General features: G+C 33.5%; 11 protein-coding genes across 17 annotated transcripts in view; 4 read left to right on the forward strand and 7 right to left on the reverse strand.

Annotated features, from left to right (window-relative positions):
* On the forward strand, positions 7,060-8,386 carry LOC109326740 (protein PPLZ02). The gene is made up of 2 exons (XM_019559521.1): positions 7,060-7,310; positions 7,561-8,386. The coding sequence occupies exons 1-2, from the start codon at positions 7,228-7,230 to the stop codon at positions 8,036-8,038; spliced, it is 561 nt and encodes a 186-aa protein (XP_019415066.1). The 5' UTR covers positions 7,060-7,227; the 3' UTR covers positions 8,039-8,386.
* LOC109326738 lies at positions 11,563-12,723 on the forward strand. Its single transcript, XM_019559518.1, has one exon. It carries the CDS (start codon positions 11,595-11,597, stop codon positions 12,585-12,587), a length of 993 nt encoding a protein of 330 aa, XP_019415063.1. The 5' UTR covers positions 11,563-11,594; the 3' UTR covers positions 12,588-12,723.
* Positions 13,934-15,640, reverse strand: LOC109326739 (deSI-like protein At4g17486). Its single transcript, XM_019559520.1, has 3 exons — positions 15,395-15,640; positions 14,943-15,230; positions 13,934-14,379 (listed from the first exon to the last, which is right to left on the reverse strand). Exons 1-3 carry the CDS (start codon positions 15,534-15,536, stop codon positions 14,126-14,128), a joined length of 684 nt encoding a protein of 227 aa, XP_019415065.1. The 5' UTR covers positions 15,537-15,640; the 3' UTR covers positions 13,934-14,125.
* On the reverse strand, positions 21,123-22,217 carry LOC109326246 (zinc finger protein 3-like). The gene has a single exon (XM_019558952.1). The coding sequence runs from the start codon at positions 22,127-22,129 to the stop codon at positions 21,278-21,280; it is 852 nt and encodes a 283-aa protein (XP_019414497.1). The 5' UTR covers positions 22,130-22,217; the 3' UTR covers positions 21,123-21,277.
* Positions 27,149-28,728, reverse strand: LOC109326952 (probable CCR4-associated factor 1 homolog 7). 2 transcript variants are annotated; one of them, XM_019559892.1, is made up of 3 exons: positions 28,559-28,728; positions 28,370-28,432; positions 27,149-28,249 (listed from the first exon to the last, which is right to left on the reverse strand). In XM_019559892.1, the coding sequence occupies exon 3, from the start codon at positions 28,193-28,195 to the stop codon at positions 27,377-27,379; it is 819 nt and encodes a 272-aa protein (XP_019415437.1). In that variant the 5' UTR covers positions 28,196-28,249; positions 28,370-28,432; positions 28,559-28,728; the 3' UTR covers positions 27,149-27,376. The 2 variants fall into 2 exon arrangements, with proteins under 2 accessions (XP_019415437.1, XP_019415436.1); XM_019559891.1 differs by having other exon boundaries at positions 27,149-28,256; positions 28,559-28,725.
* Positions 31,345-34,523, reverse strand: LOC109326207 (stromal cell-derived factor 2-like protein). 5 transcript variants are annotated; one of them, XM_019558905.1, is made up of 7 exons: positions 34,323-34,523; positions 34,167-34,241; positions 33,903-34,049; positions 33,212-33,352; positions 32,492-32,541; positions 32,283-32,412; positions 31,345-31,890 (listed from the first exon to the last, which is right to left on the reverse strand). In XM_019558905.1, exons 3-7 carry the CDS (start codon positions 34,014-34,016, stop codon positions 31,807-31,809), a joined length of 519 nt encoding a protein of 172 aa, XP_019414450.1. In that variant the 5' UTR covers positions 34,017-34,049; positions 34,167-34,241; positions 34,323-34,523; the 3' UTR covers positions 31,345-31,806. The 5 variants fall into 5 exon arrangements, 4 of the variants coding, with proteins under 4 accessions (XP_019414450.1, XP_019414448.1, XP_019414447.1 ...); XM_019558903.1 differs by having other exon boundaries at positions 31,346-31,820; positions 31,866-31,890; positions 34,167-34,523; XM_019558902.1 differs by having other exon boundaries at positions 31,346-31,890; positions 34,167-34,523.
* Positions 37,516-47,022, forward strand: LOC109326778 (protein starmaker-like). 2 transcript variants are annotated; one of them, XM_019559578.1, is made up of 14 exons: positions 37,516-37,839; positions 41,196-41,399; positions 41,501-41,682; positions 41,966-42,092; positions 42,205-42,402; positions 42,494-42,541; positions 42,624-43,541; positions 43,670-43,777; positions 44,143-44,216; positions 44,398-44,449; positions 44,635-44,724; positions 44,800-44,843; positions 45,873-45,947; positions 46,021-47,022. In XM_019559578.1, exons 1-14 carry the CDS (start codon positions 37,696-37,698, stop codon positions 46,553-46,555), a joined length of 2,799 nt encoding a protein of 932 aa, XP_019415123.1. In that variant the 5' UTR covers positions 37,516-37,695; the 3' UTR covers positions 46,556-47,022. The 2 variants fall into 2 exon arrangements, with proteins under 2 accessions (XP_019415123.1, XP_019415125.1); XM_019559580.1 differs by having other exon boundaries at positions 42,633-43,541; positions 46,021-46,555.
* On the forward strand, positions 48,564-52,467 carry LOC109326854 (transmembrane 9 superfamily member 8-like). Its single transcript, XM_019559730.1, has 7 exons — positions 48,564-48,788; positions 49,570-49,734; positions 49,998-50,107; positions 50,194-50,299; positions 50,382-50,494; positions 50,657-50,807; positions 51,044-52,467. The coding sequence occupies exons 1-7, from the start codon at positions 48,675-48,677 to the stop codon at positions 52,199-52,201; spliced, it is 1,917 nt and encodes a 638-aa protein (XP_019415275.1). The 5' UTR covers positions 48,564-48,674; the 3' UTR covers positions 52,202-52,467.
* LOC109326798 (nuclear nucleic acid-binding protein C1D) lies at positions 53,038-55,673 on the reverse strand. The gene is made up of 6 exons (XM_019559605.1): positions 55,361-55,673; positions 55,211-55,266; positions 55,065-55,119; positions 54,418-54,498; positions 54,071-54,324; positions 53,038-53,340 (listed from the first exon to the last, which is right to left on the reverse strand). The coding sequence occupies exons 1-5, from the start codon at positions 55,581-55,583 to the stop codon at positions 54,086-54,088; spliced, it is 654 nt and encodes a 217-aa protein (XP_019415150.1). The 5' UTR covers positions 55,584-55,673; the 3' UTR covers positions 53,038-53,340; positions 54,071-54,085.
* On the reverse strand, positions 57,202-61,809 carry LOC109326796. The gene is made up of 8 exons (XM_019559603.1): positions 61,671-61,809; positions 61,024-61,527; positions 60,500-60,837; positions 60,280-60,427; positions 59,177-59,517; positions 58,933-59,083; positions 58,469-58,812; positions 57,202-58,244 (listed from the first exon to the last, which is right to left on the reverse strand). Exons 2-8 carry the CDS (start codon positions 61,520-61,522, stop codon positions 57,420-57,422), a joined length of 2,646 nt encoding a protein of 881 aa, XP_019415148.1. The 5' UTR covers positions 61,523-61,527; positions 61,671-61,809; the 3' UTR covers positions 57,202-57,419.
* Positions 69,184-70,065, reverse strand: part of LOC109326797 (protein ENHANCED DISEASE RESISTANCE 2-like) — a 1,232-nt gene continuing 350 nt past the window's right edge. Inside the window, exon 1 of the mRNA XM_019559604.1 lies at positions 69,184-70,065. This exon is cut by the window's right edge and continues 350 nt beyond it. Coding sequence (XP_019415149.1) covers positions 69,460-70,065 — 606 coding nt within the window. The 3' untranslated portion in view covers positions 69,184-69,459.

Consider the following 70,065-nt stretch of genomic DNA (forward strand, 5'->3'; position numbering starts at 1 on the left):
CCAAACTTGTTATGGAAAGAAGCTGTGGAATAATAGCACAGGGATAAGTGATCTATGTTGAATTCTCAGATGAAGAGATACACACAGACATTAAATAGTAGGACTTAAAATTTGCTGCATCAATCTAATGTCTTTCTTCACATGACAAGGTGACATAAAAATATTTATTCTGTGAAAAGCACAGACAAATTTACAAATCAGCAACAAACCTATGTAGGGAGCAACAGAGAAGGAAATTTCATAATTTGATAGCTATTAAGTTTCATTTTCCTAAATCTTAAATCCATAATTACTAAGAATTTTCTTCTTTCCTGCTTTGTTACATGGCCGACCCTATCTACTCACTTTTCTCTCAGTCATTCTCTATTCCCTAGTAGAACCCTATCTACAATCTTACCCTGCATCACAAACACTCCCAACAGTGAACATGCAGTGCTCAACTGACTCACTGGAAATGCAGATCACAGGCAATCCCACGTACCCTCAATTAACCTATACCATGTATCAGATTCGGTGGATGCGTATCATAGAGTGAGTTCCTTATTAAAGAAGTCTTATAATAACAATATAAAAGCTGCCAAACCGAAGTCTTATTGACGTTGGCAATCAATTTGATGCATGCTACACAAGGAGAATCCAAGACATGGTTCATGATTGACAATCAGTATTACACTACCTAATAATTCTGCCCCAAAATATTAAACACTTACATATTGAAAGAAGGTGGAACTTCATTTTGGGAAGGGGAGGAAACTAGGAAGCATTGGAATGTTAATAACAAATGTACAGAAAAAATTAGGAAAAGAATGTGTATGCATATGCCCTAGGTCATCTGGGTACACAACTGTGGTCATCAAAACGCCTTAGCTTTTCTAAATGTGTGTCTTCCGGTGCTTCAAGAACACAGCTGTGTGTACCTGAATAGCCTAGCCGTGTTCCAATTGAATACAAATCATTTGTTTTGAAACAGTAATATAAATCATTTGTTTCTTTAAACACCTTAGTAAACAAAAAACAAATCAACACTGCCTTATTGGATTAACCCTGTTACGTTCAAACAGTAATAAAATAACTTCCTTCAATAAACACAAATGTAAGTTTCTCTCAAAAATTTAACTTCAATTTTTTCTTCCGTGACCCCGTTATGAATTGACCAAAATGTCAAGAAAAACACCATTATTAGATATGGAGAACTTTTAGGACTTGGGAGTTTAAAGCAAAATCTAATCGTGTAGTGACTTTTTTATAGATAACAGTTCAACAAAATTTGTCTTAGGTGATTTATAAATAATAACTGAAAACAAATCAATTGTTTTCCTCATGATAAGTTGCCTGATAAGAGAAGGTGGAGAGATGGGGAACAGGCTAATTCACATTATTTCTTCATGTCGAATTTAGAAATGCCAGAACAAAAGATGCAAATAACAATGAGTGAAAATAACCAGTTATTCATAGCTAAGTGACCAAAATTACAAACATGTAATGACTAAAACAATAATAGGGTTTCTAATGAGCTATATTATCATTTGTTAATACACAAGTGAGGTCAACCAAAAAGACTAGCTTATCATGTATGAGAGACTCATAACCTAAATATAACATTAAGTTTGTTATGTTATCCAATATGAGAATTCTACATTGCGGCCCTTTAAGGGTGGAAGGCAAACATCCACGACAAGCTTGAGTTGAACTATACTAGACTCCTACCATTCATGTAATGATTACACAATTTCCAGTTCAATGTGGTTCATTTTTATATTATATATGTGGGATTCAGTATCCGATAACAACTTCTAAAAATTGCGAACAACTAAAATTTAAGAACAAAGATGGTGATGAACAAACATAACACAGGATCTAAAGCATTTTCGCACAGGCCTATCAGTTGAGCAATGAACAAACACAATCAATAAACAAGGAATTGGAGAACTGAAAGTTAACAGCAATTCAAATCAACAAAATGGGATAATGATTAATGAATTCCAAATACTCAAGAACAAAAGTAATGATGCCATTAGAGAACTACAATAAGCTCCTTAATCATTAATCTTATAAGAACAAATGCAAAACATTACAGCTCCATAACATTGTTCTGTCTCAATCAACAACAAAAACTGAAACTAATTTCATTAAACTGAAATGAGTGCAAGCAAAGCAAGCAATCACCTCAGAATCCGAGCTTAGTACGACGCCAGTGGCGGCGCTTAGCATTGTACCTGAAAACAAAAAACAGAACAAAAATTAGCGAAAAAGAACTTATAACATTACAAACAAGAGGATCGCAAAAAAAAGAGTAACAAGTAATACCTGATGGTGTTATCGGTTCTCATGCGGATCCAGTAAGGGATAGGCCTGTTCTGTCTGATCTTCTTCGCCAGCTTCTTCTTGATTCTGAATGTCTTGTGCGAAGGCTAACACATCAACAACAACAACAATAACAAGAACTGAATCAATCAAATCAAGATACTAAATAGAAAAATCAAATACTAATAACAATGACAGAAACTAGAATGTGAAACAGGATTTGAATGATTTGTACCATTTTCGCTTCGTCTACTTCAACTTCGGCTGCGCCAACAAAAACCCTTGTTCCCAACTCGCTCTGTTTTTATAGGTTTTATTTCATTTCATTGTTTGTGATAAGAGGAGCCACATAACTAGGTGGGTTGGGCTTTTATGGATTGGGCTTATAACTAACGAAGCCACTCTCGTATCATCTTAGGCCCATTACTGTTCATTAAAAAGGAAACAATTTAATATATATTTTTATGATTGTAAATTTTATATAAAATTAATATATTATTCATCACCATTTATTTATATTACTTAATAATTGATTATGATAATTAATTATAAACTGTGAATAATGCAATAACCATAAAAAAAACTTAAAATGTTTATGTATGTAATTTTTTTCTCATCCCGAGGTATTATAGTTGTCTTTAGCTTTTTCTTCTTTTACCCTTAATATCTAACACACTTTACTCGCATTCCTCAGTTATTAAATTTTCCAAAACTTCACCATATCTGTGTTTTCCTTAAAACCCATTAAATCTTTTATATAATATGGGCTTCGACATTGTAGTTCATGATTTTGTGGTCTAATTGAGGAACAATGATTGCATGATTATCCACTTCTCCGGTATATTATTCAATGAGTGTTAATTTTAGATATTAAATAAAAAATATCTTAGCTACTACATTAAGGAAACCGCTTAAGGTAGCAAAAAAGAATTTTGTTTTGAAAAAATTATAAATTTAAATCTCAAAGTGCTAATAGTTAACTTTCAATATTGATTTTTTTTATTGTTTTCCTTGACAAGTTGCCACAAAATCCACTAAAAATTATAGCAATGGTTCACAAAACTAATGCATTTTAAGTTAAGAATCTCTCCTTAATTTTAAGCACAAAGATCCTCATTTCGAACGTGTGTCCGACTCTCCTAAAAAGTTATTTATGTGATTGGTTCGAGATAGAAAATAAGACACGATTAAAAATAAGTAAAATTAACATCATATTTTGACCCAAAACATTGAAGTATTAGATTTATAAGTCTACCTATTTTATGATTTTCAACTTATCCCTTCTACGATAATGTAAGACTTCTCATTCTACTCTCTACTCTCATAAAATGTGATTTATGTTTCAGCTTGAGATAGGGCTACAAATTCCGTGGTCATGTCATATTCATTACACTTATAACCCTCCATCAATAAGCAACCATTCCCTATTTCTCTTCTTAGTTGACTCAACTGGCTAGCAATTAATTAAGTTTGGCTAGAAAGAAAGAGAGCCATCTTCATCCACACATAAAGTGACATGAAAATAGTTAATTTATACATTTTTTTCTTCCTAGTCTAGTCTTGGAACTTCCTCAATCATCGCTAGCTATTGGTTCTAATTTCAAACATTTGCCCCTCATGTGAAGCTAAATTGTAGCCTCATGGTTTCTGTTGCCCAAATCTACTTAGGATTGTTTCATTAGACTATTTTTCATTTCACATGTCAATAAAGTAGCTCTTTAATTAATCATTTATTTATTACATTTAGGTACAACATTATGCTAGAAACAGAACATTAATACATAAATGTTTTTTAATAATGTTCAAGCCAACCACATGGTTTGGTTTTGGTTTGTTCCTACCTCTAACTTTTGGCAGTTAGCAGTTTTGCATTGTAACCAAAGCATGTGCTTCATCTTGACTAACATTTGCCGAGGACAAAAAAGGATGATAAATAATTACATTCCACTATCACTTTTTTTCAAAGAGTGTAATATCTATACATGTAAAGATTTATACATAATCAGAACATTTGAATAGTTAATTATGATAAAACATGAATGATGGATAATGCAATAAAAGTGTATAAAACTTATAACTATCAGTCTATACATTTTTCTATTTTCCAAATGAATCTTAATTAAAGTAGAAAACAATAATAAAATTAAGTTTAATCTCCATTGTGAGTACTATGCAGGGAAAGTTTCAATAACAAAATTGTTTAACCCACAATATACAAAAGAATTTAGTGACATCATTTCCTTAACAAAGATTCCATTCTAAACTCAAAGTTATTATTTTCATCCAAAAACCATCATACTAAAATACATTCATAACAAATCATGTCTTGTACATATTGGAGCTGTTGGACTTAAAATGTTTGGTACAAGTAGCATTTATTATTATATATGAAAATACACGTTATTAGTGGAGACAAAAGAGGAACATGCACATGGAAGTTGCTTATGCAGTTTTCTTGGCATCCTTACTCTTTAATATAGCTCAAAAGAAGGTACATGTAATAGGCAAAGTTATCCCTATAGACGGGGTGAGTGGAGATTAGGGGTGGGTTTGAATGAGTTAAGAATTATCCTTTATCTGACTCTAAATGTTGGTTAGGTTATTTTTGTATTCAGACTTGATGCTAGACTCGAAGCTAACTCGACACTAAATATTAATTGGGTGAGTCTTTAAACTCATATCCGATTAAATATAATATATATTCATTTTAGATAAAGTCTTATCAATATCATTTATTATTATGAATATATAATTTAAATATAAAATAATATATATTATTAATCATTTATATATAGTGAATTATTTTTAGAATTTATCATATTTTTGACAAAAAAATGTGTTGTTACTCTCTACGCAATTAAATAGAGATACATAGAAACATATACAAATATGATAAGTAAGTGGCCATGAAATAGGTTGGTTAATGTTTGGTCATCGTTACATTTATTTCTCTGACCATTAATTTGTGAATCAAACTAGAGTTATATATTGTGTATATTCCTACAACCTTGTTAAAATGTAATTGAAATTTGAAAAGTCAGCAAAAGATGGATAAGTTAGAGGGTAAAAACCTATGACTTATATGTTAGTCTAAATTAGTTGATAAATGAAAATTGCAAATGGAAACATGACAATGCCTCAGATAAAAGAAAATAATTTGAGGGCCGTTAACCATATTCATTCAGGAATAATACAAACAACACAAAGAAAAGACAAATGACACACAAGAATACTGTATATGTGCATGCATGTGTAGATTCAAGATAGGACTCAAAATAAAGAAAAGAACATATAGTTTCCAATTTATTATTACAATTTTGATAGAGAAATTGGCATGTTATGTGCTTATCCTCAAGTCACGAAGCTGACCCTTATTTTATTTTTATAGTTAAATTCAATGGATTATGCATGTTGGCATGTGAGGGTAACAAACAATGGAGGGTTTAGGTTTATATGGAAGAAATAAGTAGAATACAAATTAATCAAATAGATAACCCATGTTATGGGACCCATTTCACGCGTATGTATTTGCTGGGGACCTAACCAATTTTTATTTATAGTATTTTATTTTTTTCATCATACTTATCCTACAAAATATTTTATATCTTGTAAGAAATTTATATAACAATTTGTAGTATGGTTAATGAAGTCTAGGCACGTGACTGTATAGGGACAAAGATCTGTTGTCCCAGACCAATCATATTATGTCACGTCAGTTAAAAAAAAATTAAATATTAATAACTTTATCAATTTTGTTTCATTGTGATTAATCAGGGACGTGGTTGGGGATAGCAGATCCCCATCAGATTGTATAGTATGTACGAGTGGATAAGAAGATGGGACATGTACTCACTCATACCTCCTCATATGCTTCTGTTTCCCTTCAAGAATCCTAAGCACTAAACAATATAAATAAATACCAAATGAATCTCTCAATTTTATGACACAAATCTGATGCACTATATGAATTGTACTTCCACAACATCCTTGAATATGAAGAAAATTTCCAAGACATGAATTCAGCTAGTTTGTTTAATCAAATGCTGTGTATGTAATTGTTTAAATGTCCCAATTACCAAGATTAGTATATCAGATTATTTGATTTGTTAAGGTAATTATGGTGGTCCAAGAATCATTGATTCCCAACATGGGATTGACCCAAATATAAAATCTGAAAATGCAGTAATTAACAGTATGTAGTGATGTTTGCATTGCATCTAATGGTCACAACAAAGGTCTATAATGTGATACTGTCTGATAAAAATGACAAGCTCCAATTGGATTGCATCTAATTTTCTTTTCATTATAGCAAATGGTGCTTTATATATTTGACAATGATATGTTCAAAGATTTTGTAGTTCAAAACTTCACACCATCTATAACTTGCTCCCTACTCATCAATACTCATATGAGTAGAATCTATAGTTGCATTCTTGTATTTTGGATTTTTCTGGGAGAAAAAAGGGTTTGAATAGCAACAGATAATACTGTTTACAAATATAATCATGGCTTCAAAATTGCAATACAGACAAGTAATAGCTTGATGAATAAGCATTATCTGTCCTAAAATGAATATATCTTCATATCCCAGGTCAATCAGTTTCATCCAAGTAATATAAAAATATTAATTTGAATTTATATAATTTTTCCTTTTAAGTCAGTAAAACTTTCTCATTAGATCGGGACAAGAATGGAGATAGTTGATCTCTGTCCACTTGTGGGACCCCTTTGTGCTTAAATTGGGTGCCAGATTGTTTAGAAAAAGTTGCATACCTTGCATACCATGGAATAAACTCAACTACATAAACCCACTCCTCCCTCCTTTTCTTCCTCCCCCAATTGGTATCACATATCTATCACTCAAAAACATATCCACCAAAAACTTTCTGAAAAAAAAAAAAGTTCAAGTCTCTTTTCCCTAACATGGCCAGACCACAACAGCGTTACCGAGGCGTCCGACAAAGACATTGGGGCTCTTGGGTCTCCGAAATTCGACATCCAATATTGTAAGTCCACACCTTATTTTTATGCCCATGTACTAGTACAACTGAATTCTACGATAAGATAATACTCGATATACAAAATGTTCCTATCGTATATTTAAAACAACTCTACCATTATGTTTATTATGTTTACACCTTATGTGACATGACTAAAATTGAGATTTTCATATAGAATGCCTTAATTGTAATGTGGTTTTTTCTGTTATTAATAGCTTTAATCTAAGGTATTAAATGGGAACAAAAAATTGTGCAGGAAAACTAGGATATGGCTTGGTACTTTTGAAACTGCTGAGGATGCTGCTAGAGCATATGATGAAGCAGCAAGGCTAATGTGTGGTACAAGGGCAAGAACAAACTTCCCTTACAACCCGAATGCGTCTCAATCATCATCTTCTAAGCTTCTCTCTGCTACTTTGATTGCTAAACTTCACAGGTGTTATATGGCTTCGCTTCAAATGACTAGGCCGTCGTCGTTGCCAGAGCCTCCGCGAATTATAGCTTCACCAAATAATGCAGTGAAAGGGATTGGAACTGATGCAATGTTGATACCAAAGAAGATAGAACTTGAGGAGCAAGAAACAGAAGGGGACTGGGATTTCAAGAAGGTTAAAGTTGAAAATTCTCAGCAGTTCAAGCCTCTTGAAGAAGATCATATTGAGCAAATGATAGAAGAGTTGGTTTATTATGGCTCTATTGAACTTTGTTCTGTTTTTCCATCTCAGGCTCTTTGATGCATCAGCATAAACCCTTTCACTTTGAGCATTTTGATGCTTCCCTTCTTATTTTCCTAATTTAACTCATTTGAGAACATTATTTGAGCTTTTTTCTAGTGGTTTAGCTTATGTCTCGGTCCTAGATATATTTCTTCTCAGTGACCAATTAGAAAATGTTGTATGTATAGCCCAATCATGTCATGATCTGTGAATTTTATGTTTCATGGCTCTTTGTTCTAAGATCATGAGCTTTGCAAGTTGCATGTATTTCTCTACTTGCAGAATCAGTCTATTGTATGAAATGTAATTGGATTTTGTCAAAAGGTACAGCCTTTTAGACTAATGGCTAGAACCCTTTATTTCAAAGATTGTATAGTTCCTTTTTACATGCCATGACACTGACATTGCTCTTAATTCTGACACAAGCATTTGAAAAAGGTTTAGCATTAACTAACATAAAATAAGGGAAAGATATATGGTTATTGTTGCAGTGTACATTGGAATTTTGAAGAAGAAAAAATATGTAATTGTTTCTTTCTTTGTTGCCCTCTTGATAAAATTGTTGCTTTTAAGGAGAATGGACACTGAATAATATCAAGTGGATGTTCTAATGATTTATATAGGAAGCAATTATTGTTTCATGTGGTATATGTTTGCTTTTAGTAAGGATTTCATTGTCCATAATGTATATAGAGTAAATCTTTGCTCAAGAGAACTAATCTCACTATTATGTATAAACTGGTTGTGAGATTCATTAAATATACATTTCAAACGTTTTTTTTGTACTACAAATGTCTCACCTTTTTTTGGGATAAATAACTAATCTATTTCGAGATTCGTGACTATCTCTTCCAATAAATATCGCTCATAGAAATCGAACCTTCGACCTGGGGGATCCAGCGAGTATACATTTCAAACTTGAATATGTTATTTTCATACCACATCTACTGCAAATTTAATCAGCTTTTGACAACTTAGACTTTTTAGCATGACTGATAACCTCATGCCAGCTTTATTGACTTAGATCTTATTAAGTTCAGTTGAGCTCAATAATTGGGAAATTCTAGATTCCTATGAGTCTATGATAACTGCCATCTTAATCTCCACAATAATTATGACATTAATAAGATTGCTAATTCAGCTGCAATATGGTCTAAGCAAAATAGAATAGGAAAATTATAAGTGTAATTATGACTATATTTCTACCCAAAATTGATCATATGATTATGAAAAATTATTTTTTCTGCTATGCTTTCTTGTAAGAATTTTCCCACAATGTTAAAATTAACAAATTACCCAATGAGCTTGACCTACCTAGATTAAAAAATAGTGACTAGTACTTTCAACATTTTAACTGTAAGGCTTATGGAATTTAGTTGGATTTGGAAAAGAATAAGCAAGAATATTGTAATTTTTTGTGTGGGGAAGATAAAAATGTCAATGATTTTATATAGTTTTTTTGTCCTATTCCTAACTAATTGCTTAAATTTGTGATTAATTTCTTGTTACTCCTATATTAGACCAAACAGGCTTCAAGATTAATATGTTGGAGTTTTTTGTATTTTGGTGTGCCATCTCTATCAATGAAACTTCATGATTGTTCACATGTTTACGAATTGATTTTGTTCCCCACAACCATCAAACAATAAAGTTGTTTACTCTAATTATTTTGTTTTACTTTTGAATCAGCAAAGTTGATTAAATCATGGCATGTTAGTGAGTTTTTCATCATTAACCATTTGAATCTTGTGACCTATAGGAACACTTTAAGGTTTGCTTGACCCTCCACATTCCTTTTTTTTTTTTCTTCTTAATACAAAATTTTATATAATTAATAATTATATTGAAATAACATTCTTTATCTTTTTTTTGACCGTAGTAAAACAAAATGTTAAGATATTGTTCTATTTTTATAAAATTTTAATTGAACTGTTCGGTTCACTTTTCGGGTTATTCCGGTTCAACTAATTTTAACATAGTCGGAATCGAAATTTCTCCGGTTCAATGCGGTTCTACTTCCATTCTGTTAAGACTACAAATTATAACTGTTTTCAAGTTCGATCAATAGTCATACCGTCCAATCCGGTTATCACACCAATCCAAATATGTTTTACAAAAAAAACATATGTCCGTAGTTCAGGCTTCACATATGGACTTTGGGCAATCAACATCTTGATAATGGTTACAAATTAGATTCAGTCAACTTTACCCCAATAAATAGTGAGCACAAGAAACTTAAAGCCCGTTATATGTTGAGGCCCATGGTAAGCAAAAACCAACTAACCAACCTATAGTTCATCAGGCCTGAACGAAAAATCATATATGGACTTGTTTATTTACTTTTTGGTACATGGACTTGTTTATGCATATTAGTTAAAATCATATTTATTACTATTATTTATTGTTCTTATTAATTTAAGAACACACCGTAAATACTGTAGCTATGTCTCATAATCTCATCAGTCTTTTGCTCATACGAGTTAGTGAATTAGGTTTGATTTATATATTGCCTCCCTCGTAGTTAGGATCCTCTCTAAATACAATTTCTAATGACACATTTATCCTTTTGATTATGATAAAATTATACATTTGTTGTTATTAAAAGTAAATACAAAAACATGTATTTGTCTCTTCATTAATGTAAATATCCCTTGTTCGATACTTAAGTAGGTGGCAATATATAATAATCAGTATGGTTCGTGATCTTTCATGGCAGAGGTATAAGAAAGAAAAAATAATGTACCACATGTACCAGAGTGTATAATTATAGTATGTACTCATCTTAGTGAAAATACTAGCATTTTTACAAGGACCTAATGTATGACTTACGTTTTTAGAGTTAGAGCAGAGGTGGGTAATTCAATCAAACGATGGAATTGTACACTCCTTTACAACATGTCTTTTCTATATAAAAGAAAAGGTAAAGCTATGAAAGAATCATAAAAAATTCAAAAGTAAGCATTACATATACAACAAAGGAATCTCCCAACAAACTCACTGCATGCATATATACATATGCAATAGGCGCAGGTTGTCCATAAAATAATCAAAGTCTAGCTAGTAGCTACACACATAAGACATGGTCGTGAGTCTCATGACACTTTTCTAGTCAAAGTCACTCTCCACGTGCTCGTCATCCCTTATTACCATATATACAGTACCATAGTACTAATAGCAAAATATTAGAAGCCTTATTCTATGGATTATACCAATATACCTCTCTCCCATTTTGCAGTGATAAGTAGCATCATCAATTGAATTTTCCCTATCAAATTTGTAACTTAGCAAGACCCAGTGGATTATGGTGGGGTCTCCCCTTCCTAGGTTCCTATTCTTTAATACATGCAATGACCCTTGTTAATAACATCTCACACAACGCAACATTGATTTAGTAGTTTAAGACCTCACTAAATCCATAAAATGATAAATAAAAAATTAAAACTCCTGAGAATAATATTGGTCGGAAGAAGCAATCATATCCCACTTCTGTTCCTATCTCCACCCTTTTGTTGATCCATAAAACTAAACCCCATTCCCTTCACTCTTTTCATTCATTCCATTCAACACTCCAAAAATGTCCTCCCCTTTCCCTTCTTGTTTCCGCCCTTCCCCCACCACCGACGACAACCACTATTCTCCGCCTCCTCCGCCGTCAACAAACCCTAATCTCACAACCTATCTCTACTACACCGATATAGGGCTTCTTTCTCTAACATGGTCACGTTCGGTTTTAGGTCATTCCCTTCATGTTAACTTCCATAACCACCCTTTCGATTCTCCTCCTCTTTCTACTCTCTCTTCCTTCAACCTTCACATCAAACCCTTCTTATTCTGGAAAAAACACGGTACCAAAAAACTCTCACGTAACACCAACCTCTTCTGGAACCTCTCCAAAGCTAAATTTGGGTCGGGTCCCGAACCTAACTCCGGGTTCTACATCGCCGTCGTCGTCGATAATGAGATGACTTTACTTATCGGAGATTCTAAAAGAGAAGCGTACGCGAAGTCGAAAGCGTTTGAACCGAAAAAATCACAGTTCCTTGTTCTGAAACGTGAGCATGTGTTAGTGAACAAGGTTTACAACACGAGTGTGAGATTCGGTGGGAGAATGAGAGAGATTAAGATAGATTGTGGTGGTGATAGTTCGAGGCTTTGTTTCAGTGTTGATGGAGAAAACGTGTTGCAGATTAAGCAGTTGAAGTGGAAATTCAGAGGGAATGAGAGAGTGGAAATTGATGGTGTATCTTTTCAGATTTCATGGGATGTGTATAATTGGCTTTTTGAGAAAGATAACAGTGACGGACACGCGATTTTCATGTTCAAATTCGAGGAGGAAGATGATGAAGAACGAGGGGATAAGAGTTCGATGAATACTTGGATGCAGCAAAATTGGAACCTGGGGTGTTATGAATGGGGCAAATTGAGGTCAAATTCTTCGGTTTCGATGACTTCGTCGGCGGGTTCTTTCGGTGGAAGCTCATCGGTGTTGGAATGGTCTAGTGTGGAGGAGAACGAGTTGGTTGTTCCCATTGGGTTTTCATTGCTCGTGTATGCTTGGAAACACTGAAGCACAGTTGGTTTGAGACAACAGAATCGTATGGTTGCTAATATGAGTTAGTTCAATTGGTTAACCCACGTAATAGTAATCTATTTGTCCTTCCAATTCTATAAATAGTTACATTTTAGACTTTTTTCGCTACTAACACATTTATTTCCTGAACATAGAGATTGATTAGATTTACTTTAGAAACCGAGGAGCGCATATCAGAATCTATGGTTAGGTTTGAAACTGATAGATCTGACAGATAATGTTTATGTGGAACTTATTGCTAGTCATGTTAAAAAAAATTGTACTCATCTTTTGCAAGTTGTCATGTTGTGAGTACTGAGAAACATGTCGACTAAAGCATGATGCAACGAATTAAATTGCTTTCATTTATGGTCCTTATGATATTTTAAGAACGTAGCTAAAAACAACTTTTTGTTATTATTTTAGTGTGATTATCAGTTCGATTTTGATTGGAATAGTAATCATGGTGTGCAATCAAAGTGTTGTTCCAAATAACATGAGGTAGGACCTATTCTTTTCTTTGGTGGATTTACAAATTGCAGCTAAGCTTCTTGGTTGTACCCTTCTGTGACCACAAGTAGGAATAAGGATATTACTTGAGACTATAGTTCTGTTTTTGCTTTTATGTTAAAGGGTAAAAATGTTATATAAGTGGGCTAAATAGAATGGTAGAAATGTCATTGCCTTTTTGATGTTTTTTTAATGTTTTTTAGGACTTCTTTTGCTAACCTTTGCAAGTATAGGAAAAAGAGTATGTCATATATGAGTTTTATATACTGTTATACTGCATTATCTACTATTCATTTAAACTCCCCCAATACAATATAATGGATACCATTGTTTATACAAAAAAAATCTTCCTATATAACAGTTTTTTATTTTACAAAGGACTATTTCTTTCTAGAGAATAAGACAAGTTTTTTTACTTCAAACAAGTGAATGAGGTAGACACATAGTTACCGGTATCTGGAGCTAAAGTTTATTGCTTCCTGGACTTGCAAATAATTCTGCTTTAAATTAATAAGATACAAAAATAATGGGTATAGAAAATTTATGTTCCACATCCTCTGAATTTACGACTTGCATTGTGAAACAACTTATTAGAGCTTGGAGGGATAAAAAGGGGCTATTTTTATTTCTTCCCAAAGAAAAAAGGATAGTTTTGTTGAAGAAAACAGCAAATACATCTCTTATTGAGCCTCTCATATTTACCACATTTTTATTGAGCCTCTCATATTTACCAATTCAATGAAATGAGCATGTTCTACACAAGGAACTGGTATGTTGCATCAACTTATGTAGATTAAATAATATTCAGGAGTAAGTACCCTTCAAATATAGAATTAAAGGAACTTAATGAAACATTTCAAGAAGAGCAGAGACAACAAAGAAACCATTCTGTACTAGCTCTTGCTTGCCACACCATGAAAGATATATTACAGCCGAACAAAAAATGGAGCAAATAAACAATTTTCCTCCCCCTTCATCTTTCGTTGCTAACACGGTATATTTAGAATTCTGATTCTGTCCAGGCTTTACGTAACTGTTAAGGTCGAGGTTGAAGAAGCATTAATCAAAGATGAAGATGCAGAAATGCAATGTCTTTGGCTACTACTTTTAATTGAAGAACCTTGTGGGCAAGACGACATTGGAGGATCGGACGAAGGTCTGTACTTGTTCGACCAGTTTCTTGTTTTCCTCTTCTCTCCTTCCTGAACCTTGTCTAATGTAGCATGCCGAACTTTTGTGTCATTTAGTCCCGGGGGAAGAACACAGTTGCAGAGAAGACCTTCATATTGATGAGCAAAACTTACAATTAGAAGAAATCATGCCATGGATTTCTAGCAGAGTATTTTGATGTCATTTACTATATTAATTTTAAGCTACTAAGTAACCATCAAGGCATGAACTAAGTTAAGTAAATAAAAATCACTCAGATTTGTTTCCAGTGAAATTAAAAATGAAAAACCATGTGAATAGTATTCATATTCCATTAACAGGAAAATAAAAGGTCAATTTGAAACATTACATATAACAATCATAATCATAGAATTACATAACACAAAGTTGTAATGAAATGCAAGAAGTTAATTGTTTCCAGAGCTGATATTGGTGTTACATTTTGAGCTTACCCCTTTCCATTGATCACGAATAAAAACTATAAACTTGATACCTATATTTTCAGCCAGGAAAGAACTTTATGATAAAATGTTCTGTTTTACAACAATCATATTCATACATACATAGAATTTTTCGCAACATCGAAAGGAAAAATCAAGCAATCAAACATAAAACAAGAAGACAGATACTAAGTTAATATGCAGAAACAATACACTGCGATCTATCGCTTACCGATTCGAGCAAGTCGATTCACCCATCGCGGGATTGATTTTCCTGTTAATTTGAGACAAACATCATTACAGAAATGGTTGCAGTTTTTTAAGATGATCTGATATGTTTTCCCAGAGTAATTTTGAGCTAGTTTCTCCATAAATTCCTGAACCTCTTTTTGTCCTAGATCTGTTGTTCCAATGAAAATTGATTTTCTGAAAGTGAACCCGGGACAGTTTTTCGGTTGCACTTCAAAAATTCCAGTTGTGTCATGTTCATGTGCTCCAAAACCATATTCAATACCATGAACTAGAACAACAACAAAATTATCAAATTTATCAACAGCCAAAGGAAATTTCATCTTAAACCTCTACCAAAATAGGCATATATGATGCAACACTACCTTGACTCATGATATGCTTGGATTATGAATTTAACAATAATGAGTAAACTCCAGAATATGATTTGGTTACCTTGAACTCCAGAATGATAAACTCCAAGGCCAAACCAATAGGCATAGCCATTGATAGTAGTGAGATCATAAACATTGAGATAAACAGGAACAGTGCCACGGTTCTTCTTCCTTGGCACCATAACCAGTTTATTACACAACATTATTATGAACACAAAGGGTAGAATGAGATTATGAGAAGACACAAGAATTATATAGATTGATTTCTTGCACCTCTTTCACAAATGAATTGATGTTTGGTTACTTTTATTCATTCTTCCTTCTTCTCTAGTGTATTTTGATTGTTCTATGCTTTGGTAAGCATGTTTTCATTATTCTAACAGTTTATTCTCTTTTATATATTAGAAGAGTATAATATCTATGTATTTTTAGTATATTTGAAGAGTCAATATTAATGAAATATAAATAATAGATGATATAATAATAATGCATAAAACTTTTATAGTATAGTTATAATTTTTTTCATCTTTTAATTGATACCAACCTTATGGTTATGTACACTCCTTTAATTTGTTTGCTTTCATTCATGATTTTTTTGGTATAATAATGATATTTCTCCAAACAAGTTTTATAAAGATTAACTTAGATGGAAAAATAGATTACTAGGTTGCAATATCTCTTAATAAATATTCTTTGTTGTTTGGAGTCAAATATGATCCTAAAGAATCCAGAAATTAAATTTCGGAACACATGTTTAAAATATTAAAATATTTGGGAATCCATGGTCCTAATAAATGTTTCTTATTTTATATAATTAATAATCAATGATACATATTAGTTTCTATATAGTTGAGATTTATGTGTGTGGAAGATATCTTGTAAAGATTTTGTTTATCAATTTTAGTTATCTCTATACAAGAGGGATATTATAATATAATTATTGACAACGTATAGAAGAAAAATGTCACTTCAAGAATTCTAAAATGATTAAATATACTAAATTTCTATTATAACTTTGATCCAATTCCAATTTCATAATTAAATCATAATTCCAAACTATAAATTCTAATTTCGTAACAACATAGATAATCAATAAGACGTTGATTTAGTAGTATAAAGTCATGCTAGATTCTAAATATGATTAAAAGATTAATAATTCAATTTTTATAAGTGACACATGTTAGAAGAGACAGCAGACACATTGAAAATAATTAATTTCTTACCTGTAGAAGAATATCCTTAGTAGTAAAATGTGGCCTTCTTCTTATATGGTATCTTTTGTCTAAATACAAGGCACATAAAAGTGCAATGCTAAAGTATTCAGATAATAAGAAGGAAGACCAACTTTTAAGGCACTCTCAGTCCCCGGATTTCATGTTCCCAAATTTCTGATTTATACTTTGCTTGCAAATTAAGGAAAAAATGCTCTAAAGTACGTCTAAAGCATAAACCAAGCAAAACCATTCTGGAAACATTTACCCTTCAAATTTGTGCCATTAGTAACTTTTAAGTTTTATAGTCAATTCTCTAAAGATTTCTGTTAATGTGATTTTTTTCATGGAAAATTTTATTCCCGCGTTGTAGATTTTTAAGTTTTAACAATTATTAGTGATAACAGATCACACTGCAAAATGCAAAAGAAGAGTGAGATGTAGTCTAATCATTAAAAAATGAGTGAAATAGTTATATATATTATGAGCGTAAAAATTTATACACAATAATTAAATCATTCACTATTTATTTATATTATTTTAAAAAAATAATATAATGATTAAAGATTAATAAAACAGTATGTTAGTAAATACATTTTTCACCATAAAATAATAGGGGAAGAGTATAATCATTGATGGAGAGTGGAAACTGCGATTTGGTTCCGAGGTCAACAAATAAAAAGTGGGAAATGCCCATAAAGAAAGGAATAAAAAATATTTAAAAATCAATAGTTAAACATATTTTTCTTACCATTATAGTCCATCACTTATCTTCTTTCTCTTTTTGTATAGACTCATTTTCTTCCTACTTGGTATTTTTTGTTAGAAATAATTAATTATATAATCTAGGAAATATGATATAAAGAGGACCAAAGTCAAATTATTAAAACAGTCTTATAAAACGAATTGGAAGTTATAAATATGATATCAATAGTTGGTATTCTCTATATACATTAAAAAATCTTTAATGGTAAAAAATATTTTCACTAGGATAATCCACAATACTATTGCTGGTGAGATTGAAAGGCATTTATGATATTACTTTATATCATTCAAAAAACAATCAGAACAGAAACAACACTAACAAGTCATTATTCTAAACTCAAGATGATTGGACCTTGAAAAGTGGAGATATGCTGAAACCATGTTGGATACATTATCTTGAGTCTTTTTCATTTAAGAGTGGCATGATTTAGGAGAAAAAAGTCTTGTACCAAACCTTAGTTGATTAAAAATATCTATTAAGTTTTAACTTTATTAGTCATTTGGCACCAAAGGAAATGATTCTTTCTTTCTTTTATGTCATATTTATCTTTTTCTTTCTGGGTGAACATTACTCATATGCTTTTTCCTGTAATAACTTTGTTGTCCTGGTGGGTCCAAAAGTTTTTTATGCCTGCATGCTTTTATTTATTCAAAATAGCAAATATATATATATATATAATAGGACATTTGATCCTAGGAACCACAATTAAGCTTCATTTGCATATCATGGGGTGACTCATGAGTCATGACTCAAACATGACGTACAGTTTCACTCACATCAGAACATGAGAGATTTTTCAAAGATTTTTACCAACTTCCCATGTATAGTTTTTCATTGAGAAATTCTCCTTACATGAGGTGAATTTAAACAAGTTTAAAGCATAAATTTTTTGAATAAATTCAAATGATTTAAAATCATTGATGTATGACCAATTTGAATATATTTGAGAATAACAAGAATTCCCTCAATGGAGAGATAAATACTTCAAAAATTAAAAAGAAATAGACTCTTTTCATAAAATTCATGTAAATACTTAATACAGATAGTATCATTATTGATGATAATTCTAGATTCATATGATCCATACACTTCTTGTATTTTTAGGACATGTATGTTGGGAGCTGGTTTTGCTCCTTTCTCTATCATCAATCACATGTACTGTCCATCATTTTATCATTAAGCCAAGACTTATCCATGCTAACAAAATTGATAATTAAAAAGCTTAAAAAGTTCTTTTAGGTGTGAATGATTCTAAAGTACTATGGTGCTCTTAAAAAAGACAAGGATTAGTTGTCATAAATAATGTCCCAAATCATGTTTAGGACTAATGAAACATATTATATTAGCTAAAAAATTAAATATTTTTTATTTTTTCTATTTTTACTTCAATATTATTAGTCCAAAACATGATTCACTATTTGGAATAAGAGATCCTTATCCTAAAAAGAAGTACTATGGTGTTGTCAGCTAAACATGAACTTGTCATAGAGTATTCATGACCAAACTCAATTAATTTATGGATGAAGATTGATGAAGTGAAAAGTGCATTGACATCATATATAAACTACCATTTTTTATTAGTACGATTGAAGATGACAGTTCTCCAATAAATGCATGTTCTACATGGATTTCGACAAAGACATGCAAAACCAGAACAAAGTACACTGCATACATACACCACACACTTGCAATTCATTCACCCTTTTCACTAATTTATTTCTCACATTAACTCATTTCTTCTTCACGTGAGATTTATCTTACTCATACCTGAATCATGGGTTTACATATCCACAATTTCTATCTTAAAATTATGAGTAACCAGTGAATGAAAGAAAATCAATATAGCTACTACTCAATACTCACAACTTACACATAAATAGATGGGAATATGGCATCTATAGCCTTCAACTTTATCATACTTTGAGTTCTCAAAATAATACTACTCTAGTTTTTATATCTTCTTTCATGTATTTAGCTATTGCCTCTCCTACTAATTTTTTCATATATATAACAGGTGCCGAATTTCTAACACCATTGGAATATTAAGGAACTCAATTATTTGTAAACTGTGATTAGTGTGAACCATGTAAAAATAAACATGCGCTGTATAGTAACTTGTTTGCTTAATTGTTATTTAAACTTGAAGAGTTTGTCCTTATAATTTATAATATTAAATATGAATTCATAGGAATCTTTCCAAGATTTGTGACCACTTGATGACAGTGACCGAGTATATGCAGTTATGCACCCTGCAAATAGGACAAACACGCCATCCAATACTAGAACCAAACTCATAGAGATGCAACTCTAACATACTATTCTACGTGTCCATAAACATTTAGTCTCATTTTTATAATCAGATAATATTCCTTTATAACGGTATCCAATACCACCCCACTACTAGTTTAGCTTTTGTTTATATATATATATAGTCACTTAAATTGCCTTGGCCTTCTGGATTATGATAATATATCCTGAATCTTAATTTAAGCTCAAGTAATGTATATAGTCACTTTTTTGCGGGTAATTCAAAATATTGTTGTCCGAGAAAACGCTCTTGATTCTTGGGAGTGGCATCACGACAAATCCAACCTATACTCAATCAAATCTGCTTATGACCTTCTCTTTCAACATCATCATCAACCTCCGACTCGTGATATTAACCACCTTTGTATGCTTTGGAAGTCAAAAGCTCCCTTAAAAGTTAAAGCTTTTGCGTGGAGACTTTTCCAGGATCGGATTCCTACAGTTGATGCTCTTCTCAAGAGGGGAGTCTCTATTGCCTCTGGAGCGGGAACCTTATGTTCTTTTTGCAACGATCAAGCTGAAACTTCTCAACATCTTTTCTCCTCATGTAACTTTACTTATTCAGTTTGGCAGCTTCTGTATAATTGGCTGAAAATTCACATAGCTCTTCCTCTTCGGCCCATTCATCATTTTACTAATCACATGGGCATGATACCTCACAGACGTTACTTGAACTATTGGAATATCATTTGACTCGCTACTATTTGGGCTATCTGGAGGTCCAGGAATGACTTTATTTTTAATTCAGTACACCCCTCTCTCGAGAAAATTCTTGAGGCTGCTAGGGTTACTTCTTGGCTTTGGATTAATGGGAAGAGAGATAAAGATCAAATCTCTTTTTTGGACTTGATAGCAAACCCCATTTTTTGTCTTGAGTCTATGTTGTAAAAGGTTTTAGTTTTTCTTTTTTTCTCCGCTTTTTCTCTCTTGTAATTATTTTTTCTCTTAATAAAATCTTTTGTTTTGCCGATAAAAAAAAATGTATATAGTATAGTTTTAGATAGAATTAAATGTGTGATTAAACCTTTGGCCCAACAATTTTCATAGGGATTATTTAGTTTGTATCAGGCCATGAATATTTAAGCGTGCTTCTAATAATTGTTGGACCAGAACTGTCTTTGGAAACAACACTTCAGTGTAACCAAATATCTGTCTTGTAGCACGTGGCATATTATATACTTGTGATTCTATGTGGGTAAAGGTCTTTTACCAACCCTTTAACCTAGTGTGTATTGATTTTATTCTTGCATTAGTTTTAAGATTAAACTTCAAACTGTGGATGATTTAAGTATAATTTCATTTAGAATGTAGATGCAGTCATGCAGTTATAGTAAATTCTAGCTCAAATTTGAGACTGACAAATGTTATAAAAACTTTGAATAAAACCCCTTTTATTTAGTGTTTACTCTTTAGATTAATTTATGCATTGACAGAACAGAAAATAAATAAAATAAATGTCACGGGAAGAAAAGGACTATAGAAAATGTAACCTGAATTTACTAGATTTGAATAATTTTGAAGTCATTAACAGGTAACAGATAAAGAACTTAATATATAGTATAATATATTATTACAAACAGTTGGAAAATAAATTTGACAAAATGTTAATTAACCTGAATAATCCATAAGTACAACAACTATGACACAAGCTTATGCTTTATTAGAGCTTTAAGGATAAATCAAGAAGCTTCATATCATCTTGACTAGTCTTCAAACAAGTTCCACTAACAACATATCCACTTGTTTCTTCATTGGCTGCAGAATTGAGCATGGAACTTCTAACATTTACCACTTCAAATTTACCTATTCCAGGTTGTTGATTAATAAGGGGTCTTGATCTTGACCAACCATTTTGTTGTTGTCCATAACTGCTTCCAAACCCAATAACATTAGATGAAAAATGAGAAGGCTTATGAATCATGGAGTGAGCCTGAATTCCAAATGGTTTATTACCATGGAGGGGTAAAGATGCAATATCATGAAGATAAGGTATCCCAAATGCTGCTGCTGAGGCCATTAAGTGTGTTCCTAACCTTTGACTTCTCCTTGCTACTGACCTCTCTCTTTTATGAGCATTTTGGTGTCCTCCAAGAGCTTGTGAACTATAGAACTTTCTCTTGCAATAGTTGCAAGAGAATACTCTAGGCTCTATAGCAGCATCAACACTAGGAGGGTTTTCTTCTGATGAAGTCTTAGCTGAATCCATGTCCAAACATGTTATAAGGTTGAGCTGTGGACTACACTGAAGAGAAGAATCATCACAAGGACCATTCAGATCCAATAATAAGGCATTTCTTTTTGTCTCTTTTCTTGCTTCTTGTTCCTCAAGATATTGATGATGCTGCTTATTTTCATGTGGATTCTGAAATAGTGTGTTTGGAATTGGAGGAAGCTCTCTAGTGTTATCACAGAGATAAGGCTCTTCACTCATGAGTGTTTCCATTGTAAAGTACACATTCAATTCCTGGTCCCCTAGTTGGTATAGTAGGTTAAGAAAATTTAACATGTACATAAACCTTTAAATAGATAAAAGGGGGTATTTATATAAGACACATGTTTTATTCCTATTATTATCATCATATAGAGAGATGGAATAATTTAAAGTAAAGCTTTCATTTTGTCAAAACATTCAAACAACATCCAACGGGTTTGATTCAAGTGATACATGCTTAATTCTTCTTAAGCAAGGTCTCGAGTTTAAGTCTTGTAAATGAAAAAAATATCCGCTGGTTAACCTACATGCCTCTAGATATTCCCAGCTCGGACAGGATTGTCTTCGATGCAACGATACATGTTAGAAACCAAAAAAAACTTTAAACAACATACTAAACTTTCTGAAAAATGCTATAGTAACACATTACCCCTCACATACACAGCCAAACCACCCTCACATTAGTATATTGTGGCAAAAGATATAGGTGGGGTTTAAGAATTTTGGTGGAGCCAACTTTAATATGTAAAGTGTGATGTGTAGAACTATCTATGGATAAAATTTATGGTAGTTGCTAGGATGACATCATTGATTGGTTTATACTTGATAAAGTACTTTTGACTCTGATTGGAAATCCAGTACCCAACCATGTGGGTGGCTCTTTAGACTGACCCACATGTACATACTCTTTTCAAAATGTTTTTCAATATAAAAGTAATAATACATGTTTATACCCTATATATGAATCACTTATTATTTTTGTTTTAGTTTAATTTTGTATTGTTTTCTATGTATATAGTTACATGATTGATTGATAGTGTCCTTCCTAATTGAATTGGAGTATGTATATGGGATATTGACCTAGTTATGGGGGAGTGAGAGAGTGTGGTGGAGATAAGTAGAGAATCTATTATTGTTGTATTGATGAAAGAGATGAAGGTCCTCAAGGGAGAACTCCTCCACTTTTGTTAGTTTAGCATGTATAATGTGAGGATGAAAAATATCTTGAGGACTTTATTCAACATATATGGCAATGTCAAAAATGATGAAATATAATAAGTGTGATTCATCATTATGACTTAGTTAATAGTTGGCATGAATGTTTATAATGATTGAGTGTCATGAAGAGGAAGCAGATACAAGGTTCAAGTTATCTACAACTTCAAGGTCGGGTATAGAATATTAGGTTACTCACATGTAGATTGGCCTAGTCCGAGCATATCCATATATATCAGTAATGATTTGGAATACTAATTGATAATTTTTTGCATAAAGTAATATATATAAAAATTTGGAAATAATTTCTTCTTCAGATTAGGATTTCATACATCTATCTATTTCAAATCAAATTAGGTAGGAGCTTCATGCCATCTTTTTATATGTGAGTAGTGAAATGTCATGTAAGTTTCATTTTTTAAAGCTTGTTTGGCTTAGCCTACTATTGGTTAAGGAATTATACATGGATTGTAGGTGGATGGTTTCTCTTATCAACATCAACATAAGTGAGCCCTTGTGCATGTTATGTTGCTCATGCAAAGACATAAATTGTGGGATCATTGCTAGTACTATAGGAAACCAGCAATAAGTTGCCATTTGGATTTGGCCTTTGGGTGTTTCGAGATTAAAAAAGACATATATTAAAAAGTAATAATTAGGGTATAGTTTAAATATAAACATTTTGATGAAGAAACAACTCGTATGATTCCATTTTAGTACATTCTTAGCTGTCTAACAAAAATCATAGAACTACATATCTTTAAAGAGATTTTTCGGTCTCTTGTCTATTCCGAATAAAGCTGGCCTTCCAAAAAAAAGAATGCCAAAAGCTTCTCATCCATCTCCTCCTTCCTAGTTAAGATTAATGAAGAGATAAGTACTTCAAAAAAACAAAAGGAAATATAACTTTTAATAACACATTTGTTCATTTGATTATAATAAAATTATACCCTTACCACAACATACATTTTTCTCTCCATTAATACAGATGATCTAGTTCCTTCGTGGTAAAGAAAAACAAATATCTTTAGGATCCATATTAAAACACTCCATGGCTAAGAAAGTAATTTTTTTTAGATCTGTCACTATGGCTACCTGGGATTAAATCTTAACATTTGACTTTATACAAGAGAATTTTAATAGTTTAGAAACAACCATAATTAATGTATGTATATTTATTTACTGAGATGTTCCTAACTAAAAGATAGTTCTGGCCGTGCATCCACACATTGATATCAAATAATAGATAGCGTTTATTAAAGTGTTTTTCTCTGGACACAAACATGTGGAAAGGATGACAAAAATGTCACGACAAATCAAAACATGGCATGACCTAGATGGTCACGTACTCAAGATAAAGATAACCCTTAGATGGTGTATGCATACATGCTGTTGTGCTATATATCAGTCATGACCCCACAAATCTGAGAATAATAAATCTGAGTTTCACAACCAATCATAGATAGTTATAATTAAAAGTCAATTATTGGTCATATGATAATTATGTATATATATATTTTAATCTTAACTGTTAAGATAAGATCCAAGGGTTCATATAAATAGAGATAAAGATGGATACATGTACTAAAAGTATAAGAGTTTTTTACATTTTAGCGTGTGACGGATCTGGATTTGGTGGCCATGATCGTGGAATATGGGGAGGAGAAGTGAGGATTACGTTGTGGATGGTAGCCTCCAACGTGCCCTCCAAGTTGTTTCTTCCTTTAACATTAAGTCATAAACTAAAGCCCAATAAGAATGGCAATTCAAAGAGAAATTTTATGATGGTAAAATAAACTCAATTTCTAGCCTCATATATCTCAAACAGAACAAGCTTTAGCAAGACAAGCTAAAGCTATAAATTTGGTTGGCAAAGTTGTCTCGTTGGTACACCTTGACTGAAATATTATAGTATTTGTCTACCTTTTAAATTAATTACGAAGTAGTGCATTTTCTACAAACTCGACAACTAGATTGTCAAGTTTCCTCTCTTTTTTTCCATTCTCTCACATAACGAGTGGAGATTAACATATGAAGTACTTTGGGTATGCAAGATTTGTGAGGTTTGAGGAAGAAAGAAGAGTATGATGGATTCATGGGTATGAGTTTGAAGGGTTTGAGAAAGAAGGAGAGTAATGGGTTGTGGAGTTTGAAGGGTTTGAGGAAGAATATGAGTAAAAGTATATTATGAGATTTTCAACAACAAAAATTGGGCATATTTCCCAAATCAATTTTTTCCTAAAATTCTTCTATTTGAACTACTATTGAGTGGGCTTCTAGAATTTAAGCATGGGCCTAAGGCATGAGTCATGACTTAACTTTAAATATGCTACGTTTTTGGAATACTGAATGTATATATCAGGCTCTGTTTGAAATCATAACTTAAATTTAATCAATGAGATTATACTATTTCAAATTATGATTGTGTTACTAACACAAAGTAATTAACTCGTTAGAAGATTTTTATGTCATCTCAACAGTACAGACTTCTATTATAGGACTGTCATGCCACCTGAATAATGTAAACCTCTGTTATAGAGGTGAACATATCATCTGAACACTAAGATACGACGCTTTATCATGCGACAAGAACACACATAATATACGACTCTAACATCTTTGATAGACAACAGAATGACTCACCCTGAATAAAATATTATATCAGCCAAAGCATGGCCATGCCAAGGAACAAACATGAGAGAACGACTTGTCATGATTACAACATCTACTAGAAAATATGTCATGCTCAACTCCTCTATAAATAGAGGGACCTCTCATAAGGAACTTAATACTTAATATTCTCACTTATATTCTCTCTGCATATCTTCATTTGTACTGACTTGAGGATCAAAGTATTTTTACGAGTATCAAGTATCAACTATTGCCCATATTCAATTTCAGAGCAATCTTCTGGCCCAACCTCTACCGCAGTGAAAGAACAACCCATTATTAGCCTCAGTCATTTCCCCTTGAAGATGCATCAATATAATGGCCAAGCTTGTACTTCTCATTAGGGTGAGTATGAGTAGAGTTGGGTCGGGTAAGGTTTGTCCCTTACCTGACCCTAAATGTTGATTATATCATTTTTTTAAACTTTGACTCAACCATACTTCTCTTAACGATGATAAGATGACAACCATGTATTGAATAAGTTAGCCCAAACTGGCAGATCAGCCTACTAGTATTCGTCATATCATGTCCAAAAAAGTTACTAATCTTATTAATTATACTAAAATTATCTCATGTATTAAATATAAAAATCAATATCTCTACATAAATATAAGGCAAATTTCTTTTATACTTACAGAATGATATATATCCTCCTCTAACCGGAGTGTTGGAGTCACAACTACTTCCCTTTGAATTGTGTAAAGTCACTGATAGTCAAATTATCTCCTATGTAAACTAGCATTTTGCCTGCATTTTTTAATCCAATAAATTTAATATTATAGATTAATATTTTTTAGAAAAGTTATTAAGAATTTAAAAAATAAAAAATAATAGCATTAGATACTTTAAAAAAATTATCATTTTTAGTCTAAATTTCGTTTATTGTATTTCTTGCCACGTTAACACGAACTCAATTGCGATAACTTAACCTAATGTAGCACATCGTTATTTGACCCAAATGCCTCAATTCTCCCCGAAACGAAGAAAAAATAATCATTTCATTCAAGTTTACAATTTCCGATTCGAATATTGTGTGATTATTTACTCAGGTGTCTCTGTTTGGCTTCAAATATTGTGAGATTATTTTACTCAGATGTATCTGTTCGGCTTCTACTAATCTAGTATACATATTTCTGAATTTGGTAAAACAGTATCAACCAAGTTGTTATGGCCAAAATGCTTCTCCATGGAAGACAATTTCAACATTGGCCATACAATGGTTTCATTAGGTATATTGTTTGCAGAGCATACCAGAATAGACAGGAACCAGTTTAGACAAATATTGCCACATGCCAATAATGAAACCTTGGAGCCTTTTCCAAAGGAAGAATCCACCTCTTCAATCACAACCACAGTTTTGGTTTACATGTTCAAACTCTGATGGCAAATAAACAATAAGCTTGAAACACTTCGCATGATACAAACATCTGCTAGCTTAAGTAATTTTATCATGATAAATTATTATTGAAGCACTAAACTGAAGTGATTTACAAAGAACTCAAAAGCAAACAAAACCATCTAAGGTTTTACAGTTACAATTCAAGCAAAGGATGATGAAATGTTACAAGTAAACAACAACCATTTTCTTTTGGCAGAAGTGTACACAAGTAAAAAGACTCACAGACTTAACTCTACAACCAATTATATTTCACTTTCTTTCAATTAGTCCTGTCCATTCTCAACACCTAAACCATACAATACACCAGCATATTTCTCCACAGAGCCATTGAAGAAAGTATCTCTCAACTTTCTGAATGTACATGAAGTGAGTAAACTATCTGATCCAGCTTGATGGCACACACCAATTCTCTCCACTTCCAACAACTCCGCAAGCTTGTTCAACCCACCATGAAGGTTGTTGCAAAACTTCATCAAGTGCTTGATATCATACAACACAGGGAAATAAATCTTGATCAAGTCAAAGAAACCAGTCTGTGTATCGGGCAGGGATCGGCAAGTCAAGAGCTTAAGCAGGTAACCAAAATCATAACCACTGTGGAATGTCACCCAATGCACACCAGCGTTCAACACAATCCCTGATGACATGAGAAGCTCGCCGAATCGGTTCACGTCAATCCCCTCCTCGCTGTTCTTCTTGAAATCAATCCCGCACTGGCGCAACAACTCAATCGAATCACTTGCAAATATGTCCTCGCTGATGTTGAATTCGCGGAAATTGAACTGCCAGATGCAAGGATTTTCAGAGCCACAAGTCGGAAGGTTTCCGTTCTCATCAGAGAAGGTAAGACCTAACTGGATCAGCTTCAACATGTCAACGTTATCCTTCAAAGTTTGATAATTATAGTCATTGATATATTTGAACTGCGCCAAAGGGCGAAGAACAACCCCAGGAAACTCCGTATCCATAGCAACATGGTTATAATCATCAACTATTTCACGGATCAACGCAAATTCCTCTTCCAAATTATAGTTCCAAACCTCCCTGATGTGAACCGAATCCCCTTTCGATATAATTGACATTTCTAAACAACAAATCCAAAGAACAGAATGAAACTTGCAACAAAACCCCCAGATCTGCAAACTAAACACGCTTAAACCGCTCAGATCTCAAAAAAAACTAACAAATCTGAAACAATTATCACACATAATAACCTAACAGATAAACAAAACCCGAGGAAAGACGAATCAACAAACCTGAAGATGATTTTTCAGCAAACAGAGCTCGAAACCAAAGATTCTGGACGAAATCAACTAGATCTGAAAGAAAACAAAGTATATAAGGTGATTTTGAGAGCGAGAAATGATGGTACAAGTTATGAAGTGAAGTAGAGTTAAAAGAAGAAGCATAGAAGGAGAAATAGAAAAAAGAGAGAGGAATGAAACCTTGTAGTGAAGGAAGAGAAGGTTGAGTTTCTCCGATCTAAAACCCAAAAGCATAGAATTATGGTTAGAAGAAGAGAGATTGGTAGGTCAACGAAGGAAGATTGGGGGAAGAACAAGAGGGTTGGGACCTCATTTATAATCAGGGTAAGGCGTGGGGTCGTTTTGCTCAGTAACTATTACACGGACTATGTCGTTTACAACTGGGCTATTACCAATTCAAATTTTTTATGAACATTTTATTTTTTATCTATTTATTAAATCATTGAGCTATTGCCTATTAGAATTAGAGTGGAATAAAAATTTAATAGAATTTGTAATTTTAATGAGCTAAAAAAAATTAATAGCTTCCTAATAAAATTCATAACATCGTTAAATAATTCATTGTTTATTTCTACCCTTAAAATTTTATCTAATTATTACACTAATTACATTGTACTAAAATATCTATCTTTTAATTATAAATAATTAAAGAAATAAATAATAATGAGGTGTTGGTTTAATGGTGCAAAGTTCTATTAAATCGTTATGTATCGTATTAAACTAAAGATTAAATATTCGATTCTTGTGAATGATATTTGTTGGGATAGAGAGTTATGCACCACGAAAGATGTTATTTACTTACTCGTATAATGGGGAGAAGGTGTCAAAACGAACTATTGGACGTGTTTGAGTAAGCACACATAGAGTTCGGGCTAAACTAGACAGAGCAAAAAGCTCGGATATAATTTATTTTGCAAAGTAGGACAAATAATATAATGTTATGGTAATTTATAAATATTTATGTTATCAACATTACTCTATTTTTTGGTCAAAGTTCACAACACAATATTTATTATCTATTTTGTAATGAGAATAAAATATCTCCTCATACCATAAGATAACGTATCTCCTACATCAACTGAAAGTATGACATTAGTATTATTTTGTTTAGTTTTTAGAAATATTTTTTTAGAAAATGATTAAATAGAACGCATGTCATGATTTTAATGGGTGTATGAGAAAACTTATCTTTTTATACTAGAATATGTTTTATTCTCTTTTTTATTATAGTATAATCATAATGTAAAGTAATTTCCATTTAAGGGTTATTATTAGGGATGACAATGAACCGAACCAACTTAGTATTCGTTCGGAAATCGATTCGTTATTTAGCTCGATAAACTTGGCTCATGAACCAAATGAGCTTAACTTGAGCTGGAAATTGAGCTCGTTAAATAAACGAGCTGAACTTGAGTTGGATATAGTTCGACTCGTTTGGTTCATGAGCTGACTCGATATATATATATATATATAAAACTAATTTTTAAGTTTATGGAGACCCATGTATTATTTTTTTTTATATTTATTGTTATTATATATATAAGCAAGATTATATTTTTATATATAAAAATTTTTTGAAGTATTTTTTTCAAAATTTAATTAACTATTTGAGTTGTCCAAATGAATTATTCGAACTGAACCAAACAGTTCGCGAACTTTAACCGAACCGAACTCGAGCTAAAATAATAACTCGTATCGAACTAAACCTAGCTGAGCTCTGGTTCGACTCGGTTCGGCTCGGTTCGGCTCGTTTTCAACCCTAGTTATTACCAAGCCGAATGTCTCAGAAAAGGAAAGAAATAGGTAGCCCCGGATAAGCTCAATCCAAACCTGATTTTAATATAGTCAGATTCAATAAAAATACATAATATAATACCCAAACTGTATGATTTTCGAGTTTTGGCAGGTTGGCCCGACTAAGCCCGCCTTTTTTGAGAGCTCTAGGGAACACCACTAATTATACCAAAAAATATTAAAAATTATTATCGTGGTCAACTAGTCCAATTCACAATTATAAACATATATTAAATATTGTATGTCATTTATAGTTATTGAACAAATCTCCAATAGTTTCACAACTATATCAAAAGCTCTAATTCAATCAGCTATATATGTAATTTTATAAACTTTCACATACTTTCACGCCTACAAATTCAGAAATATATTAAGTGTTAATGTCTTTTGAACTCAAAACATCCACCCACTTTAAATTATTATCATCATTTTTTAGTATAATTAATATTTTTATGGGTAAAAAAGAAGAACATTTTCGGCCAATATTTATCTGCTGAACAACCAATCAATTTTGAGAACATATAAATTATTAGTGAAAGTGAGTTTTACTTGTACATGCAAATTATTATTCCACACATGACAAAGATGTAATCTTGACATCTACTTTAATTATTATTTTCAATTTAATCACCACATTCTGGAATCAATAATGCTGTTGAACCGGGTCTATATCATGAAATGTCTCTATCAAATACCAAGTCATTGGCTAGTGAAGTGAATGTAAATCAATAATTATATAATTGGATTTAATATCAGCTCATAAGGTTGTATAAAAATATGAGAAAAATAATAAAGAGACACAAAATAACTCTAGTGTGCATCATTGTCATGACATGGTCCAAAATGGCAGGCACCAGTTTACGAATGCTTTTCAGTTATTCATCAAAAAATAAATGTGCAGTCTGAACGCCACTCCCATTTCATATAACTGCAGTGAGCTGTCCATATGGGACAAAATACATAGAATTGATAAGGTTTATCAAACGTGATTAGGATCAAGAAGACACATGCAACTATTGAGAAATAGCATGAGGCATTGTATTTTATTTTTATGATTTTGTATTGTGTGACTATGAATATACATGTAGAACTGCAAATTTTAATTAGAAAGCTGAGTATATCATCTAAAAGTTAATAGAATGATTTTGGTCAAACTTGATGTGAGTTTTGACATAACTCATTAAATAGATAAATATTTTACAATAGGAGGAGATAACCAAATACATATACAAGGTGATAAATAGATAACCACATCACATAAACTTGAAATTTAAATCAATTCAAATTAAACTGAACTAATCTTGTGCTTTAAGACCCCAGATTGAAAGTGGTCATGCAAAATCCAAGTTTGGTCCTCAGACAAGAAATGTTGTATGCGCGGTAGTTTTCATTGTTACTGAATTGGAAATAAGGCATTGACATTTCAAGATATAGATGGACAATCACCATGGCACTGTATGAATCACTATGTCAAGTCAATCATGAGTAATATTACCATCATTATATCATTCTAGTGCTAACATGTATTTTCAATCAACAAACAAACTACATCTATTATCAGATCTGGCAGCAGCCACCAAAAAATTCTATGATCCATGTTACCCGCTTGGCCAAAGCATCAATACTAATCAACTTCATTTGCTTTCAGTAACCGGAAGGTAGACACCTTCTGCTGCCAACCAGACATTGTCAGCACGCTTCTCGTGAACACCACAAACCTGGTAAAACAAAGTAAATGACAAAATCAATAATCCACTTCCAACATTTTAGTTACATACGATATAACATAAAATAGCAGGATTACTCTATACTAATGGACCTGTAGGTGCCACTATGACTACTACTTGGATTTTAAAGTCAAAACGCTAACTTCAGAAATGTTTAGCCAAGGGCCTAAATCATCTGGAGAACACTCTTTTGTTGCTGCACTCTAAAGTCTAAACCGAAGAGGCTAACATTTACATATATGATATATAAATATATGAAGAACTGAAACCAGTATGTGACTACAATTTTCAAGTGAATAGAATTTTATTTGCACATCTGCGATTCAAAAAATCATCAGAAAAAAAGAGATTAAGAGATTTTCATATTCCAAGTCCTTTCTTACCTCCTGCTGTCCCCCAGCAATTCTAGTGTATTTCTTATCATGACTGTGTAGATAGCCTCTGGTGTCCACATGTTGAAGCCTAATCTTTTGATCTTGCTTCCAAGTCTTCCAACTTCCTTCTATTGTAAGTCTGACGAAAAGGAAACCAATATATGTCACCTTACAGAATTTTGCGATGGAAATATCATTAATTTTTTATCATATCTTACTTCCAGTGGTCCCCAGTGTCAGACTCAGACTCTCCTCCGTAGCAGCTCACCTACATTCAAATCAAATTATGACTTAAATCACGAGTTCGCTGAAATACAAAGGAAACCAAAGAAGACTAGAAACAAGATATCTAGATTTACAAAAGGCAACTTTCTATCTATGTTTTATAGTTCAAAAAAAATAACATTGTCAAAAATTTCTCACACCAACCAATCAGAGGGCATATATAGACATGATGAAATAACAAGCAAGCCATGTCAGACCATAGCTGATAGATCAATTGATGCCACTGACATAATAATATGGATTTAGATTTATAGTCCATAAGTGAAAAAGAATTGCATCAAGGTTCAATCCATAGGACACATTTGAAGTATTATATTTGTTGAGATCAAAGTGCAAAACCACGAAAGATACATCAAAACTGAGAATTTCCATTATCTAATGTAAATGGTTGATAAGTACTATGCAATGTAAAGCACAATCAAATGAAGATGAAAAAAGGACTCCACAAGGTGACATGGATAGCACACATCATAGATATTCCAGGACTAAGAGCAAGCAGCTCTGTTTTTCAGACAAAATTTGAGACAACAACTAGCATTCATATATATACATATATATACTCTACCTCGATATTAATCCACACTTAAATAGATCAAACGTTGTACAAATTTTTTTCTCAAAAGCAAGTAATGTTGGAAAAAAGCCAATCACACCTCAAGATTGCCTGAAATTGGGGATGCATGCAAATGGCTATGCAGCCACTTCCTCGTCCTCATGTGCTGTAGTCTAATGATTGTTCCACTTTTAATGGTGTCACCTTGTTTAGCTGAAGATTCCAGCTGAGGTTTAACAATCTGCAAGATATAAAAACACATATCTTAAGTCAAGTTCAATACTGAATACAAACACCAAATGCCAAGGAGTATTATTTGATGAAACTAGGGAATTACGATCACCTCCTTCGGGATTTAACTTAATCACTCTATCAATCTTGTTTTACCAACTTCCTTGAACTTTATATTATCATTACGATTACATGATGATTGAAATTACACTAACCTCCCTCTGCAAGAGAGGTATAAGGTGTACTTAAATAAAAGTCACTATAATTTCTCTTGAACAAAGGTGTTAACGCACAGTAGTTCAAAATTGTCTCTCATAACATTAGAAAAACACCAGCCTAGGTCTATTTTTTCATAATTTATTAATAAAAATATTAAAATTGCATCCGAAAATCTCATGTTCTAGTATTGTGAATGGACAAAATAGATACAGAGAAAAATTCACATCTTAAATGGTTCTTCCGAGATGGACTCGGATTGATAAAATTCTAGAGTAATTAACAAAAATTCAGAGTTTCAGACCATAAACAAAATAAAAAAGGCATAGAAATGAGGAAATTACCCAGTAGCTGTTAGAATCGTCGACACCGGGAAAACCAGTAACTGATTGTTGGCCACTGCCAGAACCATAAGGCACTTCATGAGAATGCAACCGAACTCTGGTCTTCTCATGCATTAGCTTCAATACCGATCCATAACTAATCTCAACCTACACCACACAATAACAAGTTAACAACCACCACCGATCAAGTTATTACTCATCCACAAATTCAAAAATCTAAGATCCCTAACCCTAATCGCAACAAAACGAACAAAAATGAAAAACCTCTACGCCTTCAGAGGAAGCAGCAGAAACAGAAGAGGTAGGAGAATGAGGGATATCAGAATCGAGGGAGAGGAAAAGGAAGATGGCGAGACCGAAGAAACCGATAGCCATAATGAAGAGCAATGCGATGAACCAGTTCTGTTGCCAGAACGGGAATTCAGATTCCGGTGACCGGATTGATTCTCTGTACACTATTCGGGTCGACCCGGTTGTTTGTGTTGAAGAAGTGGTCTTTCTTCGAGACACGTTCTGGGACCCGGATGGAGCCACGGTTCGACCCGAGTTAGTATCCAGATTTGGAAATAGAGGAAATGAAGAGTTCAAGTTGTTATGGAGACTTCGTTTGTTTTGTAAGCTGAAGAAACTTAAAAGAGAAAAAAAATTGTAACGACAACCAATAAAATTCTGACAATATATTAATATTTTAATTTTAAATGATAGTATGAAAAATAAGAAAATATAATTATTTTTAAATGTGACGTATTACATGCGTTTTCATACAATTTTTTTTTTTACACATGTTTTGGTCCAATCGTTATGGAAGACGTGGCTATGTTAATAATGTGGAAGGTTATTAGTAGTTGGAATATCTCTCAAAATAACCATATTAGTCATGTTTGCTACTTGGTTTTTTGAGGTTAATGATAAAAAGGAAAGGGTTTTTGGTATTATGAATGTCTTATACTACTAGACCAACACCTTATTAATAAAAATGAAAAGAATTTGAGCCATGTAATACATTTTTAAATCTTTCATTTATCTTATTCCCCATAGAACTCAACTCGTATAGAAGTTGTGTTGGCTACTTGGATATTTGAGCATAGTGGGTGGAATAGAAAAGCATTACAATTATGAAATAGGTACTTGAAAGATGACTTTCAAATCTAATCTTTCATTTTATTCCCACTAAAAAATAACTCACACACATACACTACTGAGGTCTAACTAGCGAACTAAAAAACGTTAGTCTAGTATTGTAAAATCCCACTGTATCTTCAGAAAGATCAAAAGTTCAAAAATTAAATTCATGAGAACGACACTTATTTAGATGAACAATCACATATATTAAAAGAGATTTAATTCTTTACCAACAAATAAAAAAATATTAGTAGTACCAAAAAAGTAAAAAATATCGATAGTACCAAAAAAAAGTCTAACTAATGTAATTAGACCTTATTAGTCTAAGATGTGCTTATGACTTACTAGTGTAGTTACATGTGGGATGCATGGATAATAAAATGTTTATAGCAATTTACTTTTTAATGTGTAGTATTAGTATATAATCATATCAAAATTCTTGAAATCACTCATTAAAATAGTAAAAAATGCATATCTTCCACCAAAAAATGTATCAATAGAAAATTTACGAATTTCATACATTTTTATTGTATCATATACTATTTATATTTAATTATTATTGAATCTTCAAAAAAAAATAATATAAATGAAAAATATATAATATATTAATTGTATACAATTTTTTACAATAACACTACAAAGTACACCATTTGATGCTCAAAATTGCAATAGCAAATGATATGATACCCCATAGACAACCCAATAATGTATTTTAAAACAAAGGCAACAAAAATAATTTGCTGTTTCCATTGAATTATTTATTAGTGAGGTCATAAAAATTATCCCGAACAATGGCATGATTGAACCACTTTTCCAAGCTCATCGTCACTTGTTTGGTGTTTGATAAAAATATCATATAAACTTATACACTTTCACTGAATATGCTATTACTATAAGAGAATGTTGCCAATTAATAAAATCGGATAAACATTTCTCTATAGTTTAAACGTTTTTAACTAAATTTTTGTGCTTTAAAGAATTTGTAAGTATGTTCTATTATACATTTAAGATGAAACTTAATTACAAAAAGTATGATGAATCGAGATTTAGTTAAAAAAACTATTTAAATAAAATGACTATATTTCAAAAAAAAAATGAATAATAGAAATTTAATTAATAAATTTAGCCAAGTCACAATTATCTAAATAACAATTTAGTTTTTATTACTAAAATGTTCAAGAAAAGCTAGCAGCAAAAGTACTAAATTGACTTATCATTATTTGATATATATTTTGGGACATTTCTTTCGTTTCACATAATGTCCACTATGATTTCAGGATTGGTCCATTATTGATACAATATTGAATAAGGTAACTCTATCGAATATTTATTGGTGTCGTTCGGAAGTTGGTAGGGTAAAATTTAATGTGGACGGTAATTGTAATCTACATGATCAAACGATTGGAGTATGTGATGTGATCCTAATCATGATAGTCTTTGGTTATCCAGATTAAATGGAAACTTCGGAACTGGATATTCTATTATAGTTGAGTTGCTAGCCATTAAACATGGTCTTGAGATGACTTGGAAGTTGGGTCATTGTCATGTTACTTTGGAGAGTGACTGTCTTGAAGGAATTCATCTCATTTATGATAAGGTGCAGATCCACTTAGCTCCTATTGCTCGAGTACTTCATAGTATATGTGGTTTGCTTAGGAAGAATTAAGATGTTCGACTTCCAACATATCTACAAAAATGAAAATATGATACAAATTATATGTATAAACTTAATTTCGATCTTCATATTGATTTGAGAATCTGAAATTCTTCGCCTACAAAAGTTCTATCTATCCTACGGATGAATATTTCCTATATACTTTAGTTTCTTTTTGTTATTTATTTATGATATACAAAAAAAAATGGATGATCTTCAAATAGAATGTGGGAAATACACCATCAGGAGAAAGCTACGTGTGTCCGAAATTGATAATTTTCAAGTCGCGAATTTCATCCTAAATTTAATTTAATTTCACGAACCTGCGAATTCCGAGCTGAGCTGGACTATGTTCCAAAATGCCCTTTATTTCATCTATACTACTTATAAAGGGAAAACCCAAAATAACCACATACCATGTGTAATTTGTGGTTCTCCCTATTTTGCCCTCACTAATTTCTAATTTTTACAAACAAAATTATATATAATTTAATGTTCCTCTCCACCTAATATATGCTCATATTATTTCATTAATTATTTTTTATTCTTACATTATGACTATGAGTCTTTAAACATTACACCAATCAAATAAATTCAACTGTAGATTACAAATATTTAACACAAAATATTATGATAGGAAAGCGGATTGACAGACACGATAGGATAGTGGCTGTCAACACGCTAGTTTCAATAATAACTATACTGAAAAATAAAATAAAGATTTCCCCCACGTAAAAAAATTAGAAAATATACTGCAAAATGAAAAAAAAACTTTTTAATTTTTAATTTTTATTTGTAAATTATAATTATAAATATTGATACAACGTGGCAAGTATCATAGTGAACTGGTTTTTTATCAAAGAGCTTAACCTTCTCTCGTTTTCTCTGTTTCCCTCGTTCTGTTTTTCTCTATCGTCGAAACTCCGAAACACAAAAAGGAAAAAAACCAAATTCAAAAAAAGAAAACCCTAACCTCTTTTGTTTCTTCAGAAAATCTCAAATCGGCGATTCTAAGTTATGGAAGATCTAGAGGAAGAGACTCAGATAACGGCGCCACCAACGGCGATTTCCGATCCAGAGTTGGAAGAGCAGCTTCTCGATTTTGGAGAAAAGCTCGTAGATCCTCCATCTTCGGTGGAAGACCTCTTATCTCTTCTAGATGTAATCATCTCTCTTTCGCTTTTTCAATGATTCAATCTAATCATTCTATTTTAACTTCCGTTCATATTTTGATCGTGATTTTTTAGTTCTTTTTTTCTTTCCAGTTGTTATCTAATTATAATTTAACTCGCGACGCATTTGAACTTTAATTTCATTTTGCGTGTTGTGCATGTCATTGAGTGTATGTATTGAATATCAATATTAATTTCTGGACTAGAGCCCTGAAATCCCAAACTCGCAGATGAAGTTTCTAGTCTGTTATGTTTTCGTTAGGATTTGGTAGAAATTTAAGCTTAAATGCACTTGTTGTTTATCAACTTTTGCTCATGTGCTAATTCGTCCAGCAGGTTTTGATTTTTCTCCTTGGTGGTTTAGGTCTCAATGTCAAGTTTTGATTAAGGAACTAACAAAACAACTAGCTGGCTATTAGTCACGTTTTTCCTATTAGTTTGTGGAGGGAAACTTTACAGAAGGATTATCAATTCATAAACAAAAACTAAGACCAAAACTGTCAGAAAAAAGTCTGGGGATGAATGCACATGAGCAATAGCTGAGAGGAAAAGTGCATTTAACCAAAATATAAGTACCTGGGATGTTTTTATACCAGATTGTTGTTTCCGTTGTCTAAATGGCTAAATCGGTTAGGCTGTGTTAAGTTATAGTCAACATTATTAGATAATAGAATCATATATAAGCAATTTCTTCTATTGCAAAGCTAAAACTGAATGGGGTTCTTATTGGTAATAGTATTGATTCTTTGATAGTGTTGATATGCCGGGTGCTGCGAAGGGTTATAATCAACATCATTCTCTGGGGTTTTTGAGACATGGTTACCAGATTAAATCTGTAATACTGCAAACCGTATACCATTTCATGGTACTTCACACTGTAAGGAAGTTTTTAATATATTGATGAAATGTGAACCAATACATTGGACGTTACCAGAGAGTACTGCACCTGGTAACTTTGGTCCTAATCAAGTGATGTAAACCAGTAATAGGAGAAAATTGAATTGAGTACTGATGTTGCGTATGTTCACTTTTTTGTTGATTGTAGAATTAGTGACTGATATACTCAGTTAGGTAGTCAATATCAGCTGCCCCAAAACACTGAAGCGGGAGGGCCACCACAGCAAAATGAAAATAATATAAATAATTTATACCCTATACATATAAATGCTAAAAACAAATACTAAAATACACCAAATTTAAAGACATTTTTGAAGAAAGATTGAGATGAGTGGCTATGTAGAAGTGAGGGGAAGAGGCAGAATAAGGCAGACGTGGCTGGAAAATGCCTTAAACCACCGGAGAATGCTGGAGTTTTGGTCTTGGGCTCTGTTTTGTTTCAACGTGTTTCAGAAGCTCCAGTAAAAGGGTTGGGCGCTTGTAGAAGAAGGGTCAGGTGAAATGGCCAAAAACAACAAAAGAGAGGCTTGTCTAGTTTTATTAGTAAGGGCAAAATATGCTTCCCACATTTTTATGAAGGGCAAAGTAGGCTTCACACATTTATGGTAAGGGAAAAATAGATTTTTCAGCCATAAAATTAGAGTTCACATTTCAGAAAGAAGGAGCTGCCATGAACTCCACTAGTTTGCTGCAATTCCACCACTATTTACCGTGATGGCCTTCTGCTCTGCAATTGGCCATCCTGTCGGGTGGAAGTGAGTGGAGGGATGAAATGCTCTGCTCCTCCACAATAGCGCATGATTAATTTCTCAGATACTTAGGAAACAACACTAAGCTGAAAAGGACCATTATTGTATTTAGGGTTGGGCTGACTAGTTCATAGATAGTTTGTGAAGTATATAGTTGGAGGAAGAGGTAGACATTTTAAGTAACATATTTGGAAAAGGCATGTTTGCATGGGCGATGATCATAGAAGAACAACACGACTTCCTTGATTTTGATAATTGTGATAGTCATAATACCAGTAATGTAAATGTCATTAATAATACTTCATTTGTGAGTTTAGATACTTTGAATGACAAGGAAAAAGAAATATTATTAGTGCCCATCAATTGAGGGGACTGGATGTTTTTGTATTGATTTCCAGAACTCAGCAACTGGAATTAAGTTTTTGCACTGATTAATTAGCTTTGCATAGTCCTTTTCTTGTTACGATATCCTGGTTTAAGGCATTGAAAACTTGATATGGAAAGGGACCATCTTGCAACCGTATTGTTTAGCCCCAAGTTGGAACATTTTACAACTGTGTTTGTTGTAAATGAACTATGCTACACTACTTTTTCAGTTTTTCCGGATGTAAAGAACACACAAAAGAGTGTAGGAGGAACTAATATAAGTGAAGTTGAAAATACAAATAATTATATTTGAAGACCCTTCCATCATCCTTGTCATTAATTACACTTTGGTCCTCTAACGTTATTTGAAGTTTCAATTTGGTCCCCTATTTAATAAAAAACCCGATTGGGTCCTCTTAAGTTTTAAGGCTGTTCCTTCCTGTCAACACTGTTAAAACAGTGTTCGATCTTTGGCATTAGTTCACCAGAATCTGGTTTCGAACAAAGGAGGAAAGGGAAGAAAAAGTAAAAAGATAGAGAAAAGGAGAGAGAACCTAGTTTCTAATGAACATTACCCATATCTGGAAGAACATCTTTGAGAATCTAACACCATTGTTATGGCATTGACGGAAATGACGAACTTGGAACAATTTTAGAACTTATAGGACCAAATCTGGTTGTTTATTAAATAGGGAACCAAATTGAAACATCACAAGAAGTTAGAGGACCAGAAGTGTAATTTAACCTATCAACGGACCTTTTTGTTGAATTTTTCAGTGAATGGTATTATTTTCAGAATTAGAAAGCTTATGTTTATGCATTTGGTTGTGTTCCTCACACTGAATTTATCTTCATGTATTTGGTTTTAATCGGTATACAGTATACCATTGTCAATCTTACGTAAGGATCAGGTGTTGGGTGTGGCCTTTTTGTTCCATGTTCTTTTATATCCTTTGTTGGTGACATATTACGGTTTCTTTGGGTGATTTAACAAATTCTATGAATTTCCCGTGCATGTGATTAAGATTTGTTGAAAGAAAAAAATGCTAATTTTTCTTGTCATGGTTTTAACTTTCACTGTTGTCTAAGTACACTTTTTAGCTTCATAGATGATGGAGAGTTCTAATGTATTTATAATGTCTATGACTTTCAGTATCTGTAAGACAGGTTGACGTCATAATTTTGTATTTTTATCATCCGAAAAATTTAGCTGAAAATACCTCTATAGTAAAAGATATGCTAAGTCTCAAAATATACTCCTAGCTTTATGGCTGATCAAAACATTATAATCGTTTTCATGATCTTATTAATTTTTTTTTCTTTTATACTTCAGCAAGTTGATACTCTCCTATCAAGGGTCGAACAGTCACCATCCGTCTCTATGCAAAATGCGCTCTCTCCATCATTGAAAGCATTAATTTCTGATAAACTCTTAAGACATTCTGATGCTGATGTCAAAGTCGCAGTTGCCTCTTGCATCAGTGAAGTAACAAGAATCACTGCACCTGAAGCTCCTTATGGTGATGACCAAATGAAGGTGTACATAATTACTTCCTCTTGTAAATTCAATGAGACTGACTTTATCTGGTTCTTTACAAATGACATCAGTTAAATTTTACTTCTGAAATTTTGGCGCAGGAGGTCTTTCAATTAATTGTATCTTCGTTTGAAAATCTATATGATAAGACAAGCCGGTCATATGCAAAGAGGACCACAATTCTTGAAACAGTTGCAAAAGTCAGATCATGTGTGGTAATGTTGGACCTTGAATGTGATGCCCTAATTTCGAAGATGTTTCAGCATTTCTTGAAGGAAATAAGGTAAGGAAGGCTGTAGGAGCTGCTCTATACTAGTCGGGCATCAGTACAGTTTTGGATACTCTGTCGCTTATGTTTTTCATTCAAACATGATCTGACCTTTCACAATACACTCTCCTCGAGCTAACTTGATGAGTTCCGCTGCTTAATACCTTGCAAACATATAGTAACATATGTGATTACTTTCTTCCATATTTCTGTTACATATGTACAAAAGCATTTCTTTAGATAGTTGATGACACTTGATACGGTCGTTATTCTAATCAGCTCTATTTAAAATATCCAGGGAACATCACCCAGAGAATGTTTTTACATCCATGGAAATAATTATGACCCTCGTTTTGGAGGAAAGTGAAGATATATCCCTGGAATTACTCTCTCCACTCTTGGACAGTGTTAAGAAAGGCAATGAGGTTGGAGTTTGACAGTTTTAATTTCATTCTATTTGGTACATTGTGATTTTGAACTTTGTTTTCATGTTCAACTTTTTACTACTGTCATGATCATGATCATCATGTGATCCAGGAAGTTTTCCCAATTGCTCAAAAATTGGGGGAGAGGGTGCTTGAAAGTTGTGCAACCAAGCTTAAACACTACTTATTGCAAGCAGTGAATAGCTTGGGTATATCTGTGGATGATTATAGTAAGATACTTGCCTCAATATGCCAAGATGCATCTGATAGCTTGGAGCAAAATGATGCATGTGTTACTAGAGAGCAGATGGTTAGTTTTCAATTAGTCTTTTGTTAATTAATATTGATTAATGATGGAAAAAATTATGGTGAAGTCTCTGTTGGTCATTGACTTTTTTTAGGAAGATGAGAGCAAATCAGCAAAACAGTCGCTGGAGGAGTCAAAGCAAGTATGTTTCTTCCTCCCTTGTACTTTTGTTTTTTATTTGTCTGTTCTTGTTTTCCATAATTGACAGTGGATCATGTTAATTCAATGATCAGGCGGTTAAAGAGGATGAAACGGAAGTTGTACCTTCTCATCAAGATAATGCTGTCAGAGACATATCTCCCAAGTCACTCATGAGTAATGGTGCTGCAAAGGTTGGAGAAGATTTTGCTTTAGCAGATTCGAAGTCCCCTAAGAAGCAAGAGAGTACTGATTGTTCTGATAAGTCCAAAGATGTGGATGTATCTGGTCATGAGGAGACCAATGATTTGGACACTGAAAAGGTTGATAATAGGGAAGAAAATCCAGAACAACCCTCTAAGAGGCGAGGAAGGAAATCTAGCTCTTCAACAAAATTGGCTGAACCTTTTGAGGGTCAAATTGCTGCTGATGTGAAGGAAGATGAGAAAAGTCTTGACTCTGAAAATCACAGTAAGGATGTTCCCAGTTTACTTCACGAGGACCATTCTGTTGAAGCGGGATCTTCTCAGAATGACAAAGAGATTGATGCTAAGATTTTATCTCCAGAAGCAGGCCATGATGAATCTGAAGTTATTGGTTCTTCACCAGTTGAGAGCCTCCATGGTAGAAATCGTTCAAAGAAAATTGGACATGCCAAAACAAAGGATGTCTCTTCGAAAGAAGTGACCACAGATGGTGTTTCAAAGAAGGTGACTGATGTAACTAGCGATTCTGAAGCCAAACCAGCCAAACAGTCTGTGAAAAAGGCATTTGGTCGGAAGTCTGATGTGAAAAAAACTTCTGTGGTTGATTCAGACAAAAAAGGAAGTGCGACTACAAGTGATACAGAGGCCAAAAAGCACTCAGCTAAGAAACCAGATAAAAGCAACAAAGGTGAGGTTGGATCCTCTTCAAAGCAACCAGAGGAGAAGAAAAAGTTAGGGAGGGGGAAAGCTAGCTTTGAAAAAGCTGTAACAAAATCTTCTGCTGAAGATGTGGATGAGGTACTTTTTCGTGCTTTCTGTGGAGCCTGTTTCTCTGCTGCTATTTATAACTATTATTGCAACATGATTTTGTTTTGCATTATTCTTTTTTAAAATGATTAGTAATGAAAATATTGTTAATTATGTAGGAAATGGTGTCTCCTCCAAGGTCTGGTACGAAATCGACTAAAAATGAAAGTTTAGTGGAAACTCCCAAGACAAATATGAAGAGGAAACACCCCTCAGGAACAGAAAATGTATATATCCTGTTACCACATTTTTAAAACACCGTAAAATGATAAGTTCATGGTGTACTCATTAGTATATTTTCCCACAGAAAACCTTTCTCTAGCTATATGTTTTTTTTATGATTTCTACTCTGAGCATAAATAGTTGTTCAAATCTGGGATTTCTTTTTTAAATGCCCAACATATTTGGTGAAATATTTCTAAATAGATGTCCTATTTCCTGCTGTGCTATATTGTCTTCTAGGCCTGGTCTCCCTTTATTATTGGGCAAGAAGTGATAGCTGATTATGCAAGTCTTTCATGGGCTGTCTTCTTTCTTATGTTAATGTTCTGTCTTCTCTCTTTGATTGCTAACTATTTGGCTGGTGTGACAGGAGTCAGATATCAAGGAATATGGTGAAAACCTTGTTGGGTTACGAATTAAAGTTTGGTGGCCAGCGGATCGTGAGTAAGTATTTACCATTTCTTCATTTTTGACATACTGTCGCTGGAAATATTTGTTAACTAGGGGCCAGGGAGTGCTATATGCTGTATGACATTTACTTATAAATTGTAAATTTGTAATCATTAGTTTTTGTGTAGGGATCACCTATTTTCAGACCTTTTAATCTGGAATAATGCTTTTACAGGTTTTACAAAGGTGTTATTGATTCTTTTGATCCTGCCAACAAGAAGCACAAGGTAATTTGGCAGTTATGAAGTTATTTCTCTACCCTCCCCTCCCATCACACTATCCCCCCCCCTCTGTGTTTTTCTCTATTGTAAAGCTCTAACCTTTTAAGTATTATATCTTCTATATTTAAAAGGCCAAAAATGTCACCTACTAATAGCATATTTATTACCTTGACACCTGTTATCTGTTTTAGGTTAATTATGATGATGGGGAAGTAGAAATATTACGGCTTAGAAAGGAAAAATGGAAGATCGTTGAACCTGCTGATTCTGATTCAGATGGGGTTGGTTTCTGCCTTCTTTTTTACATTTAAAACATTTATGCATAAAGGTTAACATCAATTTTTTTCTGTTGACAGGAAGAAGGAAGTGATCATGAAAGTCTTGATGCATCCACTGATATGTATGTTCTCCATATTGTTGATGTTACTTATTAGTAATATATCTTTTGGTTATATTGTTATCCTGTATTATTTGCATGTTTGTTTTCATGGTACATATATAGTGTTAATTGCCTTTGGAAAGTGTATCTAAATGTGTTTATACTTTATAGCATTGTTGGTGACTTGGTGTGCTAGTGCTGTTGTTTGTGTTTGTTACTGATTAGGTTGCTACTTTTGTTTCAAAGAGTGGTACCATTATATATATGGATTTAATATGCATACACTTGTCAGCAAATCATCCACCATTGATTTCTTAACTAACTTTGACTCTCAAACAAAAGTAATATAAATCAATGGGGATGATGTGCTAATAGTGTAAAAAACTTACACTATCAATGCATAGATTTTTTGATATGATGTGTCCTACGGCTGAGTTCTCAATGAAATTCCTGAATATAGTTTCTTTTGTTGGTCTCAGACTCTCAGGTAGTTGTTGCTGTGATGTATATTTTGATGTTATATAAATGCTTTGGTTAAGAAAGCTATAGAAATGTGAGAGAGATATGAATCATATTGCGGAATGACACTCTTCACACACACAAAATTCATGATACAGTTTACAAGTCTGAGAAAGTGGGATCTATTTCCTGGACACTAATTCTGTGAGGCTAGATTACATTGAACATGTGATGCATGAGATCGACATGGAATTTGACGACCTAAGGACTAGTGTAGTTATGGCCACCTTTCACTTTCTACAGTCTAATCTATTGATTATATAGTTCTGTTCACTGGTATCTGGATGAAAATGTGTAGTTCATTGACAATTTGTATCTTTGCATCCGCTGAAGTGATTGAGTTTGGTGGAGTTGAAAATGTAAATTGATTTAATTGTGAAGAGCGTGTTAGTACATGTTTCATGTTTCCCCTTTGTCAAAAAGGATTCGATTGATGTCTGTATTTGTGATTCTCTTCAAAGCTGTGGCATGGTGTACCTTCTTGCTGTTTCTTTACTTATTTACATCGCATTATTCTATGATCATATTCAGGCCCCCAAAGAAGAAAGGGAAAACAAGTGCTGGTGATTCAACTAATCAAAGAAAGATGGATGCTTCGTCCAAAAGGTTTGTGAATATTAATAATCAATTTCTGTGCTACCATTTGTTTGATATCTAAATATTCAACTTCAATTTTTAGTGCTGGAGCAGAAGCGTCCAGTAAGTCAAAGGGTGCTTCCACGAAGTCTAGTGGTAAGTCCAAAGATGGCCGCAAATCCAAAGATTCCAAGACTATTAGCAAATCCGAGGATGAACGAGACAAAAAATCTAAGGATAACACTCCGAGAAGTGGTGGCAGTAAATCTATTACTGCTGCACAAAAAATGACTGGCAAATCCAAAAACACTGATACTTCCAAGACAAGCAAAGCAAAGAATGATGACAGTAGCACACCAAAACCCTCTAAGTTGAAGGAAGAAACCCCAAAGAGTGGAAAATCCAAGCAAGAAACTCCAAAGGCCGTTGCTTCCAAGGGAAAACCCCCCAAAGGTGGTGGAAAGTCTAATGGCAGTGGTAGCAAGGTGAAATCTGGTTTATTGAAGAGAAAAGATTCACAGAATGAGAACTCAGATGCTTCAGAAACAGAGGTGGAAGATAAAAAGGGCAAGGCATCAAGTTCATCAAAGGCACAAGGAAGTGAGGCCAGGAGTGGAAAGAAGCGTAGGAAAACCTAAAATCTGGTTTATTTTCTTCCTTCGCTTCTGCTTATCAGTGTACTCTTTCTTGCAGCAATTGGATTTTCCTTTCTCTGACCTGAGTTCTCAAGTAATGAAAACTAAGCCATGTGTTACGGTATCTTGTCATTGTTTGTGGTGATTCGTGCATTGTTGCTAGTATTCTTATCTATAGTTAGGTTAGTTAGTTGTAGGTCCTAGTTGTAGTGTGGGATATTATCTTTAGTTCTTTATCTCTTGTTTCTAGATGGATTGCAGAAACATTTGAGTTAACAACCTTCATAGAGATACTGACAGGTTGATAACTTGCCATTAAATTAGCTGTTATCGAGTGTGTACCAGGCTCTGTATTGAGTTGTGATGTAGCTGGTTTTAATTTATTCTATGCAGATGGAAGAGAGAAAAACTTGTATGGAGATGCATGTAATACGTCATATTTGGAGACAAATACATAAGTCTTTCTCAAAGAGAGAAATGTGTTTGAGGCACTCTGGAACCTAATTTTTTGTCATTAAGTTAACATTCCTAATGAGATGGAATTAAATTTTGTAGTTTCTGGCCCATCTATATGATTTTTTTGTGATAAATTGTATAGCAAATGTAATAGACATATTGAAGAAAGAACTAAAGGGCGGATATAATTTTCAGAAAACGAAACCACTACATGTTTTTTTGGTAGTAATTGAATTGAAACAAACTGTTACATGTTGAGAAGTTTTTATTATAAAAAATGTTGTTGAAAAAATGATATACTCTTAATTGGTTTTTATGCGTTAAAAGTAACGAGTTTTTTCTATCACATGGATACACTAAAAAAATAAAATTAGAAGTGGGTATATTTAGAATATATTGGCTAATTTTCTCCTAAAATTAGTTTCTCTAATATGATTAAATAATTATATTAGTGATTTGAGTTTTTTATCCACTATCAAATTAGAGGTGAATGAGCCTTTTTCTTGGTATATATCAATTGTTTCACAATGTGTATTATTTCATGTGCCATAGGCTTGTGATTGATCAGAATAATACTTAATAATTAAATTTAACCTAAATATATTTTTTCTAACTAATCACAAGTTTGTAATACATAGAGTGACATAAAACCATAGGACAGAAAATGCGTCATTTTCCTTATTATATCATATTAACATTTGTTTTGGTTGAGTAACATTAAAAAATTTAAGGATGACTTTTTCAAACTTACACCAAGATCTAATAATTTAAATATTGAGCAATAGTTTAATTCTAATTTACACCTAAATTAGGAATGGTAACGAGAGGAGGCATGTGTAGTTTTTCCCATATCCATATCTATTAGTGTGTCACGTGAGTTTATATTAAAACAATTATTATTTAAATAATATATTTATACTATACATCAACCTAAAACATCTTATAACTATCAATATGATGTAATTTCACATTGTATTTTTTGTCCATCTAATAAACTATTATTACAAATTTTTCTCACAAAATAAAAGAAATATTAATGGAAATTAGATGAAATTATTATGTATACATGGATATACTTAAAATATCAAACCACCAATACAATTTTTAATAATATTGCAATTCATTTTTATACCTTTCTATTACATAAATTATAATATCATATATATTCAATATAATAAAATTGTGATATAATTTTCTAAATGAAATATATAGAAATTAAATATTCAATATTAAAAAATAAGAATGTGGATCAACGAATGTCCATCAACACACTTGTATATATTAGTTTGTTATTATTGTTTAATTAAAAAATTTAATTATGAAATAATAATATAATAGATAAGATATAATCTTAAAATATTAAATTTTTAACATATATAATTACTAAATAAGTATTATTTAGTATTTACATCAATTCCTAATAAATTGATTACTGTTCATGCAACTGCATGAGATCTGATTTAAGTATTTTTTTGTGTATAAACGAAGAAGCATAAGAAATTCCGAAAATGGGCTCACATCAAAAGAGAAAAAGAAAATGGTTTGGTCAGAGCAATGACGTGGCAAGATCTCTCTGGCTTCTTCTCTCTCTCTGGTTCCTTATAACTAAAACAACAACAACCATTTCAAAAACCTCTTTCCTTCTTAGATCTGGATCTCTAACGCCATGGCGTTTTGGAGATCTATCGTTTTCTCTGCACTTCTTCTTCTTCTTCTTCTCCTCATCCATGACGTTCACTGCTTCTACCTACCTGGTGTTGCTCCACAGGATTTCCAAAAGGTTAACGTTTTTCCATTTCCACACTTCTGCCTTTTCAATTTTTGAATCTCAGAAATTAGATCTGCGTTCGATTTGATCACTGCGAGTTTTTTTTTAATTTGAAGTGCAAGTTTGTGGAATTGAGTTTTAATTTTAGTGGATTGCTTTATCAATTGAAGAATTTCCTCTTGTTGTTTTTCTTAACTGTGTGTGTGTATCTTATGCTTCGTGAGGTAGTGAGTATTTTTATGTTGAGGTTCTGATTTGTGATAATTTTCGTAATTATTTTTAATCATCGTAATGATTTGAATTTTGATTCATTGAGGGTGTCAAGAGTGTTAACAATTATAATTGAATCGTATGATTGGTGTTTGAACTCTTCATTAGCTTTATTGCATAGTGATAATCTAGTAAAACTTTGCTTAAAAATATTAGTACTTTTGGGCTTCACCTTCTATTTTCTAATATATGAAATCTGCTATTTTACTTTTGTATACTACAAACTTATTCCTATAATTATAATCTTGTACTCTCTTCAGTTATTTATAAACACGAAGGATATGTAATCTGTTTATATTGAATGTTAAGCTGTCACATAATCTGATTTTAAAATCTTCCCAGCAACTACAATGGCATGACTGAACGAATGGATGTTTTCTTGTAAATATATGATATAATGTTTCAAATGTAATATTAAGTTTTGTGATGCTTAGTCTGATCAGGATAAAGAGTATTCAAAATTCTGTGTACTGATCTAGTACTCAAGTCCTTAACTGACTTTTTAAATATTTCTTTGGTGCAGGGAGATTTATTGCAAGTGAAAGTAAACAAATTAACATCAGTGAAGACCCAGCTTCCATACACATATTATTCACTCCCTTATTGTAGCCCAGCAAAGATACAGGACAGTGCAGAAAATCTCGGGGAAGTGCTTCGTGGTGACCGCATTGAAAATTCTCTTTATGCGGTCAGTGTAAAATATTTTATATCACGGCTGTTTAATTTTCGGGAAAATCACAAGAAAGTCATTATTTGTAAAATATTTTAAGTTTCGAAACAAGTTACCAGTCAATTGGTGCCGTTAATGAGCAACTTCTTATTGACTTAATTAACCATCTTAGTGCTTCATTTTTTCCAAGCTGAAATTTGTTTTTACCAACTGTTCTTTCTATGTAATTTGTCATAATTATGTTATAGTTATCAACTGATTCTGATTCTGACATTTTGCAGTTTAAAATGCGCGAGCCACAATTGTGCAATGTTGTGTGCAATCGTAAACTTGATGCTAAAGCCGCTAAGGAGTTCAAAGAGAAGATCAATGATGAGTATCGTGTGAACATGTATGTCCTGCCATAAATTGATCTGTAATTTTCTGCCACAGTCTTCAGTTGTTGTTTCTTATAATGGCTCTTCTATTTATGCACAGGATACTAGATAATCTTCCTCTAGTTGTTCCTATTAAAAGGAATGATATGGATTCTACTGTATATCAGCTTGGTTTCCATGTTGGACTCAAGGGGCAGTATAGTGGGGTATGCTTATTATTTTGCAGCACAATGTCTATTGTTATGAATTGTGAGTAATTTCTTTGCTTACTTTGTCTTAATGTTACAGAGCAAGGAGGAAAAGTTTTTTATTCACAACCATTTGGCATTTACTGTCAAATATCATAAAGATCTGCAAACTGAGTCTGCTAGAATTGTGGGCTTTGAGGTTAAGCCATTCAGGTCACTATTTTAGTCCTCGTTCTATTGTTTCATTCCATTTATCTGCTTTATCTTTTTCCACAATTGTAGGAGTGACATGCAATGGGTTGCCTTTTAATTTGGTTAATCTTTTTGTGGCTGTAGTGATTTTCCATATCTGAAATTCTGAATGTTAATGTGCAGTGTAAAACATGAATATGAAGGTAAATGGGATGAAAAGACTCGTTTGACAACATGTGACCCTCATGCTAAACACACAGTAGTCAACTCTAACACTCCCCAAGAGGTTGAAGAGAACCAGGAAGTTATCTTCACTTATGATGTTGAATTCCAGGTGAGGTTTTGCAGATGATAAAATGGTACATTTATACTAGCAGTTTAGAAAGGGTTTTGGCATGCATGAGCCTATTGTTAAGGCATGGGTAGGGTGGCGAAACTGGGCATTTTTATAATTTTATGTTCTCATAACTAATTATTCTTTCCCACCCTCCTCCTTTTGTTGTTTAATTGAAATACGATTCTATGTTGTATTTCTTATTATCTTCTTTTACTTTTATCTGCTACTTTCAGGAGAGTGACGTGAAGTGGGCTTCAAGATGGGATGCCTATTTGCTAATGAATGATGACCAAATTCACTGGTTCTCAATTGTGAACTCATTAATGATTGTTCTCTTCCTTTCTGGCATGGTAGCAATGATAATGCTGCGAACACTGTACCGTGACATTTCAAAGTACAATGAGCTTGAGACCCAAGAAGAAGCCCAAGAAGAGACTGGTTGGAAGCTTGTCCATGGTGATGTGTTTAGGCCCCCTCAGAACTCCGACCTGCTCTGTGTTTATGTTGGAACTGGTGTTCAGTTTTTTGGGATGATACTGGTAACCATGATATTTGCCATGCTTGGGTTCCTTTCTCCTTCAAACCGAGGTGGGCTAATGACAGCCATGCTCTTGCTTTGGGTCTTCATGGGAATTTTTGCTGGTTATGCCTCAACTCGCTTATACAAAATGTTCAAAGGATCAGAGTGGAAGAAAATTGCCCTCAGGACTGCAATCTTGTTCCCTGCCTCTGTCTCTGCCATTTTCGCTGTATTAAACACTTTAATATGGGGCCAAAAATCATCTGGAGCTGTGCCGTTCGGTACAATGTTTGCTCTGATCTTTTTATGGTTTGGGATTTCAGTTCCACTTGTTTTCGTGGGTAGCTACGTCGGATTCAGGAAGCCTGCAATTGAGAATCCAGTGAAGACCAACAAAATCCCGAGACAGATCCCTGAGCAGGCCTGGTACATGAACTCAGCCTTCTCAGTTCTGATTGGTGGAATACTCCCATTTGGAGCTGTTTTCATTGAGCTTTTCTTCATACTCACTTCAATCTGGTTGAATCAGTTTTACTACATCTTCGGATTCCTCTTCCTAGTCTTCATCATCCTCATTATCACTTGTGCTGAGATAACCATTGTGCTCTGCTACTTCCAGTTGTGCAGTGAGGATTACTTGTGGTGGTGGCGGTCATACCTCACCTCTGGTTCTTCTGCACTTTACCTATTTCTTTACGCAACATTTTACTTTTTCACCAAGCTTGAAATCACAAAGTTGGTATCTGCAATATTGTACTTCGGCTACATGCTTATAGCTTCTTATTCGTTCTTCGTGGTGACCGGTACTATCGGATTTTATGCATGCTTTTGGTTCACAAGGCTCATCTACTCCTCAGTCAAAATTGATTAGTTATAGAAGTCTGGTTTGGTTTAATCTACTATACCTCGTAAACCTTGTGTTAGGATTTTGAATTTCAGGTACTCTATCATGTTCAGATGTAACCTATTTTTATACAATTTTGAATTATGAGGACAGTGATTCTTTTGTTTCAGTGTCATTTTAATTGCTTATGTCATTGTAGGATCCTCATTATATCACAGATTTTTCTGTGGCAGATGTTTTAATATTATAAGAGCAGAATATCTCAATAGAAATGAAATCTCCCTCTTAATTAACAGTTTGCTATTATCCTTTAAATTGTTCTAAGTCTTATCTATCCCTCTCAGTGGTGCATGTATGAGTATGACTAATTACATAGTTAGTCTTTCATCACATTTGACAAATAATTCATGAAAATAGTTTTCATGAGTTCAATTATTTCTTATGCATGCGTTTGCCACACATTTATACATTGAACAAGTCTTCTGTATAACTTCTAAGTGATTGCTTAGAGATAAACATGTATTTTTTCTTAATGGTAAAAGAGTTAAACATTTTTAATGATTTAGAAATGTAGCATTGCATGATCTTGCAATAAAAAATGTGTATCAACGCTATATAAGAATTAAATTAGTTTTTAGGAAAGGGAGAAGAGAGGAGAAAGTTTTTTTATTTTTATTTTTTTGGTCTGCTATGTGTCAATTTAACAATGATAATTAAGGAAGAGTTTTGACTTGAAAAAAGATTTGAGGGAGGGAGGAAAGGGTTAGAGGGCACTTCCAAGGGTTAGAACAGACATGTTATATTAAACAATTCTTCACATTTGATGAACGTTTTAGTTATCACACTACCATATATGGTTTTGGCAAAGATGAATCAAGTAATCACTTCAGAATATTGCTAAACATATTTTAAGCATGCAGCACAAATTATAATCCAAAATTGTAGGCATATACATGGCCAAAGGTACAAATCTAACTTCTGAATACAGTATAACAGCATTGATCACCCTAGTCACATACCACAACCAATTGTTCTTGCAAATGACAAATGCAGGTATGCATCCCCAACAATTGCGAGAAAGCCACCCAAAGACACGGAAAAGGCAACAAAGGTGGGCTATGGTGATAATGACGTCGACGAACAAAGCTCCATTTTGTTTGCACATACTGTGGAAATAAAAAACACAATCTCAGACAGAATTAAATGAATTAACAAAAAAATGCGAAATTTATTAGAAATAACAAATTACGGTGAACAATATACTTATGGGTCAGGTACAAATCAAGATGACAATGTATGTACAAGGTTACAATTGTAATCACAGATTCATCAATTCTTCAGCAAAAATATACAACAATATAGAGATATTCTCAAACTACTGAGGAGACCAAGCTACGGATATGGAGCAGAAAATACGGGCAGCATTAAGCTAGGAAAATGGACCTCGGCTTTACAGTAGAAGCATTTGCATGTAATATTATCGTATAGATACTTAAAGTTCAAACAAGGTTGATATGTTTATAATTATCCAATGAATCTCTGAACTGCTAAATTTAAAATTGATATTACTACTTCATTATTATCCAAGAAAGGCTTACTGGTGACATAAGTTGACAAATTTCACTCTACATGCAACCTATGTTGAAAGCGAGATAGATCCTAAAAAACAACTCTCCGACGTAAACCATTAAATGGTAGTAAAATACTTTTATATCTACTTGCTCCAATCATCAAATACAACATATCTAGTGGATGTATTGGATAATTTGCAAAGATCCCCTAAAATACTTGGCGCTCTAAATTATAGATAACATCCACATTACAATTACTACAGTAACAGTGAACAAAATTGGACATTAAACTCATAGTAAATGAGAACACCATACAAAACTATACCAGTATTCAGGAAAATCATGGCACGGGTTGTTCATCCTCGTCCTCCTCATCTGACATGACAATTTGTAATGGTCCCTTAATACCATCATCATTATTACCAAGAATCTCGCGAGCTGCTTTCTCCAGAAACTCCTTGGCAGCAGTTTTAACAGATTGTTTTCCAGAAGAATCATACTTCCTCTTTTGACCAGCCCGTTCGTGATGGTTCTTTGACCCCTCCCCTCTACTTATGGTCCTCATATTCTGCCTCTGCTCTGTATGAAATATCCAGTTCTTTGTATCAACAATATCATCAAAATGGGACAGACAAATGAACCCTGGAAGAAATGTAATAATTCACTACTCACCTGGAGTGAGGTCAGGCAGAGAGTGTTCGATAAAGCGGGTAGCTGCCTGATAATTCAAGGTCGTAGAAGGTCGCAGTGGAGCTTCGCAAACAAAAACAGAAATCAATCCAATCAAATTCTAAAAGGAACAATGCTAATGTAAAGTTGGACACTTTAAATATCACATATAAAAGACTCGAAGCACATCAGAAAAAGAGAAATGCTAGCAGCAACACACTTTTTCAACAATCTTAACACCCTCTTTGTTATTGAGTGGAGTTCATGTGGGACCAAACAGAGACTAGTCACATGATTTATGGTACATTGAGTTAAATAGCTTAATTAAACGCTTATTATACAAAGTGCTTTTTTTCAAAATAAGCTAAAAACTTACTTTCATAAGCTTCTGTAATTAAAAAAAAGCTTATTTAAAGGTCATACACTAGTTTTATAAGTTACTTTTCATAAACTATTCTCATAAACTCAAACTCAGATAAGAGAGTTTGAGTTATGATATTCACGTGATAAAGAGAGTTTTAAAAAGAGTGAATTATTACTTATTAACACAATTCTTAGAAAAAAAAGCAGCATGCTTCACTTTTAAGATGAAAAATCAACAAATAGAACTAATGGATTAACACATTGTGCAGAAAGAAGAAAACACATACCTTTACTCAAATTCAGCAAACGTTCCAATTTGTCTTCGTATAACTCTAATCTTTCCTGGGATTACAAAAAGTAAAAAACTTTCAATCAAATTCCAAAGTTAGAACAAAGAAATTAGCATAAACCAGAATTAAAAATAAGAACTCACAAGCTCAGATTTGATAGGATGATTATCTGGGTGAACCCCATTACACCTCAACTTCACTAAAACAATGAGAAAACGAAATTAAATTGAATGAAACTTGAGATTGCAATAATTACATAAAGGGAAGAAAAAAGATTGAATTTTTGAACATACAAGTTAGAAGGGTAGAAGTGAGTTTTGCAATGAAGAAAAGGGATTGAGCACGTTGAAGAGGTGGTAATTGAGAAAGGACTTGAGGGTCTGAAGAGAGAGACAAGAATTCATGAAAATGTGATTTCAATTCATGAAGATTAGAGAGAGTTGTGGTAACTGATTCCAACACTGATTCAGGTACTGCACTACTAATGCTTTCACTTTCATTTCCCTTCTTCACCATTTTGATTGTAATTGTGAATGTAATGAATCAATCGTGTGAATAATGATGAATGATTCTGTATCTGGCTTCAACAGCTGCTATAGAAGCTAATAGGGTTTATGTTTTTATATACAAATGTGCTTATGTGTGCCCTACCCATATAAGGATGATACACATGATAAATAAAATTTAATATATTCAAATCCCAACCAGTATCGTTCCCATGAATTAAAATTTTTGATCAACACCTTATTAATTTTCTTATATCTATTTAATATATATATTCTCACATATCAAAACAAATTAGAGCAACTCACTCATTAATTAATCATTTAGGTATGTTTACAATTTAAGTTTTAGAAACAAGTGTATTTCATGAGTTTTTTCCTTTCCTTAGTTATTTTGTAAAAAAAAATATCATGTATAAATATTAAACTCTTCTAAATTACTTTAACATTGACATCTACTAAACAAGTTATAAAATCCTTTTATTTAATATTTGGTTGGTTAGTGAAGTGTTTATTAATTTAAAGATTTGATCGTGTAGTTCATCGAGCTTAAAAAACAAAAAAAAATTGAAGACATATAATTTGTACTTTAGATTAAAGGTTTATTTGCAACTTCGATTTTGAAAAAAAAAATGAATGGAAAAAATGTTTAAGAATTATAGATTATACGTGTGAGATGGCTCTGAAATCTTCATTTCGCTTACTTCCTCTCTGAAACTTAACTCGTTGACACTACATTATCATAAATAAGAAAACATTGACTACTGTTTTTTTAGTTATGTGTATGTTAAACATAGTTAATGAGCAAATAAGGTAATCAACAGTCCTAGAAAAAGCAATTTCATATGGAATCGGGCAAGGAAATAAAAATCATACAATTGAGAAGCTTACAATGGAAACCTTTAACAAACATGCCATTGGAATCCCCTATAAGAAGAGAACTTGCTCCCTCATTATTGTAAGAAGGGGTGTATATGGGTTTGGTAGACTCCATATATATTTCACAACATCCTTAATGAACATATAAGTAACTTAAGAGCTTATTTGACCAAATATAAATTCATGGCATTGTTTGGTTAAGGAATTTTTATTTATAAAAAAGTCACTCTTACTTTATTGGGTACAAAAAGCCACTCTTATATGATCAAATATAAGTTCATTGCATGCATTACCTGTATCTTCCTAATGTATTTTAAGATATATATATAGTAGTCAAATTGCCACATAGTTATTCTAATGCAAACCTCTTAGAGCAGAGAAACTTATCTAAGTTTCATGACATGATGCATGTTATACACATCTGCAAATTAAACTGAAATATTGAAGGATACCCACATTGTTGCATCAAAATTCATATATATGAAGACAAGAAAACCAAAAAAACAAAGAAGTCAAAAACTGTCCAAATTTAATTAACCAAAATGACTCTGGAGTTTGAGCCATAGGGAGTATTACAACATTGTTCACCATTGTATACATGGACCAGAGGCCTGCCACTACAAACAGAATAGTTATTAGCTTAGAGATATGAACTAGAAAGTTATCAATGTTGCTTCAAAACTTCCCTTTAAAGTAAGTACAAGTAATACTCCCTATGTCTGGAGAAAAATGGTAAAAAATACAAAGAAAACTATTCAAAAGAGTCAATCTTTTTTAGAGGGTGGTAGTAATAAAGGCTTGAAATATGTTGCAATGTACAAAGTCTCAGTTTTCTGTGGTTTGTTATACTATAAAGAAGGGAGTTTGCAACAGAAAATCCTGATAAGGAAAAGTTCAATCTTGTTTAGAGGCTTTGTAAAAGAAAGTTAACTGCATGCTAAGCTTGGATATACAGTTAGGCATGCAGCCATTACTGACGAAGCTTTCTAAGTAACCACTTCTTTCGCAAAGAGATATCCAAAGCTAAAAATATATTTGCTTTTCTCTCATCTTCAAACAGATCACATGCATCCATTACTAGCTCGTCATCTATGTCCGGCAATGCTTGAAGTGCGGTTAAAGCATTTTCAAGTGATGTATTGTTTTTCTCTTTCTTATTCATCAGTGCTTTGACAGCACTTGTCATCTCAGACAAAGCCTCTTTCATTCTCACGTTCTTCTTAGGAGGTCCAGAGTCTAATGGCGTTGTAGTTGGCCTTTTCTTAACGCCGTCCGATATTTTAGTGTTGCTGCCACTTGCTACCAAATTTCTGTTCATTTGGTTTAGCCTTTTTTTATCTCCGGATAATATTTGAGCATTGCCAGTCATAACCAAATTACCAGTTATTCCATCCTTATCCATTTCCCTTGGCCTTTCTGTATCCTGGTTCGATACTTCGTTGTTACTAGTCACATCAAAATTTCCCGATGAACCAAACATGAGAATTTCAGTTGGACTTTCTTTATCTTGGTATGATATTTCAGTGTTGCCATTCACAACCAAATTTCCAGATGATCCATCCATGTCCATTCCCCTCGAATTGTCTATGACCGGGGTTGATGTACCAGCATTATTAAGCACAACAAAATCTCCAGATGTTCCATCCATTTCGAAGGTAATATCTTTCATGTCCATCAAGTGAAGGTGCTCTAGATCACTCACTCTTATATCTGATACTTTGTTTCCAAAAACCTTGCACAAATCCTGGTAAAGATGCAAAAATCTGTTTTTATATGAGAAGACGTCCGGGTGATCCTGCAAATATCATTCAACAATAAGCAATCATAAAATTGTGAGAAACAGTATGACAAACTAAGTTCCATAATAGTCCCTTTATCAGATAGACACCCGTAACTAAGAAAATGGGTACAGGAGCAAAGAAGTGTTAGACTTAGAGCACTGGATGAAGGCAACAACAGAGACAACTACAAAATCATGATATCAAACGAAGAATGTTTTTCGATGGAGAGATGACAAACCTTAATGTAAGCGTCCCAGGTATCATTCTCAGCAATTATCACTTGGAGGGTTTCATCCCATGCAAATCCAGTATGACTGAGAAGAATGGTGATGTCATCATGTTGTTTCATCAAGCGGAAATATTGATCTAGTAGAAACTGCTTATCAAACTGAAGTCCCAATTTAGCACTAAATGCTTGGGTCATATCAGTCCAAGCTTGTTCATTGAATAAATATCCATTCCTATTTCCTCTATTTACTTGCTCAATCATAAGGGCAACAAAACATCTTTGCATTGACTCCGTCCACTCCATTGTAGATGCGTTGTCATAAACATTGGGAAAAGTGTCATTCTTTTGTTCATCTATAAACAAAAATTATATGAAAATACAGAATATCATATTTCTCCCGAAAATACTTGATTCCAATAAATACCAGCCAATGCTGCCTAAAACTGTCTACGGTAAGTAAAGTGAAAACATACCCATTATCAACATTGGTGATTCACTAATGGGTTGTGCTTTATGTGATAAACGAATATATCTTGTATCAGAAGGTTCCTCTCCAAATATGACACACAATTTGTTATAGCCTGGCAAAGTTTTAACTCTGAGTGATCGCACTTCAGGGTGTGCCTGCACAAATTGTATATTAACAACAGAACAACTGAGACACCTGCTCAACAACAAAAAAACTGAAACACTTGATCAGCGTAGAAAATAGCTAACCTTTATGTAAGCATCCCAAACATGATCCTTTGCGGAGATCATTTCTCTTGTATCATCCCATGAGAACCCAGTCTGCTGAAGAAGATTGTTTACATCACTGAACTGTTTCCTCAAATGCTTGTAACGGTTTTTCAGAATATCTTTGTCATATTGAGATTTGAATTGTTCATTGAAAGATGTAACCATGTCATTCCAAGCCTGGGTAAAGAATGTCTGCCCTAGTTTATTTCCACTTTTCACATGTTCCAATAATGAGTCAATGAGGAAACGATCCATCGGGGGTGTCCAATATGTTCTAGTACGATCAGTGCCACTTGGGTTGCGACGTCCTTTTCCTTCACCTTCACAAAGATAGATAAGCATGTGGGCAACTAATCAGTTATCCAAAGATCTCAAGGCCTCAGATATTATCATAACATGCAATACACTAATACGTCTTACAATAATTAATTTCAATTCCTAAAAGGAGATTTTCCTAGTACTTTCCTTACAATTTGTCACTTCAGACACACTGATTCAATGGAAATCCTAAGTTCATGTTTAGTACAAAAATGGCAGCCCATTGCACAAGGCTCCCACCTAGTACGCACTATAATTACTCAAGTACTTGGGGATCTAAATTTATGACATCTAATTATGATATACATGTAAATAAATCCATATGTTTGTGACACGTAGCTGACATGAGGGTACTGAATATTTGATAATATCATAATATGATATAAACCTAACTATCATATATCTAATTTTGAAAATACTGGGGAATTTGGGATGTTCACTTACCAGAACCCTCATAAATTTCAAGCAGTTTGGAAACCTAAGAGTAAGATATTTTGCTTAAAATACATAAATATTCAAGAAATGACAATTGTACCAAACCCCTTCTTATAGTCATTTCAAAAAACAAAAAAAGCATCGACAACTACATTATGAACTCCGATTCTTTAATGTTTCTACATTCAATTAGAGCTCCAGACAAGTGTAATGGTTGACTTTTCACGATTTTGCATTATGGATCAAGTTGTCAAATTTTAAAAAACTACACAATAACATAATAACATGATCTGGCCAATATACATTACAAAGCTTTAGTTGCTACTGACCAGCCTTTATCTCTGATGTGACATCTTTGAGATTTTGCTCCTGATGCAAACTACTGATCTCATCATCAGACAAGTCCTTGAATATTAACTCTAGATCGCGATAGTTTGGCAAAGTTTTAAATCTATATGTTCGAGCATGTGGATGTGCCTACAAAAGGTTAAGTCACTCAGGCCCAGGAAGCATGTAAATAAGCATGTACTCCTTTATACAATCATATACCTTGACATAAGCATCCCAGACATCATCATCAGCTGAAAGCTTTCGTTCTTGTTCATTCCAGGAAATACCTTGCTTTAGAAATACTTTTATATCACGGTAATATTTAAAAAGTTTCCTGAACCGATTCTTCAAAATCCTTTTCGCATGTCGAGTGCCAAATTTAGCATTAAACATAGCAAGCATATCTGTCCAAGCTTTTTTATTGAATAAATTATTGACCCTGTTGCCCTTGCTCAACTGATCAAGCAAAAGCTCTATAAAATATTGGTCCATTGCCACACTCCAATCTGTCCTCGGACGCTCATTATTTGATACAGCAATGCTTCCCATTCCATCACCTACAAATTGCGGTGCAGGAGACATAATTAACATCACCTTCCATTGTTATTGGATAAATAATTTTCTTCTCTTAGTGGCTATGTTCCACAAACCATGATTCTAATTTATTTTCAACTTTAATCGATATCATCATATTCATACATAAATAAGCATTTAAGAAAGAATGTCATGAAAGTAACACTCACCGAAATTCATTCCATTCACTTCATCATCAACACAAACATCATGGCTTGATAAACTATATCTTCCATCAGCAACAGTATGGCCATATATAACACACAAATCATCAAAATTAAGCAATGGTTTAGTTCTATAGCATTTTGCATCAGGATGAGCCTTCAGATAATTATCCCAATCAACATCCTCAGCTACCACCATTTGGCGGGAAACATCCCAAGAAAAACCAGATTGACAAAGAAGGTTCTTAACATCATTGAATTGCTTCCACAAATTTGTATAACGATTTTTCAAAACATCTTTATCATATTGAGAACCAAATTTAGCATTGAACATTGTAACCATGTCTGTCCAAGCTTGCTTATTGAAAGTGTGACCAACCCTATTACCCTTATGCAAATGCTCTAACATAAGATCAATGAAATAACGTTCCATTGATGGAATCCAACACATTCTTGTTGATGATCGATCATTGTTTGAAGTTGGAGCAATTTGGTTACTCATCATTAGTCCTTATAAAAAGAAAAAAAAACATAAATGTTGCTGATAATAGTAATGTTAATGTTAATTTCATGAACAAGAACGAAAAGCATTCATTTGTAACAATTGAAGAGTACCCAGAAGAGGAATTGTGAAAAAGTTTGAAGCTTTTTACCGGGATAGAATAGTGAGAAGTGAAGTGAGAATAATTGCTGCAAGTTTGTGCTCGATTGAATAGATAACCCTAATCCGGAATAAGGAGCAAAACCTTTGCCCTGTTTGTTTGGCTACGCGTGCATTCTATCTGTAACCCTAAACACAAATGTACCAGTGCTGCATTTTATTTCAGAAATGGGCCAGGCCCTTTTTATGTAAAAAATAAAACCCAAGAGTTTTAAGATTCATACCGAACCTTTTAATATTGGTAATTCACTTTTATTATCAAAATACAATCGAAGTGTTTGTCCACTGATGTAAAGTTTACTAAATTTCTGGGATGACCAAAAAGTCAAGAATTTGATTTATGGAGTGACACTTGTTAGAAGAGTCCCGAAAGCGATTAGTTTCTTACCTTAAAGTTAAGATGATACCCTTAATAGTACCAAAAAAAATTATGAAAATACTAAATTATCCCTTTTTACATTAACAAGAAAACTCATTCCCCCCTCCACTTTCAACCCTTATTTCTTTTGTTTTTATCTTCTTATCTCCATTTTTCAAACTTCTCAAGCAAATGACTCATGAATATCAAATCTTGTTATTTTTTTATTACACCAAAATGCATTTTGTGTATGATATTAGTTTTATATATTGCTTAAATTGTGTTTTTGTTCTCAATTTATTTGACCCAGAAAAATACGGCTTATGTTCTTTTTAGAAAAGATCATGTAAATCTTATATTTATTCTTCTTCTTCAGAAAAAACATACTTGACGTTTAGGTTATTATAAGACTTTTTTTCCTATGCGTAAAATAAACACATGTGCAACCTTAAGGTTATGTCCGATTTTTTTGTTTGAAAATTTCATATGTGACCTTAAGGTCACGTATAGGTTACGTTATGCCAATTTTACATTTTGAAGGTAAGATGTAAGATAAATGTAATGTTGATTTTATGTACTTTGATTTATTATTGGATTCGAGTTTTAGTATTATGGAGGATGATGAATTGGGATATTGATGATTTGTAAAGAAAATGAAGTGGTGATAAAAAAAATAAGGGAGATGAAGATTAAAAATATAGAAAAGACTATCCTTGCCTATTTAACAAATGCTAGTTATGGACAAAATTCCCTTTTACCTTAATGGTAATTTGTCGCCCTTGTAGTGACTTTATGACATTTGAAGACTATTTCTTAGCATGCCTTGATTGGTATCATTACTTTCATATTGCAAAAATTATCATTATCTTCTTCATATTATTAGTTAAATTCTTACAAGTGTTTTAATAAATTTCTAGGTCTCGTTGGTTATGACATGGAGGAGGATGTTAGGGCCCAAAAGAATATTAACAAACCCAAACATATTGTAGTTAAGCCTGCTTGGCACAAGGACTTTAATTTACAATAAATTGTTGTTAGGAAACAGTCTGTCACTATTGATGATGGTGATCTATTATAACTTAGATATTTTCACCTTCCCTTCAATTTTAAGGTGTAATGAGCTCCTCGTTGAGCATGCAATGAATGAATTATGATTTTTAGTCTAAACTCTTAATTATGTCTCAATTAATTTCCATTAGATATCTTATTTCCATTAGGTTTAGGGTTTAGGGTTTATGGTCCAGGGTTCAGGATTTAGGATTTAGGGTTTAAGGATTATGGTTTAGGGGTCATGGTTCAGGGTTAGGGTTTAGAGGTTAGGGTTCAGGGTTAGGGTTTACGGTTTAGGGATAGGGTTAGGGTTAGGTTTAGGGTTTATGGTTAAGGGTTAGGGTTAGGTTCAAGGTTTATGGTTTAAGGTTTAGGGTCATGGTTTAAGGTTTAAGGTTTAGGGTTTAGGGTTTGGTGTTAGAGTTAGGGTTAGAGGCCAGAGTTAGGTTAAGGGTTAAGGTTTAGGGTCAGGGTTTAAGGTTTAAGGTTTATGGTTAAGGTTAGGGCTTAGGGCTTAGGGCCGGGGTTCAGGGTTAGGGTTTAAGGTTTAGGGTTCAAGGTTAGGGTTTAGGGTTCAAGGTTAGGGTTTAGGGTTAGTGTTTACATTTAGGGTTAGAGGTTAGGGTTTAGGGTTAAGGTTAGGGGTTATGGTTTATGGTTAGGGTCTTGGTTAAGGTTTAAGGTTTAGGGTTAGGGTTAGGGTTGATGGTTTAGGGTTAGGGTTAAGGGTTTAGGGTCAGGGTTAAGGTTTAGGGTTAGGGTTGGGGTAAGGGTTTATGATTTAGGGTTAGAGTCAGGGTCAGGGTTAAGATTTATGGTTTAAGGTCAGGGTTCAGGGTTAGGGTTTAGGGTTAGGGGTTAGGGTTTGGGGTTTAAGGTTTAAGGTTAGGATTGAGGGTTTAGGGTTAGGGTTTAGGGTTAAGGTTAGGATTTAAGGTTATGGTTTAGGGTTTATGGTTAGGGTTTAGGCTCTAAGGTTAAGGTTGGCGTCATGGTTTACGATTTAGGGTTAGGGTTAGGGTTTGGGGTTATGGTTTAAGGTTAAGGTTTAGGGTTAGGGTTTATGGTCAGGGTCAGGGTCAAGGTTTAGGGTTAGGGGTTAGGGTTTAGGGTTATGGTTGAGGTTAAGGGTTAGGGTTAAGGTTAGGGCCGAGGGTTTAGGGGCAGAGTTGAGGTTAAGGGTTAGGGTTAAGGTTAGGGTTTATGGGTAGGGTTAGGGTTTAGGGTTAGGGTTTAAGGTTTAGGGTTTAGAGTTTATGATTAGGGTTAAGGTTGAGGTTAAGGTTTATGGTTTAGTGTTAGGGTTAGGGTTAGGGTTCAGAGTTAGGGTTCAGGGTTAATGTTAGGGTCCAGGGTTTAGGGTTAAGGTTTAAGGTTCAAGGTTTATGGTTATGGTTTAGGGTTAGGATTTAGTGTTAAGGTTTAGGGTTTAGGGTTAGGGTTTAGGGTTTAGGGTTCAGGGTCCAGGGTTAGGGTTAGAGTTTAGGGTTTAGGGTTTATAGTGAGGGGTTAGGGTTTATGGTCAGGGGTTAAGGGTTAGGGTTAAGGACTTGTATGATGGTGTTGATGGTTTAGGGTTTAGAGGTTAGGATTTAGGGGTTAAGGTTTAGGGTTTTACAGGTTAAGGTTTAGGGGTTAGGAGTTAGGGTTTAGGGTTAAGGACTTGTATGATGGCGATCTATTATAACTTAGATATTTTCATCTTTCCTTCTATTTTAAGGTGTAATGAGCTCTTTGTTGAGTGAATGAATTAGATATCTATTTTACGGAATGAATGAATTATGATTTATAGTCTAAACTCTTAATTCTTTCTCAATTAATTTCCATGAGATATCTCATTTGTTAATTGTTAGTGTAACATTTGGTGGCTTCATTCCTTCTCAAAATGTCTCCCAGGAACACTCAAAAGGATCCTGATGATGCCTTATCTTAAATTCTTCTGGACAAACTCAAAGAAACTCAAGAACAATAGGATGTTAGACATGCTGCAATAACCACAGTTCTGCAAAACATTACAGAAAAACTAGCTGGTATTCATTATATTCCCTCTATCTCTCCAGATCTCCCACAACCCTCACCAGATCACCATTCTTCTTCTCATGTCACTCACCCTACCAACCCCTCCCAACATTTCTTCTCCCCCACAACAGACCCATCCACCCTCTTTTTCTCACACATCCATTCCTCAATATAATACCCCATCACCTCATTTCCAAAAAAATTCCCATCAACCACCACCCCCTAAGCAGACATACTTAAGATGTTTCGTTGGTTCTCAACCGCGAAGGTGGTTTCAATACCTTCCATTGGTCGAGTATTGGTATAACACCAATAAACATTCATCCACAGAGTTGTCTCCATTTGAAGTGTTATATGGTCGCAAACTTCCTACTCTCACAGATTTCCTACCACGTTCTAACTCCGACAGTCCAGTGGCCAGAATCCTGCAACATCGCATCGAAATTATGTCTATCCTAAAAACCAACTTACTTAAGGCAAAACAGAGAATGCTTTCACAAACACAATCGGGAAGAATGGATATTACCTTTGTGATAGATGATTGGATTCTTTTGAAGTTACAGCCGTATCGGCAGAACATAGTGGCACGTCGTCCATCCCATAAGCTTGCACCTCGTTTTTTTGGGTCATACCGCGTGATTCGTCGCATCAGGTTGGTCGCTTATGAACTCGGCCTACCCCCAACAGCAAGGGTACACCCGGTGTTTCATGTTTCACTTCTACGAAGGTTCCATGGGGATCTCGTTGCTCAATATGTACCTTTATCTCTGGGACAGCTTAGTGAGGTAGGTGAAGAAGAACCCCTTTCGGTACAACAACATGGACAAACACTATCACTTTCACGCCAAGGGTGTTGGGTTTCCGATGGCACAAGGGGTTGTCTCGGAACAGGACAGAAATGGCAAAGGGAAGAAGGGAGACTCATGTGTTTCAAAGAAAGATAAGGGTTCTCCAGTTGAGAAAGAAAAGAAACACACTTCAACTCCAACTAATGAGATTCTAACTCATAAAATGCCCTCCCCATGTGTACAACTTGAGGTGCAACCGTTGGATAATATTAATGCCACTCATTATGCATCCAATGGTCCAACAATTACTCCACAAGGCTCCAAAGATTCAAATTTATCTTCCCAACCAAACCACATGATCCTTGCTGCACATTCAGAATTTTGGAAGGCAAAACACTTATTAAAGTTGGCACAGTTATTTTACCTTCATCCAACGGTCCACCTGTCCACCCAAACGGCTCTATTGACCAATCCCACGGTCCAACGGCTAACACAGGTTGGCAGCAGACTGCAGTGCAGAATGCGCGTCCCAAGGAGCCATAGTTGTTCCCCACTAATGCTCCTCAACTCCAATCTTCCAGCCCATTCACTGTCGAAAACATAGCAGTCTCCCCAATTCTTCCTAGCCCAAATGCACTCAGCCCACCGATTTCAATACCCAACCTTGAGGACAAGGTTGTTCCTGTTGGGTTGGGCAATGTTAGGGCCCAAAAGAATATTAACAGGCCCAAACATATTGTAGCTAAGCCTGCTTGACACAAGGACTTTAATTTATAGTAAATTGTTGTTAGGCCTGTCACTGCTGAGATATTGCCACTTGTATGATGGTGATCTATTATAACTTAGATATTTTCATCTTCCCTTCTATTTTAAGGTGTAACGAACTCCTGGTTGAGCATGCAATGAATGAACTATGATTTTTAGTCTAAAATCTTAATTCTGTCTCAATTAATTTCAATTAGATATCTCATTTGTTAATTTTTAGCCTAACACATAACATTCCCATTATTGATGTAGATGATAAGAACGATCTCCCAAAATTTAATAATGTACAAGGCGTGTTAAAGGTAGAAATAAAATGTTATAGAATAACCTTTCTTTGACCTCTTATGAGCCTTTTCCTTCACCAAGTTGACTATCTCATGATGTAGTACTAGGATTTATATTTGACTGCCCCAGTTGCATTTGTTTATTTATTTTTGTTTCGCACATGAATTTTCGCACTAGAGACAATTATGTTTGAGCCGGAAACATTCATAAGTACGTGGGGCTAACTCTCCTAGTAGATATTTTTTTCATCCACCAGACTCGAACTCAAAGTCTTGCTTAAGTGGAATTAAACATGTACGGCTTGAACCAACGCTTGTTGGTACATTTGTTTATTGATTAGTTGAATTATTATTAACCTTATAATATAGCTGCTAGAAATTATTTCAGTTCAGTTGAATGTCAAATAGATCACATCTACCTCTTATTTATGCAAATGAAAATGATGCACTGGACACTGGTTCTTTTCTCTCTGGCTATAGTTAAGTCAGTGTTTTATGTTAACCTGACCTTTTCCATTTATATTATGATAATAGTATTATTCTTATTCACGTGATATGATAATTAATACAAAAGATACCCCTGTATATTGCATTCTTGCTACAATGGAATTCGATATAAAATAAATCTTTTTTTTACTAACTATCATCCATATAGAACTTGTTTGATTTGATAGGAGTATGACTACAACTACAAATCATAAAGTAAGCATGGAATGACAGAATATCAATACCATAGAGAACAAGAAGGGAATGAAAATGGAACCCGAACCAGATTAACCATCCTTCTTAGTGCTACGTGACTCTTTTTCTATTATTTTCTACAATAGTGTTTCACAATATTTTTAATACACTCTTGGCATCATTTTTAGTATCAAACTTTTTCTATCATCCTTTCCACATCAAATAATGAGACTCGTGCGATATTCCTGCTTGTGGTGTTTGCTATATAGATATAATAAGATATTCACAAAATATAATCCCAGAAAAGTTATGATTCATGTACCCCAAAAAAAGTTATGATTCTAAATTCCAAACTTTCTACGGTCCACATTTTTAGAACACTTTTTTTGACAATTAAAAATGGCGAACGGGAACAGCCTTAGTTAAACATTGTGTACATATTAAATTAGAAACACACAAAACGAATGTTGTTACATTTGTTTGATATTGATTTTATTTTTATATGTTTATGATTATAATATGGGAGATTATAAAATGAAAATTAATAAAACAACTAAAATTTTGCCTCTTTTAATTGATTTATAAACTAGCTAGTTTCCCAAACAATCTATATCAAACGTGCACTATAGTCTACTTCATTATTATTTAAAAGCAAATATTCTGCAAACAAACAAAGCATTTTGGCTGTCCATTCAAATTAGATTGAGAAAAAAAATGTAAAAGAGAACATTAAAGCTAAAGATATTCGCAAATGTGAGATAATGGGGGAAGAACAAAATAGCAATAATAGTTGGTTGTCGTATAATCCCAGCATCTCTAACTGCTATCCCTCAATGGTCACAACAGAAAGGTTCTTTACGCCACACAAAGAAGTATATGTGTTCGTTTTCTGTGTTTGATTCTCAAAATCAATAACCTTTATTTATACTCATTGTCCTTTGTCTTTAATCCCATTCAGGCATAATCAAACCACTATATTGTCTTTTAATAATTTGAAGAACATTTTGGTCTAACAATTTTGAAGTCAAAATTATCAGCCAATGCTATTCAAAGCATTATGTGGTCCCCTTTTGAGACTAATCTGCATCACAACTCAAGCTGAGAACAACTAGGCATATATGCACTCTTCACACTTAACTCACCTCACATCTTTACAAATATCATATTTTAATTGAGATGTTAACATTTGTCTATCAAACAAAATAACATCGAAATTCTAATTATGTTATGTAAGTATGTGTGTATGTGTACATGAAAATATCGCACATGCTTGATGCTCTTTATGCTATGAGTGTGACTCCGATAACTACACTAGACAGTACCCATGATCAACCTACGAGTAATTCTTAATCATTACTTACCATTAATCTACAACAATTCTAAAAACAAAACCCTTTAAACATTTATGGTACATGGTTATAAAAATGATGTTAAAACTACTACCTATAGTCCTATACTATTATTAATCTTCAGATATACTTTCTCATACACATTAACTAATAGTTTAAGTAGCAAAACATGACGTCATAGTTTGTAAAATGTAATTTTATCTAAGATAAATAACAGAAACATCCACATCTATATCCAACCTTCTTTTTTTTCATTTACATTTTCAGTTTAGACAAAGAAATAAATAAAGACTAGACACAATTAGAAAAACGCAGTGCCAAAGATTTTGGCTCATAATTTATTACTCTATTCACCAATTATAGTATTATACTAACAAGAAGCGATGTGAGAACCCATAAAGATTTTAAGCAGAGTCCAAATTTAACTGCAGAAAATCAAAACTCGTTAAAATTAAAATTGCTTTTATTTGTTAACTTTTTTTTACCACTAAGACTTGTTATGATGATTCACCTTGTTGCAGCTTATTCCACGCGGCGGCGTCGGCAGCGGCGAATCAACGACGGTAGCCGACGACATCTCCATCTGGCAAACCCTAACAGCTCCTATCAACTTCTCCGGCAACTCCTCCTCCGTCTGCGCCTCCACCACAAAACCCATATCAATTGTCACGGTCGTCACGTACCCTAACGCGAGGTGCAAAATCGCGTTCGCAATTGCACTGCTTCCAATATCAACGTCAATTTCGAAATAGTTAGGTCCTCTATGGTAATTGCACGTTAACGCTTTCCCTAACAAACACGCGCTATAATTCCCCACCGCTTTCTTTAAAATCCACGGTCCTTTCACGATCCGGTTCACTAACTTGAACCGCTGGTTTCTGAAACTATCATCTCCTTCAATGAACCGGCTCAAAAGTGAACCGGATTGGATTGGTTCTTCTGTTGCGAAGTAGAAAACCGCGCTGTGATACTCTTTACCTGGAACTTGAAGATTAACAGCGAAGATGAAACTCTTCATTGAGGTTCCATTGGCTTGCGATTTACGAAGCGCGTTCGCGACGCGGTTGTCGGCGCGTGAGAGAACGTTGTCGAG

The sequence above is a fragment of the Lupinus angustifolius genome, chromosome LG14, assembly GCF_001865875.1.
Source record: "Lupinus angustifolius cultivar Tanjil chromosome LG14, LupAngTanjil_v1.0, whole genome shotgun sequence".
In the NCBI taxonomy this organism is placed as follows: domain Eukaryota; kingdom Viridiplantae; phylum Streptophyta; class Magnoliopsida; order Fabales; family Fabaceae; genus Lupinus; species Lupinus angustifolius.

Bases quoted from the DNA above. Each gene is read 5' to 3' on its own strand.
- LOC109326207 (XM_019558902.1), bottom strand. From the start codon at position 34,277: ATGGCTATCGGTTTCTTCGGTCTCGCCATCTTCCTTTTCCTCTCCCTC. The intron at 34,050-34,166 runs GTTTTTCATTTT...TGTGTGGTGTAG, and splicing joins CTTCCTCTGAAGGCGTAGAG to GTTGAGATTAGTTATGGATC. The intron at 31,891-32,282 runs GTAAGAAAGGAC...TTGTTTTACCAG, and splicing joins TTGCTGGGGGACAGCAGGAG to GTTTGTGGTGTTCACGAGAA.
- LOC109326740 (XM_019559521.1), top strand. From the start codon at position 7,228: ATGGCCAGACCACAACAGCGTTACCGAGGCGTCCGACAAAGACATTGG. The intron at 7,311-7,560 runs GTAAGTCCACAC...AAAATTGTGCAG, and splicing joins GAAATTCGACATCCAATATT to GAAAACTAGGATATGGCTTG.
- LOC109326798 (XM_019559605.1), bottom strand. From the start codon at position 55,583: ATGGTGAAGAAGGGAAATGAAAGTGAAAGCATTAGTAGTGCAGTACCT. The intron at 54,499-55,064 runs GTATGTGTTTTC...TTGTTTGCGAAG, and splicing joins TTTGCTGAATTTGAGTAAAG to CTCCACTGCGACCTTCTACG. The intron at 54,325-54,417 runs GTGAGTAGTGAA...TATTTCATACAG, and splicing joins TCTGCCTGACCTCACTCCAG to AGCAGAGGCAGAATATGAGG.
- LOC109326739 (XM_019559520.1), bottom strand. From the start codon at position 15,536: ATGTTGTGTAATAAACTGGTTATGGTGCCAAGGAAGAAGAACCGTGGC. The intron at 15,231-15,394 runs GTAACCAAATCA...TTGTTGTTCTAG, and splicing joins TTATCATTCTGGAGTTCAAG to TTCATGGTATTGAATATGGT. The intron at 14,380-14,942 runs GTAAGCGATAGA...ATCAATATGAAG, and splicing joins GAATCGACTTGCTCGAATCG to GTCTTCTCTGCAACTGTGTT.
- LOC109326738 (XM_019559518.1), top strand. From the start codon at position 11,595: ATGTCCTCCCCTTTCCCTTCTTGTTTCCGCCCTTCCCCCACCACCGAC.
- LOC109326778 (XM_019559578.1), top strand. From the start codon at position 37,696: ATGGAAGATCTAGAGGAAGAGACTCAGATAACGGCGCCACCAACGGCG. The intron at 42,093-42,204 runs GTTGGAGTTTGA...CATGTGATCCAG, and splicing joins GTGTTAAGAAAGGCAATGAG to GAAGTTTTCCCAATTGCTCA. The intron at 43,542-43,669 runs GTACTTTTTCGT...TTAATTATGTAG, and splicing joins CTGCTGAAGATGTGGATGAG to GAAATGGTGTCTCCTCCAAG.
- LOC109326796 (XM_019559603.1), bottom strand. From the start codon at position 61,522: ATGATGAGTAACCAAATTGCTCCAACTTCAAACAATGATCGATCATCA. The intron at 60,428-60,499 runs GTATATGATTGT...AACCTTTTGTAG, and splicing joins TCTGGGATGCTTATGTCAAG to GCACATCCACATGCTCGAAC. The intron at 59,084-59,176 runs GTTAGCTATTTT...CAATTTGTGCAG, and splicing joins TTTGGGATGCTTACATAAAG to GCACACCCTGAAGTGCGATC.
- LOC109326246 (XM_019558952.1), bottom strand. From the start codon at position 22,129: ATGTACATGTTAAATTTTCTTAACCTACTATACCAACTAGGGGACCAG.
- LOC109326854 (XM_019559730.1), top strand. From the start codon at position 48,675: ATGGCGTTTTGGAGATCTATCGTTTTCTCTGCACTTCTTCTTCTTCTT. The intron at 49,735-49,997 runs GTCAGTGTAAAA...GACATTTTGCAG, and splicing joins TTGAAAATTCTCTTTATGCG to TTTAAAATGCGCGAGCCACA. The intron at 50,300-50,381 runs GTATGCTTATTA...TTAATGTTACAG, and splicing joins TCAAGGGGCAGTATAGTGGG to AGCAAGGAGGAAAAGTTTTT.
- LOC109326952 (XM_019559892.1), bottom strand. From the start codon at position 28,195: ATGTCAATTATATCGAAAGGGGATTCGGTTCACATCAGGGAGGTTTGG.